This window comes from Myotis daubentonii, chromosome 16 (assembly GCF_963259705.1).
Source record: "Myotis daubentonii chromosome 16, mMyoDau2.1, whole genome shotgun sequence".
NCBI classification, from domain to species: domain Eukaryota; kingdom Metazoa; phylum Chordata; class Mammalia; order Chiroptera; family Vespertilionidae; genus Myotis; species Myotis daubentonii.
In genome coordinates, this window is record NC_081855.1 from 16,624,275 (window position 1) to 16,689,100 (window position 64,826).

At 47.5% G+C, this 64,826-nt stretch overlaps 2 protein-coding genes and 1 non-coding gene across 3 annotated transcripts; 2 read left to right on the forward strand and 1 right to left on the reverse strand.

Annotated features, from left to right (window-relative positions):
- Window positions 1–21,251: 21,251 nt before the first annotated feature.
- Window positions 21,252–21,392, reverse strand: LOC132219502 (U4 spliceosomal RNA). Its single transcript, XR_009449498.1, has one exon. It is a non-coding gene; the product is annotated as a U4 spliceosomal RNA (small nuclear RNA).
- Window positions 21,393–24,673: 3,281 nt separating this feature from the next.
- RNF222 (ring finger protein 222) lies at window positions 24,674–26,425 on the forward strand. The gene is made up of 2 exons (XM_059668219.1): window positions 24,674–24,852; window positions 25,465–26,425. The coding sequence occupies exon 2, from the start codon at window positions 25,492–25,494 to the stop codon at window positions 26,128–26,130; it is 639 nt and encodes a 212-aa protein (XP_059524202.1). The 5' UTR covers window positions 24,674–24,852; window positions 25,465–25,491; the 3' UTR covers window positions 26,131–26,425.
- Window positions 26,426–32,232: 5,807 nt separating this feature from the next.
- On the forward strand, window positions 32,233–37,584 carry RPL26 (ribosomal protein L26). Its single transcript, XM_059668658.1, has 4 exons — window positions 32,233–32,329; window positions 33,119–33,291; window positions 34,712–34,852; window positions 37,415–37,584. The coding sequence occupies exons 2-4, from the start codon at window positions 33,124–33,126 to the stop codon at window positions 37,541–37,543; spliced, it is 438 nt and encodes a 145-aa protein (XP_059524641.1). The 5' UTR covers window positions 32,233–32,329; window positions 33,119–33,123; the 3' UTR covers window positions 37,544–37,584.
- The last annotated feature ends 27,242 nt before the right edge of the window (window positions 37,585–64,826 follow it).

Here is a 64,826-nt window from a genome sequence, read left to right on the forward strand (position 1 = left end):
AAGGACATAGCGGCAGACTCAGGGACAGAATTCCTATCTTCAACTCTTAGATCAGTTTGTTCTTTCAAATTCCTCTCTTTTTTTTAATATGTTTTTTAAAATTTTATTTCAGAGAGGAAGGGAGAGGGAAAGGGAGACAGAAACATCAATGATGAGAGGGAATCACTGATCAGTTGCCTCCTGCACGCCCCACACTGGGAATCGAGCCCACAACCTGGGCATGTACCCTGATGGGAAATCAAACTGTGAACTCCTGGTTCATGCTCAAGCACTGAATCACCACCACCACCACCACCACCACCCCAACACCCCCACCCCCATCAGGCGATTTCCTCTCTTTTAAGCTATTGTTTCTTGGATGATTTCTTCAGGTGCCTGCCTGATCTGCTTATTTTTTTCTCATCCTTCCATACATGACCCTTCACTGGTGCTTTTGCCCTTCATCGTGTTCATGCTACTCGAAAACTGTAGAGGAATCTAATGAAAGTGACCCTTCTCTCACTCTGACCCACAGGAAAAACAAAAACAGAAACACAAGACTAAGTGCTAAAAATCTCCATGGGTCTGTATTCATTAATTTGGAATTAGTAATAATTTAACCAGAAAAGCATTAATGTTTACCTTTATCCTTTCCCTCCAGAAAAAGAGATTACTAAGCAGATACACAGTGAAAACAAGGTCAGATGGGTTAATGATCAAAAGAAACTTGTAAATTAAAATTTTAACCCAATAAGAACCTACTGATAGATGGCCATCAGTAGAGTATTCACTAAGTAAATGATTGTATGCAATGGAATACTACGTAGCCACTAATGATGATGCCATAAAACAATGTGTAATAATATGAGAACAAATTATGGTTTAGTAAATAAAAACCATGAACACAAAATAAAATGACTGTGCTTTTATTTTTATAAGTACACACTCACAGAAAAAAAAAGAATGGAAGGATATATTAATAACCAGTGGTTATCTCTGGGTGATCTATACCTTTTTGTGTATTGATCTGTTTTTTCAAATTTTCTATAGAAAATTTCTACAGATACTTTTGTAATCCAAAGGAGGAAAAAAATCAATAAAAATGTTAGATGTCATCATTAAGAACTGCTATTTTCACCTGGCCAGTGTCGCTCAGTGGTTGAGCATCGACCTATGAACCAAGAGGTCATAGTTCAATTCCCAGTTAGGGGCACATGTCCGGGTTACAGGCTCAATCCCCAGTAGGGGGTGTGCAGGAGTCAGCCGTTCAATGATTCTCATTATTATTATTTCAAAAAATACATTTATATTGATTTCAGAGAGGAAAGGAGAGGGGGAGAGAGAGAGAAACATCAATGATGAGAGAGAATCATGTATCGGCTGCCTCTTGCACACCCCCTACTGGGGTTGGAGTTCAAAACCCCAGGCATGTGCCTTTGACCGGAATCATATCCAGAACCCTTCCGTCTGAAGGCCAATGCTCTATCCACTGAGCCAAATCGGCTAGGCCGTGGTCGGCAAACTGCGGCTCACGAGCCACACTCGGCTCTTTGGCCCCTTGAGTGTGGCTCTTCCTAAGCCTTAGGAGTACCCTAATTAAGTTAATAACAATGTACCTACCTATATAGTTTAAGTTTAAAAAATTTGGCTCTCAAAAGAAATTTCAATCGTTGTACTGTTGATATTTGGCTCTGTTGACTAATGAGTTTGCCGACCACTGGTAGGGCAATGATTCTCATTATTGATGTTTCTATCTCTCCCTCCCTCTCTAAAATCAATAAAAATATATATTAAAATAAAAAAGTCTAGAAGTCTAGTTAATTTGCAGAATATATAAAGAACTCAAACACCACCGCCGCACCAATAAAAACCGAACAATTTGATTTAGAAAATGGGCAAAGAACTAGGATAGACATTTTGCCAAAAAAGATATACAAATGGCTAATAAGCATGTGAAAAGATGCTCCACATCACTAATCATCAGGGAAATGCAAATCGAAACTACAATGAGACACCACTGCATACCCATTAGGATGGCTACAATAAAACACACACACACACACACACACATACACACACACACAGAAAAGAACAAGTGCTGGCGAGGATGTGGAGAAATTGGAACCTTTGTGCAGTGCTGGTAAGAATATAAAATGGACCCTGGCCGGTTTGGCTCAGTGGATAGAGCGTTGGGCTGTGAACTGAAAGGTCCCAGGTTCAATTCCGGTCAAGGGCACATGCCCAGGTTGTGGGCTCGATCCCCAGCGGGGGATTTGCAGGAGGCAGCGGATCCATGATTCTCTCTCATCATGGATGTTTCTCTCTCTCTCTCCCTCTTCCCTCCTTTCTGAAATCAATAAAAATATATTTTTTCAAAAAAGAATGCAAAATGGTACAGCCACTATGGAAAGCAGTATGAAGGTTCCTCAAAAAATTAAAAATATAATTACCATATGATCCAGCAAATCCTCTTGTGAGTATATTCCCAAAAGAATTCACAGGGACTCAGATATTTGCACACCCATGTTCATAGCAGCATTATTCACAATAGCCAAAAAGTAGAAACAACCCAAATGTCCATCAACAGATAAATGGATAAACAAAATATGACATATACATGCAATGGAATAGTATTCAGCCATGAAAAGGAAGGGAATTCTGACGCATGCTACAACACAGATAAACCTGGAGGGCATTATGCTAAGTGAAATAGGCAGTTGCAAAAAGACAAATACTATATGATTCCACTTAAATGAGGTACATAGAGTGGTCACATTCATCGAGACAGAAAGTAGAATGGTGGCTGCCAGGGTCGGGTGAGACAGAATGGGGAGTTACTGTTTAACGGGCACAGAGATTGTGGGTGGGAAGGTGGAAAAAGTTCTGGACGTGGGTGGCCGTGATGAACTGTATGCTTAACAATGATAATTTTTTTTAAATATATTATTGATTTTCACAGAGAGGAAGGGAGAGATAGAGAGTTAGAAACATCGATCAGCTGCCTCCTGCACATCCCCCACTGGGGACGTGTCCGCAACCCAGGTACATGCCCTTGACCGGAATCTAACCTGGGACCCTTCAGTCCGCAGGCCGACGCTCTATCCACTGAGCCAAACCGGTTCCGGCAATAATAAATTTTTTAAAATTGTATGTTATGTATTTTACCACAATAAGAATTTTTTTGAATTATATTAGTCTATGAGTCTATATACTAATGTGTCGATAGTAATCTTTGGGGAAGGAAGTATGTAAACTTCCACTTTTCTCTGTACTGCTTGGATCTTTTATAACGATCATATTCTCATTTTAAAAAGTCTAGTTTCCTTTAGAAAATGAAATAAAAGTAACCTCAAACCCTGAAGCATATCAGCGCACAATTTACAAAATACTCTCACAATCATTGTCCTGCTTAAGCATCACAAAAATCCCACAAAATAGAGATATTCTGCCATGTTGTCGATGAGGAAACAAGTTCAGAGGGAAACTGAGAAAGTGGCTGGTAAGTAAAACCAGGAGCCAGGATGTCATCACAAGCCCCTGACCTGCTCAGCCCAGCCCAGCCCAGCCCAGCCCAGCCCAGTTTCAAGCACCACACCAACGAAAGCTCAGTCAGTCCCAGGTAAACCTGTCAGAACCCAGGAAACTCACTCTGCACCCCCAGAACAATGCTCCCTGGCAGCCTCGGAAACAGAAAGCCACATCAAGGTGATGAGATCTTGGGGGGATGTGGGCAGACAGTGTCACCCCCACAGGGGCATAACCACATTTACAAACCAACCTCAGCCTTTGACAGCCCCCCACCATGTGGGCAGGGAGGGTCCTCAGGCCACCAGGAGCCCCCACTCAGGTGTGCCCTGGGCCTGGCCTCACCTGGCCCTGACCTTCTCCCAGAAGACCCCACCACCGACCCAGTGTACCTGGTCCCGCGTCCCTGGCCTCACGGATCTGATCGACGGCAGCTCACGGGGCCAGCTGGAACAGAAGTCAACAGGAAGCGTGAGAGTCACCTCTGACAAAAAGAGGCACAAGCACAGGAAGTGGGTTTGGGCCAGGAGGGCTGGGGCTTGCCCTCTAGAAGTGAGGCAACCCTGCCGGCCTCACCGCTCAGCTGGAGTTGAGCAAGACTTCAGTGCCTGGGAAGGGGAAAAAAACACAAATCTATCTCGTTAGCCAGGCCTTCAAGGTTCCCCACTGCCCCTGCAGGTGTGTGCGCCTCTGTCCTGTGTTTGGAGGGGAAGGGCTCGGGAAAGAGCTTTCACTTTGTTTGTTTGTTTGTTTGTTTGTTTGTTTGTTTGTTTGAATGTATTTTTTATTGACATCAAAGCAGAAGGGAGAAGGGGAGATAGAAACATCAACGATGAGAATCATTGATCAGCTGCCTCCTGCACACCCCACACTGGGGATCGAGCCCACAACCTGGGCATGTGCCTCAACCGGGAATCGAACCCTGACCTTCTGGTTTGTAGATGGAAGCTCAATCCTGGCTCACTTACTCAGGGCAGGAGATGCCCAGACCCTGGCATAGCACATACAGGGCACTTGAAAGAATAAACAGCCCTGACCAGTTTGGCTCAGTGGCTAGAGCATCGACCTGTGGACTGAAGAGTCCCAGGTTCGATTCCGATCAAGGGCATGTACCTTGGTTGCGGGCACATCCCCAGTAGGAGGTGTGCAGGAGGCAGCTGATGGATGTTTCTCTCTCATGGATGTTCTAACTATCTCTCTCCCTTCCTCTCTGTAAAAAAATCAATAAAATACATTTTTTAAAAAAAGAATAAACAGTCAGATAGACTCCAGCTACCACTTTTAGCTGCGAGACCTTGAATGAGCTGCTTTCATCCCTGAGTCTCCTCATCTATGAAAGGGAGGCAATACCAGCACTGGCTGCACTGCACTGTTTCAGCTGAAATGAGATATGGTCCAATTGGTCCCTTTGCCAGTTGGCGGTGACTCGCCACCTTTCTGCCTCTCCACATCGGACCCACTCCTTCGGTCTTCTCAGACCAGACCTCCCTGGTGTGGTGAGACGAAATCACTCACCTGTAGCCACGGCGAAGAGCTGCTACGAGGCCCTTCGCTGATCGTTCCTCTCCCACGTGATGTCACCCAGCGAGGGCAGGGGCAGCATGGATCTGTCTCTGTATCCTCGGGAGCTTTCCGCAGGAGTTAGTCTATAAATGTTCGAGGACCTTCGTGATGCTACGGAAACTCCACCATCTTTACACACAGAGGGAAACTGAGGTACCGGGGCCGAGGGCTCCGTAGCAGCGGCGCTGAGGTTGTGCAGGCTGTGGGCAGGAGGGCAGGGCCAGGGTGATCCTTGGCTCCGCTCACAATCCCCTAAGACCCCTCCAGATGTGGAATGGCGGGAGGGGGCTGCTGAAAGCTGAAGCTTCATCTGCCTGAATCCTGCTCCCCCACACCCTGTGCATTTCCAGAAGGAAGGCTGCGTAGCCTGCAGCATCCTTAAATCTACGAAAAGCAACCCTTAGCTGGCGGTGACTCGCCAACTGACGGGAGACCTACCCTCCTCCTGGCTCTCTGTCCTCACCTTGCTAACCTCCTGCTTTTCAGATGATGGCACCTTCTTAAAGATTGTCCCTCGCCCTAGCCGATTTGGCTCAGTGGATAAAGCATCTGTCTGGGGACTGGAGGGTCCCGGGTTTGATTCCCGGTCAGGACACATGCCAATTGCAGGCTTGATGGCAGCCAATCAATGATTCTCTCTCATCATTGATGTTTCTCTCTCTCTCTCTCTCCCTCTCCTTTCCTCTCTGAAATCAATAAAAATATATCTTAAAAAAAAAAAAAAACATTGTCCCTCACCTCCCTCCAGTTTGCCACCCCACCAGGGCTGCCCGCCTGGCTCCATACTGTCTGAGTGTACCCCAAGCCTCTTAGTGTATCCCCAAGCCTGTCAAGGCTTATTATGTGCCAGACCCTCCGCTTTATATACAACATCCTGCTTTACCTGCTTTAACTTTTTAAGGTAGAAGCTGTTACTATTCCTATTTTACAGATAAGGAAACTGAGACCTAAAGAGGTCATGCAACTTGCCCCAGGTCACACAGTACGTGGATTCACACTCTAACTTGTATTACAGACATTACCGTGGGATTTTACTCTAGGGAGCTGTTAAACCCTCTGAGGGCAGAACCCAGGTCTGCTTTTCTCCAGCCTCCCGTGTTGCACAGAGATGGGGACCTTGCAGGCAGCCGTGTTATAAATGTCAGAATGACTGAGTGAGTCATCGCCAGGGAGCTTGTTAGAAATTCAAAAGCTCAGGCCCCACCTCAGTCCTACTGAATTGTCATTTACATTTTCCCAAGAGAATCAGATGATTGATTTGCTCATCAAAGTTAGAGCTACACTGTCTGAGTTGAATTGAATGGATGTTGCTATACAGGCACGCATGGGCAAAGCAAGCCTAGAAAATTAAAAAAAGGTGGGGAGGGGGGGGCTCTTGAGCTCTGGGATTTCACCCCTGGAGGAAACGCGGGGCCAAAAAGTTAGGTCTCAGACTCTCCCCATGCCTCCATCAGTTTCCACTCCCTCAGAGCTCAGGCTTGGCCCTGGTAGTCTGGGTAGCAATGGGACATGGTTAGGGCGCCGCCTGCTGGCCTTGATTGGGTATGTATCACATTTTGGCCTTTGGCAAATTCCGGTAGTTCTTGGCAGCCCGGTTTATTACTGCTCCCTTTTTGGCCTTAAACATTCACTATTCGCTACTCCTGCCATGGGTTTGGATAAGTCCTTATTCTCTAGGTGACAATAATGTAGAGCCCATGTTTTCTTATTATCCCCTTGACCTTCTCAATTCAGTTCAATTCATTAGGCAGCGGTGAACACCTATCGGGCGTTCTCACTACGGACCTCTTCTCACTAATGTCAAAGCAAGCGGTCAAATCAGGCCTTTAGTGTTCCAACCACAGCATAAAGATTTAACACTGATTATTTGCAACATTCCCATGGACACAGTTCTAGTTGCCTATATTTATATCTATCTGAAATCAACAAGAAAAGGAAAGCATCCAAATAGAAAACTGGGCAAAATATACAGGTAGAAGAAGAATACAAATAGCCAAAGATATTTTAAAGAAATGTCTTCATTTTAAAGAAATGTCTTCATTTTTTTAAATTAAATTTTTGTTTAAATCTTTACTGTTGAAAGTATTACATATGTCCCCTTTTTTCCCCCAATTGACCCCTTCTAGCTCGCCCCCCTCCCGCCCCCCACCCCTGCCCCAGGCCTTCACCACCCTATTGTCTGTGTCCATGGGTTATACTCATATGCATACAAGTTCTTTGGAAGACCACTTCCCATCCACCCACCCTCCCCCGCCTTCCCTCTGAGATTTCGCATTCTGTTCTATGCTTCATTGTCTCTGGATCTATTTTGTTCATTAGACTCCACATAGGAGTGAGATCATGTGATACTTGTCCTTCTCTGACTGGCTTATTTCACTTAGCATAGTAGTCTCCAGGTCCCTCCATGCTGTCTCAAAAGGTAAGAGATAAATTAGACTTTTAAAATTATTCTATTTCTCCAATTAGCTTCTTAGCTATATATTATTTTGTTATTATTTTAACGGTTATCAAGAAATTACAGCATGTGTGCTTGAATTGTTAGTCTACTACAGTTTGTACATTTACCACTCCCCAGATAATGCAAGAACCTTACGATTTAACTCCACTTATTTTCCTCCTGCCTTTTGGCTATTATTGTCAAATATTGTAATGTTTCATGTAAAAATAATATATTAGGATATCATTACTGTTCTATGCAGTCAATATTCACACATTTTCCCACACATTTACCTCTTATCATTCATTCACTCCTGCATTTCTTTGCTTCTATTGGGATTAGTTTCATTCAGTAAAGAACATCCTTTAGTTAGTATTTCTTTTAGTGCAGCTATCTTGGCAATGAATTCTCTGTTTTCATTTGTTAACCTCTTAGTTCCAACTTCATTTTTAAAGAATATTTTTCTTTGTGTAAAATTCTAGATTGGCAACTATAGTCTTTCAGTTCTTAAAAGTGATAATATGTACCCTTGACCTGTCTCCTGGATTCCATCATTTACTAGTATCTTGAAAATGAACTGTCAGTATTATTGCTCCTCAAAAGGTAATGTGTCTTTTTTTTTTTTCTCAGCCAAATTTTAAAAATTCTTTTTTACTTTTAATACAATGTGCCTCTTGGGGATTTTTAAATTTTTATTTGGCTTAAGATTTGTAAAGTTTCTTAAACCTATAGTTTAAAGCATTTCAATAATGTTGTAAATATAACTAACTCTTCATCTGAACCATCACTTACCCTCTTTCCTTAAGTGACTCCAATTAAATGTATTTAAACTTTTCTACCACATTCCATATTCCTTATGCTCTTTTCTGTATTTTCCATTCTTTTCTTCCACTCCATGCTTCAGACTGAATATTCTCTAGTGACCTACCTTTCCGTTTGTTTTTTTAATCCTCTCTTCTGTTGTATCTAATCTGCTGTTAAATCCTCTATAGAGTTTTTCATTTCAGTAATTGTATTTTCCAAGTCTAGAATTTCCATTTGGTTCTTTTGAAAAAAATTTCTATTTCTCCATCTACTTTCTTGAATGTGTTAGAGTTCATGTACAATAAGCGAATATCTTTTTTTCATTTGGGTCTGATGCTGTCATCTATTTTTCTCTCTTGGTTTTTGTTTATTTGGTCTTGTCTCCTCGTGTATCTGTTAATTTTTGTTAATTTCTGGACGCTGGGTAAATTGAAAAATTGCAGACTCTGGATGATGTTATTTTTCCACCCGAGATGTCAGTTTCTGGGTGGTTGTTGTTTACTTTTCGGGCTGCTGGAGCAAGATCAGATCATTTGGCCCTTTGAGGAACTGAGATGCAGCAGGCTTTGCATGGTCTGGTCTATTTCTGATTGCCCTGACTCATAGGCCATAGCCCTTCGGTGAAATCCTAGAGTGTTCATCAGGTCCTTTTTTCTTGTCAGAAACTAAATTCAAATTTTTGAGCCTTGTGATAATACCAAAACATTTAGGCCACCGTTTTCTGCTCAGCCTCAATGCCTCCCAGGCAATCAGCAAAGTCCTTACGGAACTTCCTTAAGAAACGAAGTGGAAGAGAGCCCCTTACCTCAGTGTTTTCTTTCTTTTACAGGATCATGGTGACTTCCGTCCTGCCACTCTCGGAAGCCTTAAAACAGGGGTGTGTGTGTGTGTGTGTGTGTGTGTGTGTGTGTGTGTGTGTGTGTGATCTAATTTTACATTTTTCTCTAAAGGAATCCTAGTCTGATACAAACCACTCTGTCATGACCAGAAGCAAAAGTCAGCTAATGTACATTTTTGAAATAAGTGAACTCTGACTGTTCTGTGGAAAACAGACCAGGGGGCAGGGTGAGGGGAGAAGGGACGCAGGAAGGGAGTGGTGGAACTCCAAACCAGGTGCTGATGGCACCTTGAGCTAGGAAATTGACAGTGAAGACAGAGAAGTGGAAGGTTTCGATTTGGTTTTTGTTTTGTTTTTTTGTTTTGTGAAGATAAAGTTGTAGTAATACCCAGGCGCCCTGGCTGGGTAGCTCAGTTGGTTAGAGCATTATCCCAATATGCTAAGGTTGAAGGTTCGATCCCCAGTCAGAGCACATACAAGAATCGACCAATGAATGCATAAGTAAGTGGAACAACAAATCTCTCTCTCTCCCTCTCTCTCTCTCTCTCTCTCTCTCTCTCTCTCTCTCTCTCTCTCTCTTTTCCACTCTCTATATAATCCATAAGTTTAAAAAAATATATATTAATAGGGCACATGCCTGGGTTGCGACCTACATCCCCCCTGTGGGGCATGCAGGAGGCAGCCGATCAATGATTCTCTCTCATCATTGATGTTTCTATCTCTCTCCCTTCCTCTCTGAAATCAATAAAAACACATTAAACAAATAAATAAATTGGTGCTACCTTTATGAAAAGACATTTGACAGTATTTATCACTCACCTTTAAAATTATACTGCACTTTGACTCATCAATTCCATTTCTAATCATTATTTTAAGGGAAAATACCAAGATTTTGCAATAAAGGCACTTATTGCAGAATTTTTCTAAGAGAGGAAATTGGAAACAACTTAAATATAAACCAGTAAATTAATTACATAAAATGTATGTCATAAATGACTACCTCTATTGAAAATGAGGGTGTAAAAGAATGTTTATTGGCGATCACAAGATAACAACGGGAAAAAATCAAGTCCTAAAAGTATTTATACAATGTGATCCCACTTATCTTAAAATAATTATATATTACTAGAGGCCCGGTGCACAAATTTGTGCACAGGTGGGGTCCAGCCAGGGGGAGGGGCCATGGAGGGGTTGGCAGGCCGGCCCTGCCCCCTGGTTGAACTCCCAGTTGAAATCCCAGTTGAGGAGACAATTTGCATATTAGCCTTTTATTACATAGGATAATTATGCATTATGTAATATGTAATTATTTTTAACATAACCACTTATAGTATACATACATATTATCATAGAAAGAGTCTGGAAGATTGAACAGCAAAATATTTATGATAGTTATCTGTGGAAGTGGTATAGAACTTTTTTGTTTTTCACATATGCTTTTATGAATTTTCCATGTTTTTTTCAACACTAGTGCTATTTTTAATATCAGAATTACCTATCTCAAGCACTGAGGACTGTCAGCTTTCAAGGAGGCTTTTGGTTCTGGGATGAAGAGTGAAGATTCAAACCCTGGCCGGGTTGGGCGTTGGCCCAGGCCTCAATCCTCGCCCCAAGCTGCAACCAATCGATGTGTCTCTCTCACATCGCTATTCCTCTCTCTGTTTCTCCCCCTCGCTTCCACCCTCTCTAAAACTCAATGGGAACATATTCTCTGGTGAGGATTAACAAAAAGAAACAAACCAACAAAAAAGAACGAAGATCAGCAAATCCATGAAGGGCTTATTTCAATGACTCTTCATCCAGTCAATCCGTCAAAGGCTTGTTTCAATCACTCTTCATCCTGTGGCTGCCCCACCCTAGGGAGAGGAAGGTTTCCCTTCCACGAACCATACCGCCCTGAGAACAAACCTCCCTGCTCTCTTTCGGTTCCGTTTCCCGTCCCCTGCCTGTCTCAGAGCATCTCTGAAGCTGCAGTTGACGACTTGAAAGGCGTGTGTGTTTTACAACCGTGAGAGGGAATCAGGGCCGGGCCACGCAGGCCCGGGGAGTTGCAGGGCCCCACACTGGCTCTCCAGGGCTTGGGGCGTGACTCAGGGCCGTCCTGTTCGCCGGGTGCCACACCCCTGCCTCCTCCCGGAGCCTTCAGCTTTGGGTCAGTTTCATCCTCAGGTCTAAGCTATCTGTGTCCTTTCTTTTCTTTTAAATCTTCACCATATATATATGTTTTTATTGATTGGAGAGAGAGAGAGACATCGGTTGCCTTCTGAGGTGCCTGAACCTAGGATCGAACCTGCAAACTCCTGCCGTACCAAAAGATGCCCCAAGCCACTGGGCCACCGGCCAGGGCTGCTTGTCTCTGTTTCTGGGATTCTTTTTTTTTTTTTTTTTAATATATCTTCATTGATTTCAGAGAGGAAGGGAGAGATAGAAACATCAATGATGAGAGGGAATCATTGATTGGGTGCCTCCTGCACGCCCCCCACTGGGGAACGAGCCTGCAACCTGGGCGCGTGCCCTTGACCAGAATCGAACCTGGGACCCTTGAGTCCACAGACCGACGCTCCATCCACTGAGCCAAACCGGCGAGAGCTTCTCGGATTCTGTTCATCGGTCCCGTGCTGTGGGTTCCCATCCAAAAAGCTCTCACGCGTTCAGACCCCGCCGTGGGCTCAGCCTTGGGCTCAGCCGTGGACATTCTGAAGCGGGCTCGTCCTGGATCTAAGGTCCCAAACGTCTAGAGGTCCGCTCCCGGGGCCGGCATCCTGCATCCGTCCCAGGCAGCACGTGCCGAGGCCTGGCCCAGGACGGCTTCAGGAGGCACACAAGCAAAGCTTTTGTAACATCCTAGTGTGTATTAATTCCGCTGTTTATTACAAACATAATTAGAATGTCAGACCTGTGATGTCACAGGTATGGATGCTGAGAATGAGGTGAGACTAAATACAACAGTTGTCTGTATAAAAAATAATACAATAATTAATAAATAGTAATACAAGAATAAATTCTGGACTTCACCTACTCACAACTGTAAACCTATTTTTGCCCTGCCCTGTAGTTAAGTTAAAAATGCAGCTCAATTAAAAAAAAAATTTTTTTTTCTTGATTTCAGAGAGGAAAGGAGGAGAGAGAGATAGAAACATCAATGATGAGAGAGATTCATTGATTGGCTGCTTCCTGCACACCCCACACTGGGGATCGAGCCCGCAACCTGGGCATGTGCCCTGACTGGGAATCGAACCATGACCTCCTGGTTCATAGGTCGATGCTCAACCACTGAGCCATGCCGGCCTAGCGCAGCTCAACTTTTATTTATTTATTTTTATTTTTGTTTATTAATTTTTTTAAAATTTATTCTTTTTGTTTGCAGCTCAACTTTTAAAAAGAAAAATCAAGCCCTAGCCGGTTTGGCTCAGTGGATAGAGTGTCGGCCTGCGGACTGAAAGGTCCCGGGTTCGATTCCGGTCAAGGGCATGTACCTGGGTTGCGGGCACATCCCCAGTGGGAGAGTGCAGGAGGCAGCTGATCGATGTTTCTCTCTCATCGATGTTTCTAATTCTCTATCCCTCTCCCTTCCTCTCTGTAAAAAACCAATAACACATATTAGGGGGAAAAAAGAAAAATCAAGTAAGTAGCTGTACGTGTGATACTTTGATATTGCAAACATTACCAAGGCAAACTACTAGATTATGTTTGAAGGAGGGGCTTCCTCCTTCAGAAGCCCGGAGTCCTTCCCACGCCCTCACTCTTCCCCACCCAGCGTCCCTCCCCTTCCCAGACTCGCCTTCTGCCGGACCTGCCCCAGACCATGCTTTCTCAGACACTGGCACAGAGGCTCAGGCAAGGCTGTGACCCCGCCGTGGCGCCTTCTCCCCTCTCCAGCCAGGCCCGAGCTCCTGGGTCCATTGTGACTTTGAGGAGGGAACTCTGGTTTGGATTCCAAAGGAATTTAGAATAGACAGTCGAATGGTCGTGTCCCCCAAACTTCCTTTGCACACCACCCCTCCCCCAGGCCCCCCGCACTTGAGCCGGGCTTGAGCAGGTGGACTTAGTCATTTAACAGACGTTGGTTTGTTGAGCTCTAATGAGACCAGGTCCTTGTGCCGGAGCCTGTAGAGATAAGTTACGATCCCTTCTTTCAAGATCCTCAAAGATGGAGCCTGGCCAGTGTGGCTCAGTGGTTGAGCATCGACCTGTGAACCAGGAAGTCACAGTTTGATTCCTGGTCAGGGCACATGCTTGCAACTCGGGCTCGATCCCCAGTGTGGGGTGTGCAGGAGGCAGCTAGTCAATGATTCTCTCTCATCATTGATGTTTCTCTCTCTTCCTCCCTCTCTGAAATCAATAAAAATATATATTTTTTAGGGGACATTTAGGGGGAGGTGATAAGGTAGAAAGGCATTCAAGCCAGAAAAAAAAAAAAATGAAGAAAACCCCTTGTCCTCGGCTTTCTTATCTGTAAAATGGGGCCACACAGCCCCCCTGGAAAATTCCTGTGAAGATGAATTACAACCCCCACAAGTTAAGATCTTGGAGGGATCCGAACTGCAAGCTGGGTGGCCTGGGACAGCCAAGGGGCAGGGGAGAGCTGGAGCAAGTCTTGAAGAGGCTGTGCGGGCCTCCTCCGCTGGGCTGGCCGGGGTGTGGGCTTTGTACCACTGAGGGCAGTAGGGAGCCATGGAAGTCTTCAGAGGAGGGGAGGGTGAGGCGAGGCCTGTGATACTCCGTGGCTACTGGGTCCTGAGTTGCGGGTTGGATTAAGGGGGCTGCGGGCTGAAGGGCAACGAGTTGGGAATGAACCTACCAACACGTGTGCCCTGGCAGGGCCCGCAGCAACCTGGACTGGGGCGTCTTTCTTTCCTGTCCAAAGGCCCAGGTCCCCGCTGCACTACCAGCAGCCTCGGGCTGTGACAATGGGGTGAGTCCAAGGGAGTGGGACCAGGGGAACAGGGAAGACAGAGACGTTTCAGAGGTGTGTGCAGCCATGGGGTGAGGAGGTGAATCCAAGAAATTCTCAGGGGCACGAATGAACTGCCCCCGAAAGCAGGCCTCAGGGCTGGCGAGAACCGGGCCAGGGCCATACAGCTGTAAACGAGTGAGGAGATGGTCAAGGCTGCTCCCAGCTCAGGGTCCTCCCTGGTCTCACTGCGGGACTGTGGCCCCACCTGGGAGGCCCGCCGCCTGGACTGTGCTGGCGGCAGGGAGGTGAGCAGGGCACCTGAGGGGTCACTGAAGCCGCAGCCTGTGTGTGGGCTTCCCCGGGGACCAGAAGACACTCCGCTCCACACTCTGGGGTCCTTCTGCCTTCCCTGATTAGGCTTCCCATCTGGCCACGTTCCTCAGGTCAATCAAGAGCAGAGGCGGGTGAGAGGAGGGCCAAGGGTTACACACACACACATCGGTGGCAGGGAGATGGCCACCTCCTGTCCCATGGATGTCATTTAACTGCAACCACCAGGACTGTGCACAGGTGCCCCCTCCCCCCCGCACATACACACACGGTTCCTTGTGTGACTCCATCTCATCCTGAGCCAGGACTGACCTGGGCTCTCCTGGCCGAATATGGACAGTCAGTGCAACGGCTTCCTGTCTCCAAGCCACACACGTCACTCCCCCCGCCCCCGCCCTGGTCAGTGACGCGCGCCCCACAGGAGCACACGCAGGTGGGAAAGTCTTCGCATGTCTTTTCACAGACGGCAGGGATGGAAAAGGACCAGGAGCCTCTGCCCCAGCAAAGGTCAGCACTGACCCGTCCTCACACTCTCCCTCTCTCCCTTCCCCGCCTCTGTTGCCCTCCACTGCCTCGGGGCCCAGCCTGCTGTGTCTGGCTCCACATTTGTTCCCCTGCCCCACCTTCCTCTGCCTTCGATATTTGGGGTAACTCGCTTTGAGCCTTATTAAACTGTTGGCCCTGGCACAAGGCTCTGAATGCATGAGTGACTCTATGCTCTAGGGTAGCCTGCCTGCTGCCCCACCCTGTCCCCACAGGGGGTGGAGGGAAGTGGAGCAGAGAGCTGTGGAGGCCCCTGCTGCTGGACACCCAGAGCCCCTCCCTGGGGAGGAGGAGAGCCAGGACTGGCGGGACCCCCCTCCCCCCGGGGATGCTGGTGTGGAGAATGCTACAGGGGACACTGTAAGATGGGGGGGGGTGTCTCTGTCTGAAGGAGCTGCCTCAGATTCTGGTCCCTCCTCTGCCCCGCCTGGAGGAAGGAGCGCGTATCCCAGCTACCCCAGGCCCCAGGCCCCAGCCCTCTCCCAAGCCAGACCTGGGAGGATGCTAACCACTTGGATTAAAAAAACTCAGACCGTCATGTGCTGATACAGGAGAAAGCTCCGAGATGTGGTGTCCAGTAGCCAAGCAAGAGGCACAGGGCGTATGCGGTGCACTGCCTTTCAGTAAATACAAAGAGAAGTAAAATGCACAAGAATAGCCACCAGTGGCAGTGGTTACCTTTTTTAAAATTTGTGATAAAAATTTACCATCTTAACCACTTTTAAGAGTACAGTTCAGTAGCACGAAATGCATTCACATTGTTGTGCAACCATCACCTCCATCATCTTCAAAGCATTTCTCTTCTTCCCAGACTGAAACTCTGTACCCATTAAACAATCACTCCTCGTCCCTCATAGCGACCACCACCCGACTTTCCGTCTCTATGAATGGGACTACTCTGGGTCCCTCAGGTAAGTGGAACCATACGGTATCTGTCCTTTTGTCACTGCCTTTTTCACTTCGCACAATGCCATCAAGGTTCATCCATGTGTAGCAGGTGTCAGAATTCCTTCTCTTTGATGACTGAATAACATTCCATTCTAAGCATATGTCACATTTTGTTTATCCATTTATCTGTCGATGGATACAAATTGCTTTCACCTTTTGACTACTGTGATTAACGCTGCTATGAACCTGGGTGCACAAATATCTATTCAAGTCCCTGCTTTCAATCCTTTTGGGTCTATACCCAGAAGTAGAATTGCTGGCTCATATGGTAATTCTATTTCTAATTGTTTGAGAAGCCATCATAATGTTTTAGCGGCTGTACCATTTTACATTCCCACCAGCAGTGCACAAGAGTTAGAATTTCGGCACATTCTCACCAGCACTCGTTTTCTGATGGGTGTGGGCTAGTGGTTGCCTTTTGGGGATGCATAGGAAACAGGCAGATAGGGGAGAGGAAGGGGGGGACATCTTCACTGCAGGTCTTTTACCACCTTTCCTTTTTCTTTTTTTAATCGTCACTCGAGAATATGTTTTTGCTGTGTGTTTTTTAAACTTCACCTGAGGATATGTCACTGATATCAAAGAGAGAGGAAAGGAGTTGAAGAGCGAAAGAGAGAGAGAGAAACATCAATCAGTTTCCTTCCATAGGCACCCTGATAAGGGATCAAACCCTCAAACTTTCGGTGTACAGGACTACACTCCAAGCAACTACGCCACCTGGCCAGGGCCTTTTCATTTTTTAAATATATATTTGTATTGATTTCAGAGAGGAAGGGAGAGGGAGAGAGAGATAGAAACATCAGTGATGAGAGCAAACCATTGATCGGCTGCCTCCTGCTGGGGATCGAGCCCATAACTCAGACATGTGCCCTTGACTGGAATCAAACCTGGGACCTTTCAGTCCACGCCAATGCTCTATCCACTGAGCCAAACCCGCTAGGGCGGCCCTTTTATTTTTTCAATCACCTTAATGTATTACTTATTCAAGAAATTAAACTGTTATTTCAGTATTTACTGTGACGATTTCTAAACATACAGCAAAGTTGAAAGAATTTTACAATGAGAATGTACATATCCAATTCTTCATTTCCACCTTTAGCAGCAGTTATTGCATTATCACATATCAATCCACTCATCGATCCATCCAATTAAATAAACAAATATACATAGAGTTTCTCAGGCCCCTCCTAAGGCCTGCTAAGTCCTGAGACAGGGCCTGGACATCTGCATCTTCCGTCGGTCCTGCAGGTGGTCGTGGATCTGGGAACTTCTATCCTGGCCTGGCCGTTCAGCCCAGGCAGGAGGCAGGCCTGCAGTCAGCCGGGGGTCAGCCCGCCTCCGCCGGTTCTCCCCTGGCCTGGCGCTCCCCCCTCAGAGAGGCCTTTCCTAAGCAGGTCTATCTTATGGTCCAAAATGGTCTCCGGACCATCCCCATGCCCGCTGGCCTCACGTCCAGCACATGCTGCAGTGCCTCAGCAACACGACCTCTACTGTGACCCCACAAGTGGACACAACGCGCAGAGTGACCTGAATGGGGCAGAGGCCACTCGGGCCGGCCCTCCCTGAGCCGTAAAACTAGTCCTACACCAGTCAGACTGCATTTGTCCTCTTCGCACAAATTGAGCTCAGTACACGAGCATTCACCCGTGTCCTGTGGAGAAAGACAGGACACTATAGAATGGGTGGTGGGATTTGCAACAGACACTTTATCCCCCAAGCCAGGCCCAGATGGGCCCGTAGGAGGTATCCAAGCCCTGTCGCCTCTCTTCAGCCTTCTCTTTTCACCACGATGACAACGAAGACAGTGATGATCATGGTAGATAACGTTGCTGGAGACCTTAATGCAGAGGTTCTCAACCTGTGGGTCGCGACCCCTTTGGGGGCCAAACAACCCTTTCCTAGGGGTTGCCTAAGACCATCGGAAAACACATATATAATTACATATTGTTTTTGTGATTAATCACTGTGCTTTCATTATGTTCAATTTGTAACAATGAAATTGGGGGTCACCACAATATGAGAAGCTGTATTAAAGGGTCGCGGCATTCGGAAGGTTGAGAACCACTGCCTTAATGCATCAGAGGTGTGGTTCCAGGAACATTATTTGCATCCATTCATCTACTCCTCACAATCCTATAGACCAATAGGGTCTCCATTATTGTCCCCATTTTTCAGATGAAGCAACTGAGGCACAAAGGGATTAAGTAACTTACCCAAAGGTCCGTGGCACTTTCTCTTTATATAAACATACACAGCACTTGTGAGTGCTTGTGTACTGATCTCAATTTCCCAGAGATCCCTACTATCAAATCCTATAGTATAAATTCTTCTGGCTAATCAACATATGCTCTGAGTACAAATTCCCTTCTGCCTGTCAAAGCTTAACAGCCCTAGCCCTAGCCGGTTTGGCTCAGTGGATAGAGCATCGGTCTGTGGACTGAAGGGTCTCAGGTTCGATTCCAGTCAAGGGCACATACCTTGGTTGTAGGTTCCCTGGCCCTGGTTGGGGTACGTGCAGGAGGCAACTAATCAATGTGTCTCTCTCACATTGATGTTTCTCTCTGTCTCTCCCTCTCCCTTCTACTCTCTCTAAAAATCAATAGAAAATATCCTCGGGTGAGGATTAACAAGAAAAAAAAAGTTAACAGCCTACGTCCCCTTCCCTCAGCACCTTTTAGATTAGCGGTTCTCAACCTTGGCTGCACATTAGAATCACCTGGGAATCTTTTTTTTTTTTTAATATATTTTATTTATTTCTTACAGAGAGGAAGGGAGAGGGACAGAGAGTTAGAAACATCGATGAGAGAGAAACATCGATCAGCTGCCTCCAGCACATCTCCCACTGGGGATGTGCCTGCAACCCAGGTACATGCCCTTGACCGGAATCGAACCTGGGACCTTTCAGTCCGCAGGCCGACGCTCTATCCACTGAGCCAAACCGGTTTTGGCACCTGGGAATCTTTTTAACATCCTGATTTCTGGGCCTCATCCTCCGGAAATTCTGTTTCTTTGTTACTAATGTTGTGGCCCCGCCCCATAACAAAGAAAGAGAATTTCCGGAGGATGAAGCCCAGAAATCGGGATTTTAAAAAGATTCCCAGGTGATTCGATGTGCAGCCAAGGTTGAGAACCACTGTTTTAGATGGTTAGACCCAACTGATGAAGTCAAGCTGAGATTTCTCCAGCTGAATATTTACTCTCTCCGCTAAGTTTCTGTGTGTGTGTGTGTGTGTGTGTGTGTGTGTGTACATATAGACATAGACATTATATATAATTTTAAAAGTGGAATTCCAATTTTGGGACACAAAACCATGACAGACTATGATAACATATATTTATATACTCAAGGTAGTCTTCGAAGTTAAGCTTCATGGCAGGCTGGTGGGAAAGGTTTGGGAGCCTCAGGAATTTCCTATTACTCCATAATCACATCACATCAGTCTGAGTCTAAAGGCAGGCTGTGCCTACCCAGGGACACAGGCGCATTGAAGCTGAGTATCTGGGCCTCCTTTTCAGGGGCCCCCAGGAAGCCCTAGGCGGAGTCATGATCCACGCCGTCAAGGGGGCGTGGTGCTGATGGAAGGAGAGAAAGTTGGGAGTTCTCTGGGACTAGAGTTGCAAAACAACATAGGATGCTCAGTGAAATTTGAGTTTTAGATAAAACAACGAGTAATATTTTAGTATGATTACATCCCAAAAATTGCATTGGGCATACTTATACTAAAAGTCATTTGTTGTTTATCTGAAATACAAATTTTCCCGGGTGTCAGAGTCTACCTATTATCTTCACTAGCAGAGAAGAGTAGAGACCCCCAAAAGCTAGTGACCTTTGGGGCCCTAGCAAAGGTTGGAGCTGTGCACCCCCCAGTTAATCTAGATAATGGTAGCTGAAGCATCATCCCCACCTTAGTTCACTTAATTCCTTAGATACTCATGTAAATCCTTGTTGATTATTGTTGATTAGATACTCTGCCTATTTCTGGAAATTGTCTGCTGATGAGCTAATCTGTGTGTCATTGAAATCTCCTTACCGAAGGGCTACCCCAGATCAATAAAAGGTTGGAGCGGCCTGAGCATGAGTGGAAGTCCCTCTCCTTGAGTTGGACTTGCCCGCCTGGCTCCCCAACATTTCCAAATTGTCTCTTGTCTCTTTTCTCTCTCATTTGTGTGCGGCTCCTCTTTCAGATCCCGAACCCTAATCCACGCGGGACGTGGAGGGAAACACACTCGACACCTGGGCAGCCTGCATTCCTTTTTGCTAAATCTAGGATGGTCTGGGACTTCTCAGATTCAGCTCCTGGGAAAAGAACTAGAGAGACTTGTCACAGCAGTTGGTACCCAGCCATCTCCATGTCCTGAGCGAGGTGGCTGAGTGCACTGCCCTGACTGCCTCCCCTACCAGCCTCCAGGCAGCCATGGTAGGTGGGGGAGGGGGGCATCCTGGGTCACCCTACAGGGTCACACTCTTACTTGGCTGTGCCTTGGATCCAGGAACCTCCTTTTTTTTTTTTTTTTTTTTTTCAGAAGAAAACCAACTTCAATTTATTTAATTGATTTCAGAGCAGAAAAGACAGAGAGAGAGAGAGAGAAGTACGTATCAATGATGAAAGAGAATCATTGATCGGCTGTTCCTCCACATCACTGGGGATCGAGCCCGCCACCCTGGCATGTGCCCTGACAGGGAATTGATGACCTCCTGGTTCACAGGTCGACGCTCAACCACTGAGCCACACCAGCAGGACAGAACACCAATTTCTTGATGACTTGGCCCCCAGTGCCCAGAGGACTGGGAGAGAATCCCCCCAGATGGTTTCCAGCCTGCCTGGCTTTGCTCCTACCCTTCGTCTTGATTTTTTTCTTTTTCTGATCATGAAAGAAAGACACATTCAGAGTGAAAATTCAAATGTCACAGGAATGCTTAAGTTAGAACATCCTTTTAGAGACAACTAGTATCAAGTTTAATGAGTCTTCTTCCAGATTTTTCTCTATAAAAATGATCATGCTATTATCGTCTCTATAAATAGAATCATATTATACAGACTGTTCTGAAACTTACTTCTTTTTCACATGACGCCAGGGACTTCTTGCCATGCAGACGTGTGTTTCTAATTCGTTGGTCTTACTCTGCCTCATTCTTTTTCTTTTTTTAAAAAATAATTCTGGGTTTGTTTGTTTGTTGTGTGTAAAATATGTTTGTATTGATTTCAGAGAGGAAGGGAGAGGAAGAGAGAGAGAGAAACATCAATGATGAGAGGGAATCATTGATTGGCTGCCTCCTGCACGCCCCCCACTAGGGACAAGCCCGCCACCCAGGCATGTGCCTTGACCAGAACACCACACCGGTCAGGCTCTGCCTAGTTCTTTTTTCTCTTCTTCTTCTTTTTCAGTCTCCGTAGAGACCATTAAAAAATTGCCAGTGCTGACTATATTTCACGTCGTCACGGTGGAGTATTGGGAAAGTTTTCAATTAGCAATAATTGCACCTTGGATAAACCTCATTGGCTACGGTACTGCTACTGTGCAAAGCTCTGCCCTATTCTCTATCTCAGTGGTGTTTGGTCTTTTAGAGCTCAGAGCCTCTTCGAGCGTTAGATGAATGGCAATTACACATAGGCACATCACTCAAATATTTGTATACTAGGGGCCCAGTGCACGAATTCGTGCACCTTGAAAGGAACTGTGGACCGCAAGGCTGCGGTGGGCACAGGGGCACATCCTCCACACCCCCACCCGGCCCCTGCTGCCATGGCCCCTATCTGCCAACATTGGGGCTGGCGCCAGCAGCAGGTGCAAGCAGGGCCAGAGCTGTCAGTGGGTGGGAGTGGTGGCTGCTGCCCCAATTGCCCCTCAGGAGCAGGGAGAGGTAGAGAAGCCCCCAGGGGTGATCAGGGCCCGAAGCCGCCGCTTGCACCCACCGATGGCACCAAGTGATCGAGACTGGCACTGGGCAAAGAATTTTCAGTAACCACCAGAGGCTCGCCCCGATGACAGCAACCGGCACCCCACCTTGGTCTGGCGCCCCTGCTCACCTGCTCCACCATCCCACCGCGGCCAACACCTGCCATGTTCCGCACATGCCCCCTGGTAATCAGCGCACGTCATAGTGACTAGTTGTTCCGTTGTTCTGGTTGTTCCACCATTCGGTCTATTTGCATATTAGCTTTTTATTATATAGGGTGACTTTGGGTATCAGAGCCTTCCTGCGGTTGATCTGACCCCTCACCCTGGGTGGGGCGGGGAGTTCAGGGGGGAGGACCACTGAAATGAGTCCAGGAGAGTGGAAGATTGCGAACAAGACTGGCTTATTGTTGGGATGGGAAGACCCGTCTGGGGAGCCTCCGTCAAAGGTCTTGCTTGGGTCGCTGCCTCCTGTGAGACCCTCTGCCTGTCCAGAGCCCCCATCCCCGGGCTCCTCCTCAGCCAGGGGCTCCCCTCCTCGCAGCCTCCAGATCACGTGACTCCAGCAGCTGCCAACCCCCTGGGCAATGCCAAGAGCCTCCTGGCCTCAAACGGGTTGGGTGACATTCACTTCCTGCGCTGTCCTCCCGGCCTGCTCAGTCCTCAGGAATGCCTCGGCGGCGGCTGTCACAGTGACAGCAGCAGGAGGACGTGCTGCCTGCCGGCACCTCTGGGCGCTGGATCTGCCTACCGAGGCCCCGGGCGGGCGGAGAGGTGCCTGCTGCTCCTCCTGGCTTCAGCCACAGTGAGTCTGGGGACCCAGCGCAGGGTTGGGGGGGTCAATGCGGGGGGTGGAGGAGCAGGATCCAGGCGGAGGTTGGCAAGATTCCTGACCGAACTGGAGTGATGCAGGGTGTGGGAGGGTGTGTGTGTGTGTGTGTGTGTGTGTGTGTGTGTGTGTGCAGTGTCTTGGGATGGGAAGTGGTCATAGCTGAAACTATAGGGCCTCTGCCTCACAGGCTCACTGTCCCAAGGTGGGGAGGAGGGGGTCCGGGGGCTGAGGACACCCCAACCAGTCCTCACAATGGGCTGCCGCTGTGGGTGAAGCTGGGCATGGGGGCCTCCTGAGGTCAGCTCCCCCGGGCTGGCCCTGGCCCTCCCCTGGCTCCCAGGGCGCTGGAGTGGCAGCTCCGTAGAGAGTCCCTCGGAGAAGGGACCTGTAGGCAGCCCCTTTCCCACGGATGCGTCTTCATCTATTCGGTTTTTAAAACCACTTTCCTGAGTGAGGTCTGACTGACATGCAACGAAACTGTACCCATCTAATGTACACACCTGGACTGGGGAGCTCTGGCGAGGGGCTTTCATCCCTGGATGCTCGTTAGGTCAGTGTCTCTGTGGAGGCCTGAGGGCTGGGACAGCCTAGCCTGCCATCTTGCTCTCCATTCTTCATCTACTCCCTGCACCCAGGTCTGGCAGGCCCCCCACCGGCCCTAGCTGGGGGGGGGGGGGGGCAGCGGTACACAGAGGGCTCCCCGAGCTGGCAGTGTGACTTTGAACGAGATGCTTAGCCTCAGCCCCAGCCTCCTCCCCTCATCTGTGAAATGGAGATAATACCCACCTCCCAGAGTTGTCGGGACTAAATGAGGAAGGAACGCAAAATGCCAAGCACATAATTAGTGTTCAACAGACAGTCGCTGCTGTAATTATCTATTATTAGCTCCGCTCTGGGCCCACCTCGCGGGCGCCTCCAGCCTCCGCTCCCGGCGGCGGAGGACGCCTGGCGCTGTTACCGGCGAGCTGTGCCCGCAGAGCCGCCCTGCATCCCTCCTGCTCCCCTCTCCCTCCCCACCCCAGCTCCCCAGCCGTCCAGGCCCCCGAGAGGAACTCAGGGTGCAGTACGAAGTGAAATGAGGAGAAGGGGCGGGACCGAGGAGGGAGGGGCCGGAGAGAGGCTGAGGGAGGGGGGGCGGGGGGAAGGAGGGCGTCAATGACACGCCGCTCCCGCCGCGGGGCGGAGGAAGGGGGCCGTCTTTCCCATCCGGTGAACCCCTTTTACCTTTTCACAAACTCACATGGAAGAGTCTCTTTTCCCGCCGCTGCTGATCCCAAGAGGACGGTGTTCCTGACGCGGCTAATATCTATTCAATCTATTAATTGATTCTAATAATGCTCTCTATCTCATCTACGGAAGCTTCTCTCTCTCTCTCTCTCTCTCTCTCTCTCTCTCTCTCTCTCTCTCTCTCTCTCTCTCTCCCTTCCTCCCTCCTCTCTGGACCTATAAAGCTAGATTTGCCGTGGCTAGTTTGGTTCAGGGGTTAGAGTGGGCCCTCAGGCTGAAGGGTCCCGGGTTCGATTCCAGTCAAGGGCATGTACCTTGGCTGCAGGCTCAATACCCAGCACCATTCAGGGCAGTTGTGGGAGGCAACCAACCAATCTCTCTCTCTCTCTCTCTCTCTCTCTCTCTCTCCCTCCCATCCACTCTTTCTAAAAAAACAAACCCACAAACTAGATTTAACTAAATAACCTCCAAAGTCCTCTTCCCCTAGCATCCTCTCATCTCTCTGCTTTAATTCTCTTGCCTATCTTTTTTTAAAAATATATTTTATTGATTTTTTACAGAGAGGAAGGGAGAGGGATAGAGAGTTAGAAACATCGATGAGAGAGAAACATCGATCAGCTGCCTCCTGCACACCCCCCACTGGGGATGTGCCCGCAACCCAGGTACATGCCCTTGACCGGAATCGAACCTGGGACCTTTCAGTCCGCAGGCCGACACTCTATCCACTGAGCCAAACCGGTCAGGGCCCAGGTAATATTTAAAACCCACATTGTACCTCCGTGTGACTCGGACCTTTGGTTTAAAACAGTTCCCTGCCGCTTAGCACTCATGTCCTTCCCCACAGGCGGGGCTCCCAGGGCCTTCACAAGACCAGACACACTCGCAGGACGAACCGCGGCCTCCCCAGGGGCATCAGCGGCTCCGAGGCCGCCCGCCCGCCCGGCATTCGAATGGCTGAGCTGTGGCAGGCGGAGGATGAGCCCACGGCTCCCTGACCTGGCCACGCAGGCGGCCTGCAGGCGTTTGGATGTGTAAGTTCTGAGCTTTATTTTCAAAACCGCCGCACGCGGCACAGAGGAATGCCGCCAGGGCTGGACCCAGACCAGCGGATCGGGCAGCCGCTGAGCGGGAGACAGGGGCAGCAGAGGCTTTTCTGGAAAACAGCCCCTGGGGCACAGGCCCGCACTGGGGCCTGGACTGCGGCTGGGGCAGCGGCCACGCAGCCACCCGCTCCCCCTGGGACCTGGGTCTCCCGCCTTCACTTCCTGGGAGGAACCAGGAAGGTGCGGTGACCTCACCCTGTGTGCGTGTCAGGCGGGAGGCGAGGGGCCAGGGAGGCTGCGCCTTCATCACACTCCGCGCCTCGCTCCAGAGTCCGCGGTGGCCGGGCCGGGACCGCCATTCTCTGTCTCCCAGCCCCGCTTCCAGGAGCACCCCTGGTCTCTTCCCCAGGGTCTCCGCTCTCGGTCTTGGTTGGATGCAGGCAGGCCACTGAGGAGGAGCAGCAGGAGAGGAAGGGGAAGGGGAAGGGGGGGGGGGCGAGGAGAAAGGGAAGGAGCAGGGGAGCAGGGGTGTAGAAGGGGGTGCGGGTGGGCAGTGAAGGGGGCAGTGGCACTAACGCTCACGGCTTTTCCCACCCGCAGCTGAGGCCCTGCCTCCCCGGAGCGGCCATGTCCGAAGGGGAGAGCAAGGACAGCTCGGGCAGCGAGTGCCCCGTGTGCTACGAGAAGTTCCGCGACCTGGAGGGCGCCAGCCGGACGCTGAGCTGCGGCCACGTGTTCTGCCATGACTGTCTGGTCAAGTACCTGCTCTCCACCCGCGTGGACGGGCAGGTCCAGAGGTCCATCGTCTGCCCCATCTGCCGCTACGTCACCTTCCTCAGCAAGAAGAGCTCCCGCTGGCCCTCCATGCTGGACAAGAGCGCCCAGACCCTGGCGGTGCCCACGGGCCTGCCCCCTGGGCCGCCGGCCGCCAGCGCCCGGGGCCACCCCCACCCCACGGCCGGCTCCCAGCCCGGCTGGAGGGCGTCCCCCAGTCAGAGTCCCCAGCTCCCCTTGGACCTACTGCCCAGCCTGCCCCGGGAGCCGCAGATCTTCATCATCAGCCGCCACGGGATGCCCCTGGGGGAGCAGGACAGCGTCCTCCCGCGCCGCAGCCTGGCCGAGCTCTCCGAGGCGTCCCCAGCGCCCCGCTCCACCCGGTCCTTCTGCTGCCGCTCCCGGGCCCTCCTGCTCATCACCCTCATCGCCGTGGTGGCGGTGGTCGCTGCCATCTTGCCCTGGGTGCTGCTGGTGAGGAAGCAGGCGTGAGAGGAGGTACCTGCAGGGCCACCCAGCGAGGCCCGGCCTGAGGGCGACTCTGGAAGCTGCCCCACCGGCCCTCCCCGCAGGCTGGCCACGGCCTGGGCGGGGTAGGGGGCCCCAGGGCAGACGCAGGCCCTGAGGTGAGGCGGGCGGAGGGGACAGGGGAGCAGAGGGAGGGCATCAGGATGGTGCTCACTGGAGGTGTGTGGCATCGCCTGGCCTCCAGCCCCCTGCTCCCAGCCGGGGTCGGGCATGACGGGGAAGCTGGGGCCGGTGATCTTGGCCAGAGCGGGGCTGAGCACCTGAGAGCTCTAGACAGAAACGGAAACTGCCGGTTCTGGGTCAGGGTCACACGTGCGATGGAAGCCAGTGCCCAGAGACAGCCCAGGAGCCTCTCTCCTCCCTCCAGGCCGGGGCCGGGCCAGGTGGGAAGACGGGTGCTGCCCCTTCGCGGGGCGGCCAGCCCTGGGGTGTGCTCACCTGCCGGGTGACCCACCTGAAGCAGGTGGGGCTCCCTCGCGGGGACAAGGAGTTCTGCTGGATGGGGGCCCGATGGCAGGACGCGGCCGGGTCAGAACTCCCACCCAGGAGTCTCTAGTCTGTTCTCACAAACAGAAGGGGCCCAAAGCACACGTGCTCCCCAGAATCTCAGCGCCCACCCCTGACCCTCACAGCCGGACCCCCAAATCGCCAGCCTGGAAGGTGACCTCCCCGAGGAAGTAGCTGACCTCAGAGGCTGGGGCCAGGGTTTCTGGGGGAACAGATGAAGGTCTTCCTGGGAGCAGGGGCCACGTTGGGAAACGCGTTTGCTGACAGAGGCCAGGCCAGCAGAACGGCCGCGCACACAGCCGGAGCGCTCCCCACGCCTCCCGGGCCGAGGAAGGGTCGGCAGGTGGAGTCTTGGGTTGTCAAGGATGGACAGGAAGACGGGGAGTGCAGAAGCGTAATGGCCGAGACTTGAATCAGCTGCGAACTATGCGGGCACATTAACCCCTGGGGCTCCCACCTCTCCCAGCCCGAGGCCTCCTCCTCATGACCCAACCACTCATCAGAGGCCACACCAGCCGGGCCAGTTTCCGAGGTGGATTCCCAGGCTGGGCTGGGTGAGGAAGGGTGGGGAAGACAACAGATGTGCTTGTCAGGGACACCACAGCCTCGACTGCATCCTGAACCGCAGGTGCTGTCAGCCACGGGGCAAGGCCTCGTCACCTGGGGACCCCACCCTGGACGGCGCTGGGGACCCCTAATGAGGACCACTAGGGAGCAAGCCATTCGGAAACAACTATTTTCTGTTTACAAAGGCCCAGAAGTCACTGGGCCGGACTCTTCCATTCATTTTAGGATTAAAACCAAAACAACCTCCAGCTATTTGCTCAAACCGGTGGTTGTTCGCAGTCCAGGTGTGCCGACAGCCAGCCCTCCACAACCTATACCTCTCTGGGCAGTTGGCTCCCTGGGGGGAAAGAAATAGCACGCTGCCTCTGACCGAGTTCCCAGACTCCTCAAGCGGTGGTCCTCTGGGGCCCGCCAGGGAGTGGGACCCATGCTACAGGGACACGGGGAGGGCTGGCCTCAGCACGCGTGGACTTCCGGATGCTCTTTTCAAGACCCGAGAAGAGCATAGTGCTGTTTGGGGAAGACAGTTGGATCCGCGGGGAAAATATTTATTACAGGAAAACAAATGTTACCTTTACAAAAGACTCTAACGAGTCTGTTTTACCAAACTCGGCCAGGCTGCTTTCAACAGTGTCATGAATTTCTGGGGACCTGACTTTAGATTCTGTTGTTTGTCAAAACTTAATTTCAAAATACCTGTCGTGTGTTCATATTGTCCAGCAGTGGCTTGTAGATGGCACGCCTCTTATTTTCAAAGAATGTCAAAAGCTATTTTTAAAAATAAAGGTATATATTTTCTCAAAGATTCCAGAGACATTGCAAATGCAGGTGGGAAGCTCCAGAGCTCGGACTTTTAAGCTCATTCACTTTAGGTGGGAAAGACACTTGTGAAGGAGATGCAAATGAACATTCTCCGGGCAGACCAGTTCTCACCGATTAGCTTGTCAGACCCGGGAGTCTCAGAGCCCACGCAGCTGACCAAGCTGAGGAGAAGCAGGTGGGTGGTGGGCATGCACGCTGACAAAGCCCCTAGGATGGAAAGTTTGACATTATCTGTCAAAATGTCCAGGCTGACCCCCCAATTCCTGATCTAGGAATGTATCCTACAGACATAGGTGCACACACGGGCAGTGACACAGGCACCATGTTACGTAATGGCAGTTGTTCACAATAACAAACCACCGGGGAAAGCCGACCTGCCAATCAATGGAACGGGCTGTAAAACTTCAAAGAACAAGGAAGAAGCCTATGAACTGACATGAAAAGGCTCCAGGATACAGTGGCCGACGGGAAAAAGCAAGGTGTGGAACCCTGGTTATCAGGCCCTACAATGTGTGTAGAAAGTGGGGCAATGAGAAGTTACATCCCCACTTGCTTATTCATGCATAAAGAACTTAGGAAAAGACACAAAAAACTAGGCGATGAGTGGTGGAAGGGTTAGAGAAAATGATGCAATGAGAGGGGGAATTTTTCCTTTAACACTTTGTGATTTTTGAACCAAGTAAACATATGACTTATTTGAAAATTAAACTGAAACATCATATTAGAAGCCAAAGATCTCTGCAGTGAACACACCCGCTGCCGGGCGAGGAGCCGGCCCCAGGAACACTGAAAGCTGCCACCCGGCTTGTGCTTCGGTTGTGTGTGCGGCTGGTTTGTCCGGTTAGAGGCGTGACATCTTATGCTTACCAGGCACCCCAGGAACGAGGTAAAAAGTTTAATGTTCTCAGTGTTCCTAAGTGCCTATGGATTCCTTTGGGCCCCATCATTTAATGTGCTTGATTTTATTCTTCTCTACCCTCCCTTCCCTTCCTCAAATAAAACCTTTTGCTTTAAGCAACTACCCTGGGGTCAGGGCACTACAGGAAAACACCATTAGATGGAAAGGCAGACAGATGGGTGGAGGCCTGCGGCTAAATGTAGACTCTTACTCTTCCCTTCCTCCCCTGCGCGCGCGCGCACACACACACACACACACACACACACACACACACACACACACCACAGCCACCTCCCATTTGATAAGGAGAAAATTCTGAGCTGTCCTAAATTAAATTACAACAGGGTGGAAGGTAGAGACAAGAAGGGGTTGATCGCCGAAACCGGTTTGGCTCAGTGGATAGAGCGTCGGCCTGCGGACTGAAAGGTCCCAGGTTCGATTCCGGTCAAGGGCATGTACCTGGGTTGCGGGCATATCCCCAGTGGGAGATGTGCAGGAGGCAGCTGATCAATGTTTCTCTCTCATTGATGTTTCTAACTCTCTATCTCTCTCCCTTCCTCTCTGTAAAAAATCAATAAAATATATTTAAAAAAAAAAAAGAAGAAGGGGTTGATCAGTTAACAACTGCAGGGCAAAGCAACAAGACGGCTTATATTCCCGAGTGCATGTTGGTGTTTAACTTCCAGGGGGCTATTTCTGCCAGGCACCACTGCACCCACCCAGGAGCCTCCATTCTTGCTCGCACATGAACTTTTCAGACTGTTGCCCATTCTTCACCTTATTCCACCAACCTTATCTGTAGCCAATGTGAAGTCTTTCAAAGCAACTTACACCTTTCTCCCCCCTGCCTGATGTCTTATTCTATTTAATACAATTTTCTTTATTTATTATTTTTTCAATATATTTTTATTGATTTCAGAGAGGAAGGGAGAGGGAAAGATAGAAACATCAGTGATGAGAATCATAGATCGGCTGCCCCCTGGGGATCCCACACTGGTGATCAAGCCCACTCCCTAGGCATATGCCCTGACTGGGAATCGAACTGTGATCTCCTGGTTCATAGGTCCACGCTCAACCAACCACTGAGCCATGCCAGCCGGGCGCCACCTGATGTTTTAAAAAAGTCAGCAGCCCTGGCCAGTGTTGCTCAGTGGATAGAGTGTCAGCCTGTGGACCAAAAGGGTCCCGTGTTCAAATCTGGTCAAGGGCATGTACATAGGTTGCAGGCTCCTCCCTGGCCCAGGCCCTGGTCAGGGCACATGCAGGAGGCAACCAATCAATGTATTTCTCTCTGTCTTTCCCTCTCTCTTCCACTCTCTCTAAATATCAATGGGAAATATCCTCGGATGAGGATGAACAACAACAAAAAAGTCCTCAACTCCAGGGCTGCGGACATGTTGTCTTTCCCGCCTGGCACTGCTACTGGTGGTTTAGACTTCATGCCCACAACCTGCTTTTTCTTGTTAGCAATGGCCCAATAAATTCTTTTTTAGAGACAAACAAACAAACGAAAACTTTCAGCGGTGGAAGTCAAAATTTTTGCTTAATGTATCATAATAAACTTTACGCGAATATATACTTGCACAGGCTAGGACTGCCGAGTAAAGGAGCCATTCATTGCTGGTGGGGTCTGGGCCAGGGCCCTGTGCCTTCCCTCGGACCACCTCCCTCCGGCACCTGGAGACAATGGGTGGTCCCGCTGCCTCACACCGCCATGCCTTCCCTAAAGCCAGTCCCACCGCCTGGAGAGCTAATGTTAGGTCCCTCAAAACTCAGGCTAGGATGACCTCACCCAGAAGCCTTCCCTGACCCCAGCGCTCCCTTCCGCACCCGGGGCACAAGCACAGAAGCATCCAGGGCACCCCTCCTGGGATCCTGGGACTGTGGATTTCATTGCTTATCTCTGTCTTACACAGGAGCTTCCTGCAGGCACGCACTTTGGCTAATTTCCTTGTGTAGCTCCAGAGTCCAGTTCGAGGCTGGCCCGTGAAAGACGCTCCATAAACATTTGTTGAAGGGAATGGCAGAGTCAATCTCACTGAGTTCTTAAAGTATAAGTAAAATCTGCGACTATTTGAAGTTATGAAAACACATGTTCTCTACTGACTACTCTGGGCCCTCACGTGCACGGCTCCTCACTCTCTGACTCGACCTAATGGGCTCCCGCAATTGGGGCTTTACAGTTAGCAGAGGGGCTGGGAAGCCAGCCTGCACGGGTTCGTCCATAACCTGTGGCTTCCGTGTAGCCCCGCGCAAGTCCCTCCCGGCTTCCTGTGGCTCAGTGTCCCCCTCTGTAAAATGGGGACAACACCAGCATCACTCGGGTACTTAGTGTATCAAAGGCCCTAACAACGTCAAGGGAGTAGAAGAATGGCCCCAGCGCTCGGCAAGCTCGCCTCCTGTGATATGAAGTCGGCCTCCCCGCGGCACACACCTGTGCTATTCACGCGAAAGCATCCGGGCCCCGGCAGGCGCGCGGCGGGGTGGCGTCCGCTCGGCACTGCAATTCCTTAGCCTCCAGGAGCGCCCCTCGCCGCCCCCCGCCCCCGCAGCCCCCGCCCCGCTTCCGTCCGATCCTGAACTGAACGACCGGAGGTGAAGGGCAGAAAGGGGCGCAGCTCGCGCAAGGAGAGGCTTCCGCACACCAGGCTCCTTCCAAGGGCGGTCGAGGCCCGGCACCTCGGCATCACCTGCAGGCTGGTGAGAGACGCTGGTTCTGGCCAGTTGAGCGGAGTGGGAGGCTGATCCGTGGCCCCCGTCCTCGGACGGCCCCTCGCCCGCCCGGACGAAATCTGGGGCGAGCCGGGGGGCACCTTCCGCACCCGCCGCGGGGTGTGGGCGGCAGCGGCGTCCGCACCCGGCGTGTTCGAGGACCAGACACGCCCACGCCCTTCGCTGGGGTGCGGACGGTGTGGCCAGGTAAGCGGGGTGACCGGCCAGCTAGAGTCCCAGCGCCACCTGGCGGTCAACGATAGCACCTGTCCTTTGTGGAATAATGGAGTGTCCGCTGCCCGGGCGCTCAGGAGTGAAGGGGCAGGGGTCCCCTGGGGCCGTTCGTTTTCCCAGCAGCCGCTGCGGTCCCCGCACTCGCCGGGGGACGATCCTCCCCAGAGGGTGCAGCTGCAGAGCCCAGAGCTCCGAAAAAAGGAACCAGGACCTTGAAAAGGGAGTTTTGTAGTCCTTCGCAGTTCCCCTCCTAGCCGAGAGGTGGCACTAGTCATCAATTTCCCCCCAGTTTCCTCTTCTCGTTCAAACTCCGCGCCTCTCTCGCTCTAGACCTCGGTCTCGCGAGAGCTCTCGTGAACTTACAGAACCGGAAATAGCGTGTGAGTCTCTTCCCTCTTGCGGCCATCGTAGGAGCGCCAGCGGGTGAGGATATGCGGGGAAAGCGCGTGTAATCCGCAGCCATCCGTGGTCGGGCGCGGGGGCTCTTGACTTCGGGATCCCCAATACTCTCTCAGCGGCCGAGTAGCAGCCAGGGAGAGGGTCCAAGATGGTTCCCGCCTGTTTTCCCACTAGCTCCGGGGCCGTCTGGCCGGGGAAGGGAAAGAGGATTTGGGGATTCGGAAACGCAGCTGGAGGGAGAGGGCCTGTGGATATGGAGTCAGGCCCGGGCAGTGTAGCTCCTAAAGAATAGTCTCGAAGTAACTGTTAGTAAAGCCACGGAATTTCAAGCCGTGCCCGCCCACTGGAAGGTATTTGGGGCCTGAGATCTGCCTTTTCCCGGTTCCGGGTGGGTGGCCTGGTTCATTCTGGAGGGAGCTGAGTGTGTTCATCAAGCCCGTGTAAGATTATCGCTGGTTGGTGTTTCTCAAACGTGATGTTTGAAGAACTGAGTTGTCAGCTTTGCCCTAATGCATTAGAAATGAAAGCCCTGTCGCAGGACTTAAGGAGTAAACAAGAAATAACTAAATTGTGCTACTAATGGAAAAGATTTTATTGCATAAACAAATGTTGGAATTGTATCAGTAAAGCAACGCATTTAGAATTTCAAGCCTCAGTTGATGGCCCGTTAAGTATTTTGTGATGGAGTTAACCCGACAGTTTCTGTGAGCATTCTCAACTTTCAGGGTGAAATGGTTGCTGTTACCTTGTTTGGAAAGTGACTGGGGTTTTGGTCATTGACCCCCCCCCTTTTTTTTTTAACTTTTTATTTAGTCAAAATGAAGTTCAACCCCTTCGTGACGTCTGACCGGAGCAAGAACCGTAAAAGGCATTTCAATGCACCTTCCCACATTCGAAGGAAGATCATGTCGTCTCCTCTTTCCAAAGAGCTGAGGCAGAAGTACAATGTTCGGTCCATGCCCATCCGAAAGGATGACGAGGTTCAGGTATGTGCTGTGTTGGGGTCACTTGGCCTAGAAAAGGGGCTGCGTCCTGAGAGCAGACAGTTGTTCCGAACAGGATTACAGAAGCCGAGCCAGGGACGGAAAACGAACAAAAGGGATGCCATGCCGCCTTTTACTCTGGTCAAAGTCAGTGGACCCACGCATCAGGTCCAGCCACGGTTCAACAGAAGAGCAAGAGAGAAAGTTCAGAACTAGAACATTAGGGTTTATCTTTTTCTCACTATGTTTGGCCATGGAAGAGGCTTTTGAGGACCCGTAAACAGTCTTTGAATCACAATCCAGATACCTGTCACCCCAATAAATTTAATGATTTTTTAAAATTCAGAGGTTCTAATCTAACAGAACCATGGCTTCATGTGATTGAGTTTGCTAGAAAATTGTGTCAAATCTATGCAAGTGGAAATTGCTATAAACGTTTCTTAGCAGTAACCTGCAGCAAGGCTTTACACAGTCTCTAAAGTGGCTTGCATGTCGGCAATAATATTTCATGAGGATAGCGCCCAGTCAAGTAAATGAAACTGGTTTCCAAATAGTGGTAGGGATTGAGAACAGCCATCGGCAGGTGCAAACAGTGCCATTAGCTTTGGGAGTCAGCCTTCTGCTTTCAGCATCTCTTTTTTTAAAAAAAAATATATTTTATTGATTTTTTTTCCAGAGAGGAAGGGAGAGGAATAGAGAGTTAGAAATATCGATGAGAGAGAAACATCAATCAGCTGCCTCCTGTGCACTCCCCACTGGGGATGTGCCCGCAACCAAGGTACATGCCCTTGACCGGGATCAAACCTGGGACCCTTGAGTCCGCAGGCCGACGCTCTATCCACTGAGCCAAACCGGTTAGGGCTTTCAGCATCTCTTAATGCAGGAAAGTGTGCAGTTGGAAAGACGCATCTGTCCAGAAGCACTTGGGTTGCCTCCTGACAAGCTGGGGGTTCCTGGGTAGAAGACTGTCGGTTAACCTTTGGGCAAGAAGTGGTTTGTTTCCTTAAATACTTGCTGCTGCCCACCCTTTGGCTGGCACTAGGTTGGACACTTGGATGGGTTGTGAATTACTACATGTGTTCCTACTGCTCCCTTTGAGATGGAATAAAAATTTCCTTGTTTTCCACTTGCTACAAATAGCCAGGGGCTTTTAACAAGCCCACCACTATTGGTGAACCATCAGTTACAAGGGTGCACAGTCCATCACTGTAGATTTCTCTGGCGGTGTGGTTTATTTGCAGATTAATTAAAGCTAGAGATAGAATTACTAGCTCATTTCTGTTTAAAGCTTTCAAAATGGAGAGGTCCTATAGATTTGATAGAGTGATTAATGTTTACAAGATTCATAGTTTCCTGATTTACAAGGTTAATCTTGTTTTTTATCTACATTACATATTTCTGTTATTTTTGAACCTGCACTCAGGTTGTTCGAGGACATTACAAAGGGCAGCAAATTGGCAAAGTGGTCCAGGTTTACAGGAAGAAATACGTCATCTACATTGAACGAGTGCAACGGGAGAAAGCTAATGGGACAACGGTTCACGTGGGCATTCACCCCAGCAAGGTACGTGTTTTGAGAATGCATGAGAGGGGAGAGGGCATGAAAGCTATTGCTGCCACATGTGAGTGCTTGTTTATAGAGCAGTCCCATGGAGATAGGTTATAGATGTGAATTGAGTATTCTACTAATATCAAGGTCTTTAACCATCATTTTATGTGTATATTTAAAGTACTTTTTCCTCAAAAGCTTAGTAACCTGATTGGTCAATAATCACAATGAACAGATCTTAAAATGTAGGAAGTGGGGTAATTTTTAGATGAAACAGAGCTTATACCCTGCTTGTTTTGGTGTATTAAACTGTTGAGTGAGTGAGCAGCAAGGCAGCTTTACAACCCTGCAAAGTAGCTACTAAGCCCTTTGCTAATGGGGGGAACCTGAAGCTCAAAGATGGATCAAATTAATAGTGAGCGATAATCTAAGCCGAGATAGAAAGTGTGGTCGGACTCCCATAGCAGGTGCCTGTCCCGGACTTTAATACAAATTCTCCAATGTTACTCTCTAATTTCTCTCTTGCCGTTTTTTAAAATTACGGTTAATATTAAGGTAATGGCACCTGGTGAGTGTTTAGATATTGAAGTGTTTATTTTGTGAGATGTTAAGTTGGAACCACAAATCTAAATTTTACACTGCAGAAAAGTCAAAAGACTATACAGTAAAACACCTGCCTATCTTTCACCTACAGTTCACTATTAGCATTTTGCCATGTTCTTTACCCCTGGATTACGAGTGTCACGATACTGCCTCAGTTTGTGCCTTTGTAGTCATTTCTTATTCCAGTCTTAGGACTTGCAGATGATTCCAACCTAGACCTCCAATCCAGTTGTCTATTTTTCAACTTGGGCATCTAATTGTTATCTAAAACCTGACATGTTCAAACTCCTGATGTTATCCTTAACCTCACAGTTTGCCACCATCACAGTGTATAACAGCTGTATGCTCCTAATTGCTCAGGCCAAAGTGCCACTTTAATATATATATATATATATATATATATATATATATATATATATATATATATATATATATATATATATATATATATATAGTTTTTTTACAGAGAGGAAGGGAGAGGAATAGTCAGAAACATCCATCAGCTGCCTCCTGCACACCTCCCACTGGGGATGTGCCCGCAACCAAGGCACATGCCCTTGACCGGAATCAAACCTAGGACCTTTCGGTCTGCAGGCCAATGCTCTATCCACTGAGCCAAACCGGTTAGGGCCAAAGTGTAATTTTTTTATTATATGCCCCACATTGATCAATAAGACCTGTTGATTGCTGTATGTTATATACAGAATCCTGTCTGCTTGTTAACCGTCAGAGTGACCTATAGACCATACCTGATCACCCCTTACAAACTACTTCATGTCATCTTCCATTCTCCATGTGTCTACTTGCCTTTCTGTTCCTACAACCATGCTGTTCAGAGTGTATCCACTAGTTAGCAGGGTGACCTGGCAACTTGATAGAACTGCAAATTCTGCTCCCAGTTCTATTGACAATTTGGGGATGGGACCCAGGTAGCTGTTTTAACAGCCTTCCAGTGGGTTCTTAGGCACACTTGAGTTTGAGAAATGCACACCTACAAAACTTCAGTTCTCCTGCCTCTGGCCCTTTGTACTTACTGTTATCTGTGGGGCGCTTCTATACCCAGATAACTTTTACCCCTTCTTTTTTTTTTAAATATATTTTATTGATTTTTTTTACAGAGAGGAAGGGAGAGGGATAGAGAGTTAGAAACATCGATGAGAGAGAAACATCAATCAGCTGCCTCCTGCACACTCCCTACTGGGGATGTGCCTGCAACCAAGGTACATGCCCTTGGCCGGAATCGAACCCGGGACCCTTCAGTCCGCAGGCTGACGCTCTATCCACTGAGCCAAACCAGCCAGGGCTACCCCTTCTTTTACTAGTGTCTTGTTGGAATGTAGCCCTGTCAGTAGCGCTTCACCTGATTACCCTATGTGATTTAGCACCTGTTCTCCATCATTCCATCTCCCCGGACTAGAATAGAAGTTCCATGATGGCAGAGATGTTCTTTTGGTCGCCATGCTGTATTTCCAGAACTAGTTCTGTGCTCTCTTCCCTCTTACCTTTCTTCATAAGACTAAAGTTGATCATAGTCTAGAGGTCTTTAGTGAAGAGTTGAAATATGATCTGTACTATGACTTCATTGAAGGTTGTGCAGGTTGAAGCATGAGTGTAGGCTTTCCAATGTTATGGCTCTAAAGTTGGTATCGAAACAAAACTAAGATTTGGTTAGCTTGTAAAACTAGGATGAGAGGAGTGAATGGTATATTCTTCAATAGAAAAAGAAGCAGATTTTCTAGTAAAGCACAGAAGAGGAAACGAGAAATTCACTGACATCACATTGCCTCTTTGTTGGTAGAACAATCGTGAATGTTTAATGGGTTTGCTTTGGGAGCTGAAGAATCATTTTTTTGGCACTTTTGAGTTCATCATTTCATGTTTTGGTGTTTATTATCTAGCTTTGGTAAATGCAATTGAATGTTGGGCCTTCCCATGTGATCTGTGTTGTTTAGAAGTGTCTTTATTTTTCTGCAGGTGGTTATCACTAGACTAAAGCTGGACAAAGACCGCAAAAAGATCCTTGAACGTAAAGCCAAATCTCGCCAAGTAGGAAAGGAAAAGGGAAAATACAAGGAAGAAACAATTGAGAAGATGCAGGAATAAAGTAATATTATATACAACTTTCATTAAAAACTTAAACTGAAGAGCCTTTGTTTTATGTGTGGTAATTTGGGATACTACTTGGTTTCCAGTGGGTCAGTTTTCAGGGACGTTCAGGTGACATTTGCTGTCTGGATAGAGGCCACACCCCTACTTTGTGGCTTTCTAACAATTTTCTGCAATAAGAAGAGTGGTTATTTTTATAGCAGACAGCAGCATTAAGGGGGTGCATCATGGCTCATTGCGAAGGCCTAGGTGAAAAGCTAGTTGGGAACTGCCCCTCGAACCTGTCTTACTGCCTTCCTCCTAATGTGAACAGCATGTTCCTTTCATTTTTTTGTATGGAAGTTTTATATAGCCGCTGTATAGAAAGTTTTAGACTAGAGTTGCTGTGACTTGCCAGTAGCATCTCCACTGCTTCAAGTTCTGATACACTGAGAGCCTCAGTTTCTGTGGAATACCTGAGGGCCTCCTTCACTATCTTGTTTTATGCACCGGTGCTGGGTGAGTGCCACAAAGTGCTCGTCTAAAACGCAGGTTCTCAAAGGACCAGGTAAAATGGTGTACGTTGTTGACAACATAAGCACCCTGCCCTTACTCCGAATTAAAAATCCAAACAGTGATGAATGCAGCTTTCCCTGCCTGCAGCTCTATGAAGGCCTTACAGCAAGGAAGGAAACAGGCAGCCAATTGACACCTTTACAGACCCCGGTATCACTAACCGCGGCTTCTGCAGGGCACGGAGCAGCCTACAGTCTGGGCAGAACCGCCTCTGAGGGTAGCCCCTGGCGGCGGGGCTTCCTGTTGGCCCGGAGCGGTTTCTGCCCGCGGGGCCGGAGGCAGGCGCCGAGTGGGGGGCTGGACGCGGACTTGTGGGTGGAGGGGCTCCGGGCTCTGGCTGCTGAGTTAGGTCCTGACGCATCCTTTTCCACTTCCGGGCCTGCCTCCTCTGCAAAATGACGGATTTGGTCTCCAGCCCTTCCCTCCCACCCCTGCCCGCTCATTGATTTCAGCCCTGAGCTGGCCGCCCCCTGAGGAGTGGGGGGGGGGGGGGGGGCGCCGATTAGCCGGCCCAAGGGTGTGGAGCCGCCCGGTAGGAGCTCGAAGTCCCGACTAAGGTAGCCAAAGAAGGGACGCCTGAATCAGGTCTTCAGGAATAAGCGGGGTTTCTGTGTTGGGGGGGTGGGGGGACACTACTAATGCTTTATCTGCATTATCGCTGCGTCGTCATAACAACCCACTGTGATGGAAGCTGAAGCTTCAGTGCCGTTGCCGTGAGTCACGGTAAACGGTCAAACATGGAATTCCCAAGCCTAGACTCGGCCATACTTCTGCACGGCCTCGCTAAACCGGGAGCAACGTGTTTGACAAATGTCCTTGGAACATATTTTGTCTCGGCTCTAGACTCCTCTGCCCTCTGAGGGGACACAGCGAGGTAGAAGGCTCAGCCCCTGCTTTCTAGGTTTTGTGCACTTAAACCAGTCGACTAACGGCAAAACAAAGTACTCCAGTGAGTACTGCTGTGCAAGGAGGCAGAAATAGCAATCGGCTGGAGTTGCTGATGCATTAGGAAGGAGGAGAATTTGAGCTGGGTGTGATTTGGAAGATCAATAGAAACAATTGAAGTTGGGGACAGCCAACGCAAAGAATCGCAGGTGAGTGGAACAGATGTTTCCAGTTTTCTCTCATAAAGCTGATTTATCTGTTACCCCACTAGCACAGGTCACACCATGAAGCTGACCATATTTATTTTATTCTGCTCTAGAGCAGGTGTTAAAATTTCAGATAACTACAGGGATGGGCAGGTAAGGTGAATAAGTTAGTTGATTGCTTGGGGACTATGGGAAGCAGGAGTGTACCCTATATCTGAAGGGTGCGGCTACCCCTCCACTCCAGCCAAACTAGGAACTCCAGCAAAGTTCCCGGTTTGGCCAGATCTTCCCATTTTTTAAGAAAGTCAGAAATCTAGATTTTTACATGAAATCTCCCAATCTAAATATAGGTAAGTCATTCTTAAAAAAATAAAAAAAGGCACTGGATGAACCAAACAAGATAATAGGTCTATTAGTCAAATGTGGCTCTTGGGCTGTGCTTTAGGATCTTATGGTATAGACCAGTGGTCGGCAAACTCATTAGTCAACAGAGCCAAATATCAACAGTACAACAATTGAAATTTCTTTTGAGAGCCAAATTTTTTAAACTTAAACTGTATAGGTAGGTACATTGTTATTAACTTAATTAGGGTGCTCCTAAGCTGGCCTTTGCTAAAAACGTCCTCAATCAGATTGAGGTACGTTTGCTGAGGTCGACCCCTTCCAACTCTCCCATCCACACCCGTCTTGTATACTTGTTTCAGATAGAGGAGTGTGGATGGGAGAGTTGGAAGGGGTCGACCTCAGCGAACGTACCTCAAAACAATGTATCTCCCCCGCGCCGTGTCCCCCGTCACCCTACGGTCTCCCGTTGCCCGGCCGACCGACACCCCCCACTTCTTCTAACGCCACTTCTTCAAAATAGACTCGCCCAGGCCGAAAACCAACTTCTGTGCATGGGCCACGAAGTTTCAATCGCACTGTACGTGCGTGCCCACACGTGGTATTTTGTGGAAGAGCCACACACAAGGGGCCAGAGCTGCATATGGCTTGTGAGCCGCTGTTTGCTGACCACTGGTATAAACCTTACATAACTCAAAGATTGAGAGTATGCATCTTTTTTGTTGTTATTAATCCTCACCTGAGGATATTTTTTCCATCGATTTTCAGAGAATGGGAGGGAGAGAGAGAGAGAGAAGCGGCTATGTGAGATAGACACTTTGGTTGATTGCCTCCCACACGTGTCCAACTGGGACTGGGGATCGAATATGCAACCCAGGGAGTGCCCTTGACTGGGAATGGAACCTTTGGTGTTCTGGCTAACGCTCTAATCTGGCCAGGGCATTATGCATCTTTTGATTACAACTTATTTGCAGCCCTAGCTGGTTTGGCTCAGTGGGTAGAGCGTGGGCCTGCGGGACTGAAGGGTCCTGGGTTGATTCCGATCAAGGGCACATGCCCAGGTTGCGCACTCAATCCCCAGTAGGGGGCGTGCAGGAGGCAGCCAATCATTGATTCTTACTGATGTTTCTCTGTCTCCCTTCCTCTCTGAAATCAATAAAATTTTATTAAAAAATAAATAAATTATTTTCAGTCTATCTTTAAATTCTTTTATGAGATAGAGGTGAGGCTTTTAATTCCTGTACAGTCCCCTAAAGGCCTTCAAATAATGGCCAGTGCAGCCACTCTATTTCTGAGGAATGCTAGTTTTTAGTGAGGAATCTGGAAGATGCTTTCCTGGGTTTTCTTGTGGTTTCAAGTCTTTCAGAACCCTAGGACTGTGAGATGATAATAGATATTCCTTCAGAAACAAAATCAATAATTAAATGGCACTGGTGGATGAAACAAACTGCTCTAGGTTTATTTGTTTCTCTGGAAGACTTCTCAGAGCTTTTAAACTGTCAGTTTGCACTAAAAATATTGAGCTCTGGCTTAAAGAGTATTGCGCAAGCATTGTATTCAGTTCTGACGTGTGTTTTTCACTTTTTAATATTTGGATGTGTTATTTAATGTAGGTTCTCTGCTTCTCCTCTCAAAAGAAAGTTGTCATTAAGACAGTGGTCTTACAGTCAATAATGTCTTAGAATCAGGAATGTTCCATGGTTAATTAGTGATGCTGAGGAAGGGATTTTGAAGCTTTTTTACTGTGGAACCTTTAGGACCTTGGAAGTATGCTCAGCTTAACTAAGAATTTCGCTGAGAGTTTTTAAATGTTTCTATCTTTCTCTGCTTCTCGGGGTTCTGCCCTGCCCCTCAGCTCTGCATCTGATGTCTGGGAACCCAGGGATCTTGTTTTCCTAAGATTGTTGGGATGCCTGTGATCATCATATGAACTTTCCCCCTGGCCTCATCACCATTGCATATCCTGGAGTTGTTATAACTAAGGAAGCTTCGTTTACACACCTGAGTATGAAGTTCTCTCCCTGAGGAATTCTCCAATCTTGGTGGAGTGGGAACTCCATTTGGGGTATCTCTTTTTTGGCATGATAGCCTCCTGACATTCTTGGAAACATATCCTGCTACCTCTGTTCAGAGTCATCAAACCTTTACCCCGAAGTGTCTCCTGGCCTTGGAGTGTTCAAGCTCACTTAGAGACTCTGCTTGGTTCTAGAAATGTGTGGACTCTAGTTCAGGCGATATCAAAACAGGCCAGGCCCACACACCTCTCAGGAGGGCAAAACCTCTTTTTCCCACCACCAAGTTGGTCTCATTTTGTTGAATATGAGACCTTTTCTTTACTTCTGTTATCTATGCTGTTGTGTGATATTCACATGACTCCTATTTAGAGTCCTTTATGTTGGCAAACCTTTGTTCCTGGTACCTTTCCCTGTCTGTTCCCCAGTCCTGCTGCAGCTGCTCCTCAGCCCTAGCTCCCCAACAGAATGGCACCTCTGGCAGCAACTGGTGTCATTTCAGGAGGCAGCAACATTTGAGGATATGGCCAAAGATTGGGAGTATTTTGAAGCCTCTCAAAATGCAGAGAGAATCATTGATGTGAGAGAAACACATCGATTGGTTGCCTCCTGAAGGAGCCCAGGGACAAATGCTGGAGAAAAAGTTAGGAGAACGTGGTCCCTCAGAGTAAGGGCTCAGAATCTTCATTTGCGAATCCTATGTACAGGGAAAAAACATCATTTAAAAATACCCCACTACTTTCTCCTTGACTCTCCTAAAATGAGCATAGCCTCTTCAACCACAAGAAATTGATTGTTTATGTTAATTGTGGTAAGGCTAAAATGCCCTTCCTAGTGCTAATTTCAAGTTCAAAGTTTGCTCTTACAGTAGGAATCCCTCCCTTATTCATGGAGTTACATTCCAGGACCTCCAATGGATTCTTTTTCTTTTTTAATATATTTTTATTGATTTCAGAGAGGAAGGAAGAGGGAGAGAGAGAGATAGAAACATCCACAATCGATTGGCTGCCTCTTGCAAGTCCCCCACTGGGGCTTGAGCCCACAACCCAGGCATGTGCCCCTGACCGGAATCGAACTTGGGACCTTTCAGTTCGCAGGCTGATGCTCTATCCACTGAGCCAAACCGGCTAGGGCTCAAATGGATTCTTAAAATCACAGATAGTACTGAACCCCACATATACTAAGTTTTTTCCTGTACATACATATCTATGATAAGATTTAATTTATGGATTAGGCATAAGAAGAGATTAACAACAATAACTAATAGAACAATTATAGAAATATGCTATAATAAAAGTTTTGTGAATGGCTCTGGGGCATTATTAAATAAAATAGGGGTAACTTGAACACAAGCACTGTGATACTGGGACAGTCAATCTGATTACCTTGGGGGCTACTAATTAATAGGTGGGTGATAATATACAACATGGATACATGCTGGACAAAACGATGATTCAGGTTCTAGATATATATACAATATGCAGAAATTTTAGAGTTTAGGCAAACAAAAGAAATAATGAAACCGTTAGCTCATACAGGAGAGGATTAGAGATTTTTTTTTTAATTGATCCTCACCCAAGGATAATTTTTCCATTGATTTTTAGGGAGAGTGGAACAGAGAGGGAAAGACAGAGAGAAACATTGATGTAAGAGGAAACACATTGATTGGTTGCCTCCTAAAGGAGCCCTGACCAGGGCCCGGGCAGGAGAGGAGCCTGCAAAGGTACGCGCCCTTGACCAGAATTGAATCCAGAACCCTTTGGTCCACAGGCTGACACTCTATCCACTGAGCCAAACTGGCTAGGGTTGGAACATTAAAGATTTAATCACACTACTCAGAGTGGTGCACAATTTAAAACTCATGAATTGTTTACCTCTGTAATTTTCCATTTAATATCTTTGGACTGAGGTTGACCACAGTTAACAAAAACTGGTTAAGAAACCATGAATAAGGGGAAACTACTGTAGTATACGGTACCTTTTAGCAACATTTTCTCATTTTATATTATTTTTAAAAGTATGGAGGGTAAGATATGAGCCTACTGCTTTAGGGATTTCCATTTATCCTCTCCAATTTATAAAGAACTAGAGGCCCGGTGCGCAAAATTCGTGCATTGGTAGGTCCCTAGGCCTGGCCAGTGATCAGGGCCGATCTGTGAAGCAACTGGTGGAGTGATCAGGGGCCTGCCCACTTGCTGGCCCTGCCCCCCACTGCCTCTGGTCACCTCCATCTGTGGGGTGACCAGCAGTGTGATTGGGGGCAGAGGGGCCCCTGTTGGCACCTGCCTTGGCTGGTCTGGGGCCTGCAGGCTAGGGGCAGCTCCTGTGGTCAGTGCATGTCAAAGTGACCGGTCATTCCACTGGTGGTTCCGCCATTCAGTTGATTTGCATATTAGGCTATTATATAGGACTAGGGGCCCGGTGCACGAAATTTGTGCACTGGGTGTGTGTGGGGGGGGGGGGGAGTGTCCCTCAGCCGAGCCTGCCCCCTCTCACATACTGGGAGCCCTCAGGCGTTGACCCCCATCACCCTCCAATCGCAGGATCGGCCCCTTGCCCAGGCCTGACGCCTCTGGCCTAGGCGTCCGGCCCGGGCAGCGGGGACCCGCAGCTGCAGCGGCCCCAGGATCCTGGGCTTCGCTTTAGGCCCAGGCAAGGGACCCCTAGCTCCCGGGACTGCCAGCTTCGACCGTGCCCAGCTCCCATCGCTGGCTCCACCCCTACTTCCTGCTATCACTGGCCAGGGCGGCAAAGGCACCTGATTCTCCGATCATGGCTGGGGGGCAGGGCAAAGGCGGCCCTGGGGCCGCCTTTGCCCTGCCCCCCAGCTCTTAGCTCCCCCCTGGGTTTCCGATCACTGTCAGTGGCAGGGGGCTTCTTCCTGCTTTCCCTTTCGCCTCCCTGCATTGTGCCTACATATGCAAATTAACTGCCATCTTGTTGGCAGTTAACTGCTAATCTTAGTTGGCAGTTAATTTGCATATAGCCCCGATTAGCCAATGAAAACGGTAGCTCGTACGCCAATTACCATTTTTCTCTTTTATTAGTGTTGATAGGTAGGTTTCACTGTATGAGCTAACAGTTTCATTACTTAGTCTAAAGTCTAAAATTTCTGCATATTGTATATATATTTTACTGACTTGAAATTCTGTTGACATGCTCTGGTTTTGAATGGTCCTAGTTGTCTTTCTAGTTGCTTTTATTCTGTTCCAACATTATACTATTATCCTGTTATCTTTCTTCTGTATATTAGTCATAAAAATCAGATGAAAAACATTAATAAGTAACTTGGGAGGGAAAGTCTTCCAAATGGAATATCAGCAAATTTAACTTTGTTCTATTTCTTTCTCTCTTTCTTAGGATCCTTCTTGCAGTTCTCCATGACATCACAGTCAGCTGGAAATGATATCCCTGGTGTTTTAAGTACAAGTGAAATGGAAATATGAGAGAAAAATCCCTTATAAGTATGACAAAGTTAATAGAAAGCAAAAGTTACAACAGCAAGGTATTTTCCAAAGAAAAGTCAAGAGGCTAAGGAAAAGGGGAAGAAGTCATGCATTATCGCCGTGCAGCAAAACATGATGTGATCTCTGTACAGGGCATAGAGAAACTAACAGAGTCTACTCACGGGAAATGAGATCAAATATGATATTATGTCCATAAGGAAGAATTGTTTGATATTCTTCATGATATGCATCTCAGTATTGGACATGGTGGGTGGACATGCATGATCAAAGAGCTGCAAGAAAAATATGGGAATGTCACCAAAGAAGTCATTGTCTTACATGTGACTCTCTGTAAACAGTGCCATCAGAAGAACCCTGTATCCAAGAGAGGCCTTGAACCCAAGCCCATGACTTCCAAGGACATTGACTCCATATGCAAAGTTGAAATACTTGACATGTAGTCAAATGCTGATGGAGAGTTCAAGTTTATTTTATATTGCCAGAACCACTTAATCAAGTTTATTATTTTATGGTCATTAAAAGCCAAACAGGTCCATGAGGTGGTAAGTGCTCTATCAGATATTTTCATGATTCTTGGCAAACCCAGCATATTGGAATCTGACAGTGGCGTAGAGTTCACAAACCACATTTTTATTGAGCTCAGTGAGGTATGGTCATACCTAAAGATTGTCTCTGCTAAGTACCACCCTGGCCAAGGGCAGGGCTCCCTGGAGCAAGCACGCCATGATGTCAAGAACATGCTAAGTGCCTGGATGTAAAGTAACCATTCATATCACTGGGCCAATGACTTGCACTTCATGCAGATGATGAGAAATCAGGCCTTTGATGTTTCCTTGCAACAAAGTCCTTATAAGGCAATGTTTGGTTGTAAAGCCAAACTTGGACAGTGTTCCTCATACCCCGGGAAATTGACTGTTTTACAAACAAAGGAAGAGCCAGAAATTGCTGAAGAAGAGCTACAAAACAGCCTTTGCATCAGGCAGGAAGAAAGGGCTGAGATTGGAACAGAGAGATCTGATATGGATAAAGACATTCATCCCACTCCTCCCGAAGCTACTGAGCCCAGCGCCTCACAAGGCCCCAGGTCTCTTCTGGTGAACAGGCACCTGCTGCATGGACACTCATGGTGTGTCTGGGCCTTATTCAGTCATTTGAGAACTATTGCCAAAGGCCCAGGAGAAAGGAATGAGGGCTGCACACTCAGGTCAAGTTGTCCGTGGTAGTCCTTGGTCAAAGGGAAAAAGCGAATCATGTCTGTGATATAGGGCCATAAACTTGGTGCCTCAAAACAACAGAAATTTATTCTCTCACAGTCTTGGAGGCCAGAAGCTCAAAATCCAGGTGTCCGCAGGATTGATTTCCTTCTGGAGGCTCTGAGGGAGAATCCATTTCATGCCTTTCTCCCATGAGAATCGACAATTCTTGATATTCCTGGGCTTATAGTAAAGTCCAGTTTCTGCCTCGTCTTCATGAGGCTCTTCACATGACCTTCTCCCCTCTTCCTGTGGTGTGCTCCTTATCTGTCTCTTATAAGGACACCAAATCCATGTCATTGGATTTAGGGCCTACCCTAATTGAGGATAATCTCACCTTGAGAACCTTACCTAACTACATCTGCAAAGGCCCTTCTCCCAAGTAAGGTCACATTCATTCACAGGTACTTTGGGTTCAGACTTAAACATATCTTTTGGGGAGACAGTTCTACCCACTACAGTCAGTGGAAGCGTATGTTGGCCTGTAGAGCATGAACTGATGGGGGGGGTCTTAAATATGTAGAGCTAGTGGACTGCCCTACATATATCTAGTACGTATGCCTTCCCCTGCTTATTCCTGCACCTCAGAGGCATTCCCCAAAGGATGGAGGCATCAGAGGAAAAGATGTAGGCAGACAAGTTTTGAGAAGAAAAGAGATTGAGGCCCTGGCCGGTGTGGCTTGGTTGGAGCATCGCCCCATGCACCAAAGGATCATGGGTTCTATTCCCCGTCAGGCACATGCCCAGGTTGCAGATTCAATCCCCAGTCGTGGTACACATGGAAGGCAACCGATCAATGTTTCTCACATCAATGTTTCTCTCTCCCTCTTCCTTCCTCTCCCTGGAGAATCAATGGAAAATACATCCTCAGTGAAGATTTTAAGAAAAGAGAAAGAGATTGATCCACCATGGCCTCACCAACTGAGTTCTCTTTCCTGATTCGAGAGAAACTGTATATGCCATCCCTGCGCTCAGGCATTGTGTGACCTGCCTGAAACTTAAAAGTAGTTAAGAATTAAAATATGGCTGGAATTTGGTCTGAGTCTATCCACTGTCTATGCCTCAAGCATAGAAAAGCATGTGGTATCCCTGGAAAGGATCAGTGCATTCCAGGAAGTGACCAATCGCCAGGGAAAACACAAAGGACTCTGAAGCAAAATGCCAAAGTTGGCCTGTGGTTACTGCTCCAACCAGAGAAGATTGGAGCAAGGACCAGTCTGGGTCATGGTTCAGAGTAAGCATAACTGACCCAGCCAAAGGGAACAATAATGCCCAGGCTCCGTGTATTGCTATAATCCCGAGGCCTGAAAGAATGCCTTGCCCATTGGAAGTGTTCCATAGGATTTGTTGATGAGTAAATGATTCTGCAGAGATGAGCAGACGGAAGGAGAAGGGACCCGCAGTCCTTCATTCTCTCATATATCCTTCTGCATATCCCAGAGTCATCTTTAAAAACATCCTAAAAATAAAATGTCTCTTCCCTGTGCCTAACTCAGGGTTGTGAGAGACAGTGAGATGATGTTTGTGAAGAGGTTTTATCTGGAAACACTGAAGTTCTACCATGTGACTTGTCCTCGCTGCAAGCAAATCCTATCTCCCACTGGGAGTTGGAGTCTTCTGTCCATTCCCATTACACAGGGTTAAGTTGGGCATCCGGGGAGACTACATTATTAGAAAGGAGATGACATCACTTTCCAGCTTGTTTTGGAGGAACAGAATCTTGCTTTATCTTTGGCAGCACCTTACTTTGTATTTCTCCTTTGTCACTCAGCCTAGCAGGCTCTGGGAGGCCCAACTTGACTGATGCAACCATCCCTTCCCCCATGCTGACCTACTGTCTCCTGGCTGCTGGGCAAGGCAGGAACACAAGCATCCACTCATGTGGGTGAGAGGTGAAATGAGGTACAATACTACTGTCTCCCAAGGGCGGCCACAAATAACCTTGGTTTCCGGAGCTGCTGCGTCACTCTTCCTCTCTGGCTTCTTCATGATGGCAGTGGAAGAAAGTTGGAGCTGAGCACCTAAATTCATTCCTGCCTGACTCTCCGTTATCACATTTCGGCATCTGGAGCAGAGGTTGCCAAGTGGTGCGTCACTGGCTGCTTTCAGCATGTAAATATATTTTGTTCATGTAATTTTTTTTTTAATTTAAAAAATGAATTGACAGCCCTTCCAAAATCTAGATTCCATATAAAACTCTGATGTCCAGTACCTCTTGTAAACTTGAAAGATCTGGTCACATGAGGCCCAGATTTCTTCATGGTAACCCCAGAAGGCAGCCATGCTTGCATTCTTTAGTTGGCCACCATTGGGCCACTCAAAATATATGCATATGTGTTTCTGTGGCCCATTGCTAAACAAAGCAAGTGAAGTCAGAATATGAATAAAGGCCAGAAACAGAACCAAATATCTTTAGGAATTTATGATAAAAGTGGCATTTCCCATCAGTGGTGGGGGATGTATTCAGTTAATGATGCAGGATCAATTAGCTATCTGGAAAAAAATGAAGTCTGATCCCTAAACTTAAAAAATAAAAATGTGAAAGTATTAGGAAAAAATAGATTTTTGTGATCTTGAAAGTAATAACATGAAGTTCAAAAGCCAAAAAATAAAAGGTTAGTATACTTAGTTACATAAAAGTTTAAAATATCTATTGAACATAATACCTCTAAAAATGTGAAAGATAAATGACAGATTGGGAGAAAATATTTGCAACACTTAAAATGTAAGGTACTTGCCGAAACCGGTTTGGCTCAGTGGATAGAGCGTCGGCCTGCGGACTGAAAGGTCCCAGGTTCGATTCCGGTCAAGGGCATGTACCTGGGTTGCGGGCACATCCCCAGTGGGGGATGTGCAAGAGGCAGCTGATCGATGTTTCTTTCTCATCGATGTTTCTAACTCTCTATCTCTCTCCCTTCCTCTCTGTAAAAAATCAATAAAATATATAAAAAAAATAAATAAATAAAAAAATAAAATAAAATAAAATGTAAGGTACTTAATTTTAAAAAGACCACTTACAAATAATGAAAAGAGCAATCAATAGAAAACAAGCTGGGTAAGTTATGCCTTAGTGTTGTGTTCATGTGGAGCTGTGGTGTGGTAGAAGAGCATTGACTTGTAATCAGATCAGGGCTATCAATTTAAATGAGACACTCAAATTTTTTGAGAGTTTTATTTTTTCTGTCGTGTGTGTGGGAGAAAAGTACCCAGTGATCTGTTTTGATTTAGCAAGTCGTACTTATCAGGAAGGAGATACTGTAATTGCTGTGTTATTTTCAGGGCAGCTATATTAATTTTCTAGGGCTGCCAAAACAAACTGGGTGGTTTAAGCAACAGAAATTTATTGTCTCACAGTTCTGGGGGCCGGAGGCATCTGGAACAGGTGTGTGTCAGCAGGGTTGGTTCCCTCTGAGGGCTGTGAAGGAGAACATGTTTCATGCCTGTCTCCTAGCCTCTGGTAGTCTCAGGTGCTCCTTGGTTTGTAGATGACATTCTCTGTGTCTTCACAGTGTCTTCCCTCTGTGCATGTCTGTCCTGTTTCCAAATGTCCTCTTCCTAAAAGGACCCCATCATATTGGATTAGAGCCCATCTCATCTATAATAATAAAAGTGTAATATGCAAATTGACCAAACAGCCTAACAGGAGAACGACTGTCTGGAAGACCACGCTATGACACGCACTGGCACAAGGCTAGCCAAGGCAGGTGCAATGCGATTGGTGTTAGGGCACCATCACCCCACAATCACCCCGCAGAGGGAGGCCCAAGGCCACCGGCCAGTGGGGCGTCAATCGGGGTGGGGGGTGGGGGGGTTCCGCGGTCACCCCACAGAGGAGGCCCAGGCCACCCTCTGCAGGGCGATCGATCACGGGCTCCAGGATTGATTGCCCCACAGAGGGAAACAGGCCACTGACCAGCAGGCTGTGGCAGGTTGGCAGGGCCTCCGTCTGTGGGGCGATCAATTGTGTGCAGAATGACTGGTCTCTATGACGGGCACTGACCACCAGGGGGCAGATGCTCAACGCAGGAGCTGCCCCCTGGTGATCAGTGCACTCCCACAGTGGGAGTGCCACTCAGCCAGAAGCTGGGCTCACAGCTGGTGAGCACAGCAACGGTGACAGGAGCCTCTCCCACCTCCACGGCAGTGCTAAGGATGTCCTACTGACAGCTTAGGTCCTCTCCCCACAACATCCCCCAAGGGCTCCCAGACTGCGGCGAGGGCACAGGCCAGGCTGAGGAAGCCCCTGAGTGCACAGATTTTGTGCACTGGGCCTCTAGTTTTAACTTAATCATCTACAAAGACTGTTGTTCTTTTTTTCTTTCTTTCTTTTTTTATAAAGGTCATATTCACAGGTACTAGGAGTTAAAACTTCAACACCTTTGGGAGCAACATTGTTCAACTCATAGCAGCAGCTAATCAGAATGACATTTTTTTAAAGAGGTAATTTTTATGAGGCATGGCAACAATTTTAAAGTCTTAGAAGACTTACCCAATCCCTCTGGTCAAATAACATAAGGGCAGGTTTATTTTAAGAGAAAATAGAAGAAATTGGTACCAGAAGAAAGCATATAAATCTCCATTTTGCACAAGAGAAACAAGTTGATACTTTTTTGTTTTGTTAATCCTCACCTGAGGATATTTTTCCATTGATTCTTAGAGTGGAAGGGAGGGGGAGAGACAGAGAGAAACATCAATGTGTGAGAGAGACATTGATTGGTTGCCGCCCACATGAGTAGTGACCAGAGCTGGAGATTGAGCCTGCAACCGAGGTACATGCCTTTGACTGGAATCGAACCCAGGACCCTTCAGTCTGCAGGCTGATGCTCTATCCACTGAGCCAAATCGGCTAGGGCATACTCTTTTTTCTTTTCTTTTTTAATGTTTTTATTGATTTCAGAAAGAGGAAAGAGTGAGAAATAGAAACATTGATGAGAGAGAAACATCAATTGGCTGCCTCCTGCATGTCCCCTACTGGGGATCAAGCCCACAACCCGGATATGTGCCCTGAAGGGATTCTAACTGTGACCTGGTACATGGGACAACACTCAACCAACTGAGCCATACCTGCAGGGCACAAGTTGATATTCTTGGGGGGGGGGGGGGGGGACTTTGTCCAACTAAACTATTTGGCTTAGTTTTATGATACAAAAAGATGTCTCCACATCTGTAGGAGACGAGGAATGTTGCCATATCTTTCTGAGCCTCCTTTTGTTAATTTATGAAGACTTGTATTTTTTTTTAAGACTAACTCTGGAATTCTGTTATGAGGCCCATGGAACTCAGCTTTATAGGAAAAATAAATGGAGAGGAGGCTGAATAAGATTTTACTTCAGTGAAGTGAGGATCCTATAGAATTTTTCTTCCATGGGGTTCAAGCTCTGCCTCTGCATATAAACTAGATATGTAACCTTAAACAAGTCCCCTGCACTCCAAGCTCATCTGTGGGATGGGAAGCTAATAATCCCAACTTCATAGAGCTATGATGAGATTTCTTAGAGAGGATGTGGGCATGGGGGGAGAAGCACTTTTCCGTCCAGTTTAGGGAACTTTCACAGAGTTTAGTCTCTACCAAGAATGACCAGCCACACCAGGGCCAGCCCTTTCTTCCAGAAAACAGAGCTGGCAGCACAGTAGCCGAACTTGGCAAGTCTGATCTGGGTCCCTGCTGGCCTGGGTCCACCATCCTGGCTTCTGCCATTGGCACAGTATTCACTTCAATGCCCTTGGGCCACGCCACTCTGCCTGTTCACCTGCACAGCCACATTCCAGCCCTGGAGCGTGTCAAGGCTGAGTGCACTGTTGCAATTCTCCATCTGTGGGTGGAGTTCAAACACATTTCTGCTTTAAAAAAAAATGGTAAGAACACAACATAAGGACCAACCTCAATAGTTTTTTTTTTAATATGTTTTTATTTTAGAGGAAGGGAGAGAGAGAGAGAAATGTCAATGAGAGAGTTATCTTTTGGCTGCCTCCTGCAGGCTCCCTTCTGGGGATCGAGCCCACAACCTAGGCCTGTGCCCTGACCAGGAATCAAACTGTGACCTCCTGGTTCTTAGGTCGATGCTCAACCACTGAGCCATACCAGCAGGGCTTAATTTTTAAGTGTGCAATCGAATATCATTAACTACCAGCAAAATGTTGTACAGTAGAGCTCTAGAATTTAAACATCTTGCATAACTGAAACTTTACACCCATTGAATTGCAACTGCTTATTTTGTTCCTGGTGAGGTGACCGGACCTTGGTTCTTATCTTCTTCTTTTCTTTTTTTAAAAAGTCTGACCATTTTATTTTTTTTTAAATATATTTTATTGATTTTTTTTTTTTCAGAGAGGAAGGGTGAGGGATAGAGAGTTAGAAACATTGATGAGAGAGAAACATCGATCAGCTGCCTCCTGCATACCCCCTATTGGGGTTGTGCCTGCAACCAAGGTACATGCCCTTGACCGGAATCGAACCTGGGACCCTTGAGTCCACAGGCCGACGCTCTATCCACTGAGCCAAACCGGTTAGGGCGGTTCTTATCTTCTTGAAGGAAGTATTTAAATCAAGAGACAAAGTGCAGCAAAGTAAGAATTTATTGGCCACAGCAGAAACACACTAAGACAGTGAAACAAGGAAGGGCATAGAAGAAGCAACAGGAGAGTCTAAGCCGGGCTGCTTTGGCTCACTGAGAAGTCAGAGAAAAGGGGGCCTTGGAGGTGGGGTCAGGGGGTTAGCCTGGAATGAGCTGCCGCTGCCCATTGCTCCCCTGGTTGCAAGTCTCTTGGGGTCCCTTAGAGGGAAGAGGTGGGAAGGGAATGGCTCAGTCATGCTCCCCTGAGAGAGAGCTCATGCTGGGTCCTTTGTGTTGAGGGTAGTTCTCTCTCTCTGGCAGGTCCAAGTCTTAGAGGTGGTCTCAGGAGGATCTCAATAGAATATTGATTAGCTTTCCAGGTGTGATCTTTCAGGGTCCCGGTCTCCACTGATTGGCAGGGTGTCATCAGTCACTGCGGCTGGTCCTGAGGCAGCTACAGCATCACTTGTCTGATTTTGCTCCTTTTCTGGCCCTGGAGCTGAATGAAACACAACCGAGACCTAGATGTTATCTTTAGAGCGGGAAAGGTCGGAGCTAAGCCGCGTAACCAGCCGTGTGGAAGGGCAGGGGGTGCAATCTGCAGGACCAGCAATATGTGAGGGAGGAAAGGTTACCGTGGGGGCCAGGTTCTTGTTTTCCCGGTTTTGCCCCTTGCTAGGTATCCCGGGCTTCCTGCCCTGGTGGGTTTCTGTACCTGTCCCTCCATCTTGCTCTGCTCATGTCTGTCTCACTGCCTATAATAAGTTCCCTTCCCCCAGCACCTGGCAACCAGCATTCTACTCTCTGCTTCTATGTGTTTGACTATTTCAAGTACCTCATGTAAGCGGAATTGTGCAGTACTTGTCCTTCAGTGACTGGTTTATTTCATTTAATATAATGTCTTCAAGGTTCATCCAAATGGCAGGGTTTCCTTTTTTTAAGGCTGAATAATATTCCATTATCTCTCTCTATAAAAGCCTAAGTGACTGTCTGACTGTTCAACCATCTGTTCAGTAGCTAAGACGTGCAATGACAACCAGGGGGAAGCCACTCAACGCAGGAGCTGCCGAGCTGCAGTGACTTGGCAGCTGCAGTTCTCGGGTGATGCACCCAGAACCAGAGAAGAGGGAGCCTGATTCCAGGGTGTGTCACCCAAGAACCACCCTCTTGCAATCTGGGACCCCTCAGGGGATGTTGGAGAGCCAGTTTAGGCCTGATCCCCACAGGCCAGGCCAAGGGATCCCACCTGCCAGAGGGACCCCGCTCACTCCACAGATGCCCTTCGAGCCCCTGCAACGCCCCAGGTGTGGCCAGCCTGGAAGGGATCGTGGGAGGTTGGCTCCAGGACATGTCCAGCCCCTCTCGCCCAGTCCCTCCCCACTGGCCACCTTCTAATTAACTTCCTTTTAATGTGCACAAATCCGTGCACTGGGCCTCTAGTATGTATGTAATAGTTATCATTCATCCTTCAGTGGACACTTAGGTTGTTTCCACATCTTGGCTATTGTGAATAACGTTGTAGTGACCATGGGTATGCAAATGTATTTCTAGATCTTGATTTCAATTTTTTTTTTTTGGATAAATATGCAGAAGTAGGATTGCTGGATTATATAGTATTTCCATTTTTAATTTTTTGGGGAACCTCCAGGATGTTTTCAATTGCAGCTATATCCCACCAACAGTGTACCAGAGTTCCAATTTCTCCACATCCTGGCCAACACTGTTATCTTTGTTCATTTGTTTTTGATAATACTATTCCTAACAAGTGTGAGGTGATATCTCATGGTGCTTTAATTTGCATGTCCCTGATGATTAGTAATGTTGAGAAATGTCCAAGTCCTTTGTCCATTTCTTAAGTGGTCTGTTTGTTTTGCTATTGAGTTTGGATATTAACCCCTTGCCAGCTATATGGTTTGTAAATATTTTTTCCCATTCCCATTTCACCCTGTTGTTTCCTTTGCTGTGAAGAAACTTTTTAGTTTGATGTAGTCCCATTTGTCTGTTTTTACTTTTGTTATCTGTGCTTTTGATGTCATACACCAGAAATCATTGCCAATGTCATGAAGCTATTTTCCTGTTTTCTTCTAAGAGTTTTATTGTTCCAAGTCTTACATCTTACCAGGAAATGTTTAATCCATTCACTTCTGCTATTAACAGAGGAAAAAAAATAAGTTTATTTTCTAGCAGGGCATTCCACCCCATGTGTAAAAGTGTTTTAAAAACTACAAACCGTGGACACAGACAATAGGGTGGTGAAGGTCTGGGGTGGGGTATAGGGGCAGACTAGAAGGGGTCAATGGGGGAAAAGGGGAACATATGTAATACTTTCAACAATAAAGATTTAATTAAAAAAAAAAAACAACTACAAACGGCCCTGCTGGTGTGGCTCAGGGGTTGAGTGTCCACCCAGGAACCAAGAGATTTTGGTTCAATTTTGGGTCAGGTCACATGCCTGGGTTTTAGCTCGAGCCCCAAAAGAAGGCATGCAAGAGTCAGCCAATGGATGATTCTCCCTCATCACTGATGTTTTTTTCTCTCCCTCTCCCTTTGTTTTTCTCTAAAAATAATAAAAATTTATTATTTTTCTCTAAAAAATAATAAATAATAAATAAATAATAAATAAATAAATACTACAGCCCTAACTGGTTTGGCTCAGTAGATAGAGCGTCGCCCTGTGGACTGAAGGGTCGCAGGTTCGATTCTGGTCAGGGGCATGTACCTTGGTTGCAGGCACATCCCCAGTAGGGGGTGTGCCGGAGGCAGCTGATCGACGTTTCTCTCTCACTGATGTTTCTAACTCTCTAGCCCTCTCCCTTCCTTTCTGTAAAAAAATCAATAAAATAAAAATAAAAACTGCAAAGGGCTACACAGATGCTAGGTGGTACATTTTATGTATTGCTCTCTGAAAGGTCACCCCATTTGCTAAACCCAATACCCTTTTCTCAGTCCAAATCCAGCTTGACTTATTTGTGATGTTAAATGCACTCTAACCCCCACCTTACCTTCTTTCTGGCTTCCATGAAACTGAACTCTAGGGATTTTCTTCTACTTATGGTCACTCATTCCTTCCTCTCTCACTGCGACTCTCTCCTCCCTCCATTGAGATACTGTTTTCAAAGAAAACAGGTCTTTTTTCCTTTCTCACTGTTGACCATTTCTTCTAGTCTATTTCAACTAAAAGACTTTGTTGTTAAAAACCCCCTTAACCCTCTCCCAAGCCCCAACCTTTTAACTATTTACGGGCTTCTCAGTGCCAATAATTACCCAAACATACTGTTGCAAGGTAAACTGAAGTTTTGAAGAGTTTATTTGAGCAAACATTGCTTCACATTGGGCAGTGCCAAACTGAAAGTGGTTAGGAGCACTCCACTGGCAGGAGCTAGGGGCAAGGTTTTATAGAGAAGCTATTGAAGCAAAGCAAATAAATTATTTGATCGGAGCCCCAGCCGGTTATGCTCAGTGGACAGAGCGTCGGCCTGCGGACTGAAGGGTCCCGGGTTCTACTCTACCTCCAGTTGCAGGCTCAGTCCCCAGCCCTGGTCGGGGTGCGTGCAAAAGGCAACCAATTGATGTGTCTCTCGCACATCAATGATTCTCTCTCTCTGTCTCCCCCCCCTCCTTTCCACTCTAAAAATCAATGGAAAAATATCCTCAGGTGAGGATTAACACACACACAAAAATTACTTGCTTGGCAAGGCTAGTTAGCTATTTATGATTGGTTGTTCCTAAGTTTTATTTTCTCGGGTTCCAGTCCGTTGACTTTGGCTTAGTTTGGGTTTGCTTATATAATCTACCAAGGCATTAGGGCCACCTCAGTCTAATGGCCTGCTTGTTTAAATACTTTAACAATACCCTTAATTCTCTGTTTCCTAATCTGAGGCCACCTTGGAGTCACCCAAGCCAGAGACCTCAGGCATCTTCAATGCCTCAGTCTCCCTCACTGCCCACAGCCAGTCACTTGCTAAATCATGCCATCTCCACCAGTGACAGATTATATTTTTCAGGCATGGATATACCCTATATCTATACCACATGTCCTTCTAGAACCCCATCGAGAGGTGCTTGTCCACTAGAGTCCAGAAGAAGTAATGACATTTATCTCCTGAGCCTAAATCATAAATATACCACCTTGCAGTCTTGGAATGCTCACTCTTGGGGGACCCAACCCCCATGCTATGAGGAAGCCCCCAAAGCTTGTGAAGAGGCCCGCGTGGAGAGGAACCAAGGCCCCCAGCCCTCAGGCCTCTGTAAGCTGTTAGCCAACAGCCAGAACCCACTTGCCAATCATGTGAGAGGACCCTCCAGCCCCCAGTTGGTTTCCCCAGATGATGCTGTATGTGAGAGAAGTTAGCTCGAAACGCAGGCAGGGCAGGGGTCGGGCGGGGGGGGGGGGGGAAAGACAGGTGGATCATACGCAGGAGCAGACATGGCAGTTTGAGCAAGCCTAGTCACAGGAACCAACCACGCAGAAATAATAAAATGTTTCTGGACTCAAAGCAGGAGGCAGGGGAAACCAAGGGAGGGCCTGAAACAATAGGTGTACTGACACAGAGACACAGAGACACAGAGAAAGTTCAGTATAAGAACAGAGAAAATGCCGAAACCGGTTTGGCTCAGTGGATAGAGCGTCGGCCTGCAGACTGAAAGGTCCCAGGTTCGATTCCGGTCAAGGACATGTACCTTGGTTGCGGGCACATCCCCAGTAGGATGTGCAGGAGGCAGCTGATCGATGTTTCTCTCTCATCGATGTTTCTGGCTCTCTATCTCTCTCCCTTCCTCTCTGTAAAAAATCAATAAAATGTGTTTTTAAAAAAAAAGAACACATAGAAAAGGAAAGTTCAGGTCCGTTGCTGGGCAAAAACAATTGGAATCAACCAGGAGACAACACAGGTAGACACAGAAGCAGGCTTGTAGCAAATACATACCCTGGACTACGAGGCTTCAACAGGCAGCACATTATTGGCCCCCTCTCATGAGGACAGTCCGAATCTGCTTGTAATAAATTCTCCACACTTTTGCTTCAATCTTCTGGTCCATTGAGCTCATTCTTCGGGGCTCGAGAGACACGACCCTGGGAAAAATCCTCAGCTCATCGTTTCAATTATCAAATCGACTAGAGATAAGCCCTGGCCAAATTGCAGATTCATGTGAAAAATAAATGAATGTTATTTTAAGGTACTAAGTTTTGGGGTGGTTGGTTATGCAGCAATAGATAACTGGTACGCTGACTCAGAAATGTCTCTTAAATCAATTATATCTCTTAATTCTCCCAGGTCAGGCCCTTGTCACCTTGTTTAACTGCCTATGACTCTTTTGGAAGTAAAACTCTACTCAAAATAATAGTTAACATTATTGAATGCTGATTTATCTACAGTGCTAGGTGTTTTAAATCCATTATGCTTTTTAACCCCTACAACTCTACTAAGTCATTTGAAGCTGAGGAAATGAATTTAAATAGGTGAAGTAACTTAAGGACTTAATTTCCCTTTTTAAAAAAATATTTTTACTGATTTCAGAGAGGAAGGGAGAGGGAGTGAGAGAATGAAACATCAATGATGAGAGAGAATGATGGATTGGCTGCCTCCTGCACGCCCTACACTGGGGATCGAGCTCACAACCCAGGCATGTCCCCTGACCAGGAATCGAATTGTGATCTCCCGGTTCATAGGTCGATGCTCAACCACTGAGCCACGCCAGCTGGGCTTAATTTCCCTTTTATATGGAGGAGGAAACGATGCTCAGGAAGGTTACTGACTAGCCCCAGATTAACATCTAAGTCTCTCTAAGTTCAAGGTCAGTACTTGTAACCACCTTTTCTGCTCATGAATTTCCAGTGGCTCCCATGGCTCACAGGATAATGACTTAAACCTGACTCCAACCTGATATCCAGCTGGGACACAGTGTGGTCCCAACTACCTTTGCAACTTTGGCATTATGGCCTCCAGTCTAGGCACATGAAATTTTCGGTTCCACTTGTTTTCTGTGGGTCATAGAAAGAAACCCAGGCTTTCAGTCAATCTAGGCCCTGCCATGGTCACTGATGCCTTCCAAGCCTTGGTTTCCTTATCAAAAAATGAAAGAAAATGGAACCAACTCCTATTAAAATTCTCTCCCAGCAATAACTGCGTAGCATGGAAACTGTCCCCTCGCACCTTTGTTTTTCCTGCGTCTCCTGGAACCCCAATGCCAGGGCTCCCCATCAGGACTCATGTCCCCACTTCCAGGAAGGTGAGAGATGATGGGAGACTCAACGATCCATGCTTCAGCAAGTGTCCTCCATGGATCCCTTAATCAGAACTAGTTTATGTTGTGGAATAGAATCTGCTTTTCTGCAGCTCTAAGAAGGAACATTTTCTTCTGTTGTTTCTGAGACTCTGTTCCCAGTGGGTTTTTGAGGCTAAGTATTGGAATGTCCTTAGTTCGCAGGGAGGGAGGAGGTGGAGGCACCTGAGAAGCTAAGATTTACACTCTTGTTTCCAAAATACGTTGCATGTTTTCTGGGCATTGGTGCAATGGACCGTTAAGTTGTTATTTGCTAAGTGCCTGGGCCAATTTCCTTAACCTTTTCAGAGTCAGTGGCTTTGGGTTGTATTTTTCCCCCCTTTTTATTATTGAACGAGAGGCCCGGTGCACAAAATTTGTGCTGGGGGGGTCCCCTCAACCCAGCCTGCACCCTCTCCAATCCGGGGCCCCCTTGGGGGATGTCCCCGGGATCAGGCCTAAACAGCAGTCAGACATCCCTCTCACAATCCTGGACCACTGGCTCCTAATTGTTCACCTGCCTGCCTGCCAGGTCACCTCTAACTGTTCCCCCTTGCCAGCCTGATCACTCCTCACTGCCTCTGCATGCCAGCCTGGTTGCCCCCAACTGCCCCCTCCCTGCCAATCTGGTCACCCTTTACTGCCCCCCCCCTGCTGGCCTGGTCATCCCCAACTGCCCCTTTCTGCCAGCCTAATCATCCCCAACTGCCCCCCCCGCCGGCCTGGTCGCCCCCAACTGCATCTACCCCCACCAGCCTGGTTGTAGGCAGCCATTTGTGAGGGTTAATTTGCATATTACCTCTTTATTATATAGGATTTAAAGAGAGAGGGAGAGAGAGAGAGAACCATCATTCAGTTGCCTCCCATGCTCAGCCCAACCAGGGATTGAACCTGCAACCTGGGTATGTGCCATGACTGGGAATTGAATCCGAGATCTTTTGGTGTAAGGGACGACATTCCAACTGTCTGAGCCACCCTGGCCACTGAGCTTTGTACAATTGAAAGGTCCGGAGTGGGCCGGGGTCAAGCACCTATGACATGAGGCCATACTGTATCAAAAACAGATTTTATTTCCAACACCTGGGTGCAAGTGGGCTGAGACCAAGAAAGGCATCAGCCAAGAGAGCAGGGAGAGAGCGGTTTTTATTAATTTTTGCTGGCTGCGAGCCACTCTGCTGACGTAAGGGTCTGGTCCGTCCTTGGTTCCTCCCATGCCAGGTGTCTTCTGGTTATCTGAGCTATGCTGTGCTCAAGGCTGCAAGCTTTCTGCAAGATATCTGCTAAGCACAATAAGTCTTTCTCTGCCCCATTTTATTCTCTTCAACCCTTTCAAACATTTTAAGGCAGAAGTTTTTCGGGGTGTTTTTAAATATGTGATTTACACATCTTTCCATTATTTTGTGGAAGTTTTACAGAAATTGATTGGAAACCTGCGATACTTTTAAATATAGAAGAGCGAAGCCCTCCCAGGACCCTGTTGTTCAAAAAGTTAACTAATGACAGAATAGTTTTCCCTGGAATCTCCTGAATTTTGTCCAGAATTCTATTCCTTTGAATTTATTGAAACTTGGTCTCTTTTTTAGTTCCTGGTTCCTCTTCATTATTGTTATTTTGTTGCTAATCTTTGTTTACCCAGGTTCGGACATTTTTACCCCAGAATTAATGACCCCAGATGGTCTGTGTTACTGTGTGTTCCAAGCAAACAAAGTAGACAGGAAATATGAACTTCCTGAGCAAATTGACTTTCTGTTTTAATACGAGACTGCTGTTTAGGTTGTTTATGTCTACTTTTCTTATTTCTAATTGATTAAAGATTTTATTTTTACCGTTTGGATATATTTAGATTTTAACTTTTATCCCATTTAAAATTTGGTCCTGATGTTTTTAATTTTTGCTTCCCCAAGTCGCCTTTGTAGAATCCATTGTTCTATTTCATTTGAGCTGCTGAGTCCTTTCTGTTGGCTAGCTCCTTGCCCAGAATAACTTCTCCACACATGGAACTCTGGCCTAAGATTTCTTTTCACTTTTAGGCACTTCCCTTGACATTACCACTAGCAGATGAGACCTTGTGAGTCTTTCCTCTTTGGATTTGGCTAACTTTAGTGAGTCAATCAGTGACCAGATGTTTGTTTCTCTCCTCCCCGCACGCCACCCCAGGACTGGGTGTGCTGTTCTTTGAAGGACATCTCCTCTCTTTCTGCCTTTCTCCTGGGAAATGGCTCCCTTAAAAATAGGAACCAGTGAGATCTTGCCTGAACATATAACCCAGATCACCAGTCATCACCCAGCCGCTTTCCAGTCCTGAAACACTGCCTCTCTGCTTGAAATGAGGTGGAGCAAGTCCAACCAGTTAGCACTGAGGGAGGAGGAGGCACCTGAGAAGCCCCCGATACCATCCGTATGGGGAAGAGAGGCTCCTTCCCGAGATGTCTATGGTCAGTCTTGGTTTTTCCTCTTCCATCTCTCCTCACCACCACCTCCCATTGCCCTAGTCTATACCGTCATCATTCACTCAACATTTATAAACACCACCAATGTGCCAGGCATGGTGCTGGTTATTGGGGGTATCAACAAGTAAAATGCTGCAATAGGGCACAAAGCCAAGACTTCCAAGTCTGTAGAGGGGCGCTCAGTGAGGACTCTGCACACCGGTCCCTTAAACTGAGTTTTGAAGGGTTGTTTGCTGTCACTGGTGAGCAATCTCCATTCTGCTGCCCTTGTATTAGAGGACTTCTTGCAAGGGAAACAGACTTGGCAGGATCCTTAACCCAGTGATCAGATCAACCTCCCAGTGTTGGGGCCTCCTGATATGAAGCACCAAGAACAGCTCATTTCTGTGAGATAATGCATGACCCGAATCTAATTGTGAAGAAACAGGCGACAAACCCAGATTAAGGGGAATCCAGTAAAAGAAAGTGGCTGGTACGCTTCAAAAAGTCAATGTTATAAAAGGCAAATGAATGCAATGCATGATCCAAGATTTTCTTTTGTATAATGGGCACCATTGGGACAACTGGAAATCCCTGAATATTGTCTGAAGATTGTAGTATTGTATCAATGTTACTTTCCTGATCTTGGGAATTGTACTGTGGTTAAGGGACTGTCCTTGTTTTTAGGGAAGGCACATTGAAGTATTTGGGGTTAAAGGGGCATCATGCTGAAACTTAATTTTCAAATGGCAGGGGGAAGGTGTGTGAGTGTGTGTGTGTGTGTGAGAGAGAGAGAGAAAGAGGGAGAAGGGGAGGGAGGGGTATAAAGCAAATGTCATAATGTTAACATTTGGAGAAATTTGGGTGAAGAGCACTGGGTTCTTGAGACTGTTCTGTAAGTCTGAAATTATGTCAAGAGGAAAAGAAAAAAGAATTGGCAGAGTCAGAATTGGCAGAGTCAATCTGTAGGCAGTCCCTTAAAACAGTGGTCGGCAAACTCATTAATCAACAGAGCCAAATAACAGTACAACGATGGAAATTTCTTTTGAGAGCCAAATTTTTTAAACTTAAACTATATAGGTAGGTACATTCAACTTTAAATTCAACTTTAAATTCACGGTTTTCATCTTCCGTGTTTCTTTGCTTCTTCTTTGTAGCCATCTCAAACAGGGCACCTAAAAAATGTTTCATTTTATAATAATAAAGCCACCAACACAAAAGAATTACAATTCGTAAATTGATGACAAAAATACCTGTAGGATTTGCAGCTGGTTGGAAAAATGCAGGTAACTTTATGCTTCGAGTAGGTACTTTTGTCACCCACGTGCGATTTGCGGACGCAACTAGCACTAACCACTGCACAATGTGACTGCTGACTGACTTGCTGGCTCACTCAACTCGTGCATGAATCGCATGCGCCTCCCCCGCGCTGCGTATCCCGGCCTGCCTGCGCCGTCTGGGGTCGCCCCCCACTTCTTCTAACGCCACTTCTTCAAAATAGACTCGCCCAGGCCCAAAACCGACTTCTGCGCACGGGCCACGAAGTTTCAATCGCACTGTACGTGCGTGCCCGCAGGTGGTATTTTGTGGAAGAGCCACACTCAAGGGGCCAAAGAGCCGCATGTGGCTCGCGAGCCGTGGTTTGCCAACCCACTGCCTTAAAAGCTTCAGGACCTGTGAACGTGGGAATACAGGGCAGTAACGTGCAGGCTGCTCTTGAGCCTGCAGAGGCAGGATTCCATACAAGCAAGAATCTATCTTCAAGCCCTGGCATTGCCCATGTTGCAGATTTCAAAAGTGCTGAGAGTTCCCCATCCTGTGCTGTTTGCCTGTGTGTACACAGGTATATTTCAGGGACTCAGTAGAATATAGTCAAGTAGACTTGTCTCTGCTCAGCTAAAGACACACGGGGCCCCAGTTTCTCACAATACCAAGGACCGTTTCTATCCCATTGACTAGCCTCACCCCGGACAATGGTCCCGTCCTGAGAATTCTTCTTCCTTCCCATTCGTTGAATCCCTCAGTGACATTCCTCGTGGCAAAACAGGGATGCTTAGCCTGTTGCTGCCTCATGCTCTGTGAAGGCAGAACATTACATGCTTTGCGTTTTCTCCATTGCAAAACAGTGAAGCTCTACAGTCTCTTTCTTGGCCCTTGCTTTTTAATTAATGGAGTTTGTTGTTGAGAGCGGTTTTAGGCTCACAGCAAAATTGAGCACAAAGACAGAGGTTGCACGTACCCCCACCTCCACCCCCACTACATGCACACACAGCCAGCCCCACCATCCACACCTGGCACCATTTGTCAGAATCGACCACATCGTTATCACCCAAAGTCCATAGTTCTCATTAGGGTTAACTCTGGGTATTGTACGTTTTATGGATTTGACAAATGTAAAATGACATGTATCCATATAGGGTAGTTTCTCTGCCTTAAAAACCCCCTGTGCTCCACCTACTCACCCCTCCCTCCCTACTCCCAAATGCCTGGCAACCACTCATCTTTCCACGGTCTCCATAGTTTTGCCTTTTCCAGAACGTTATCTGTTTGGAATGATATATAGTATGTAGCCTTTTCAGACTGCCTTCTTTCACTTAGCAATTTGCATTTAAGGTTACTCCATATCTTTTCACGGCTTGTGACAGCTAATTTCTTCTTTGTTTATCCTCATCTGAGGATATGTTTTTATTGATTTTTTCCTTAGAGAGGGAAACATTAATGTGAGAGAGAAACATTGATCAGTTAGTTGCCTCCTGTATGTGCCCTGACCAGGGATTGAACCCACAATCGTTTGGTGTACAAGACAATGCTCCAACCAACTGAGCCACCAAGTCAGGGCTAGCTCATTTCTTTTTATCACTAAATACTATTTTGGATTGGGGTTGTTAAAGATCAACCAAAAGACTTGTATACATGCATATTAGCATAACCAATGGACACAGACACTGGGGGGTGGGGGTTTGTCCTGGAGGGTGGGAGTGGCCGGGGGGGGGGGAGGGATCAATTAGGGGGGGAGACATTATGTATACTTAAAACAATTTTTAAAAGAATAAAAAGTAGTAATATTTCATTATATGGACATGCCACATTTTATCCATTCACCTATTGAAGAATATTTAAGTTGCTTTCGATTTTTATTAAAATGTTCTATTATGTTATGTTAACGATTACTCATTTATTTCAGTCCTTTGTATTCAGCATGTCTCTATTGAAATCAAGTGGTAGTAAAAATAAATGAAAAATTGCTAACCAACATCAAAATTCCTTAGAATGTGGGAATTGGAGTATTTTTGCTGTGAAGTAAAAAAATAAAATA

Excerpts from the sequence above, each read along its gene's own strand:
- RPL26 (XM_059668658.1), top strand. The coding sequence starts at position 33,124 with ATGAAGTTCAACCCCTTCGTGACGTCTGACCGGAGCAAGAACCGTAAA. Across the intron at positions 33,292-34,711 it reads GAAAGGATGACGAGGTTCAG|GTTGTTCGAGGACATTACAA; the intron begins GTATGTGCTGTG and ends ACCTGCACTCAG. Across the intron at positions 34,853-37,414 it reads TGGGCATTCACCCCAGCAAG|GTGGTTATCACTAGACTAAA; the intron begins GTACGTGTTTTG and ends ATTTTTCTGCAG.
- RNF222 (XM_059668219.1), top strand. The coding sequence starts at position 25,492 with ATGTCCGAAGGGGAGAGCAAGGACAGCTCGGGCAGCGAGTGCCCCGTG.